The sequence below is a fragment of the Protopterus annectens genome, chromosome 17.part0 (assembly GCF_019279795.1).
Source record: "Protopterus annectens isolate FY-2018-M chromosome 17.part0, PAN1.0, whole genome shotgun sequence".
NCBI lineage: Eukaryota > Metazoa > Chordata > Ceratodontiformes > Protopteridae > Protopterus > Protopterus annectens.
In genome coordinates this window covers 238,071,052-238,143,140 of record NC_056751.1, presented here as the reverse complement: position 1 = coordinate 238,143,140, position 72,089 = coordinate 238,071,052, and positions in this window count along the sequence as shown.

Here is a 72,089-nt window from a genome sequence, read left to right as displayed (position 1 = left end):
TTGTTAACAAGGAGAGTTCAGTGTTTGTATGAGTTTAAGGCTTCCTAGTGCTTTCCAGCAGGTATTAGAGAAAGTGCTAGTCACAGGGATGCTTAAAGGTAAGATTGAAAAGAATGCACTCTGCAGTGTGCACTAGAGAAGTTAGATGTGAAAGTAGGTAACTTGAGTTTTACCTGTTTAAAAAGTTAAGGTTTTGTGGAGAGTTACTATTTTTAAAACAGCAAGATGGATTGAAAGGGGTGGTCACTTTTGTATTTTGGTACTATGAAATACTGTAGGATGGCCAATAAATTTAAATAACTGAAGGGGTGGGATTTCAAAAATGATGATTTTGTGATTACTCACATAAGCCAGTGAAAGTAGAGAGAAATGATATATATGGTCAGATTAACATAAGAGGCGGGCAACTAGAAAGACAGTGGTATTTAACAAGACAACTTAAATGGGTGGGAGGACGGGGAAAAACAGAGAGAGCTGTGGTCTCTTTTGAAGTTTTAATATGCTGTTAAAACAGAATGCAAGCAAAACACAAGGTAAAGAAAACAAACTACAGTATTCAAAATATAGAAAGGCAATACAGTAATACAAAAAATAAAAGCAAACTAACCTTTCCTTCACAGCAAAGTGTAGCAGAGTCTGGATGAGCCTTTCTGGTAAAGCTCTGAAATGTTTTAGTTTACTCCTTAAATAGAAATTTTAGTTCCTAGCTCCACCCCCTCTGTTAACAAGTGATTAAACTTAAGTGACCTCTTCTGTCTTATGAATGAGTCCTTAATTAATCAGTTCTTATTTCTGCCTGACTCAGAACAGAGAGAGCTGTGGTCTCTTTTGAAGTTTTAATATGCTGTTAAAACAGAATGCAAGCAAAACACAAGGTAAAGAAAACAAACTACAGTATTCAAAATATAGAAAGGCAATACAGTAATACAAAAAATAAAAGCAAACTAACCTTTCCTTCACAGCAAAGTGTAGCAGAGTCTGGATGAGCCTTTCTGGTAAAGCTCTGAAATGTTTTAGTTTACTCCTTAAATAGAAATTTTAGTTCCTAGCTCCACCCCCTCTGTTAATAAGTGATTAACCTTAAGTCCACTAGGTGGCTCCCTACTACCACAATTGCTTATCCTTGCAAACTTTTCTTTCCACATACTAAGTCCTATATTTCCCACTATTCTGCTACCCTTTTTGTGTTTTCCACCCTTTTCCTTTCTCTGCCTTTCTCAGCCTTGCCCCACTTAGTCCTCACTCTCCTAGCATTCCTCTATGTCCTCGGATTACTTACCTGTCCTATCAGCATCTTACTGATTGTTTTCCACTCAACCTCTCTTCTTTGGCTCTACCCGCTCCGTTTGCCCTGCGGGCTCACTCCGCTCCCCACCCTACCCCCAATTCCCACCCACCCCCAGGGGTCCTACTCTTATAGCTCCATAGCCACACCCCTATCCCTCCTGGCCTATTCCTCTCCTTCCCACCAAATTGTTGTCTAGCCTCTACACACCCCTTACACTCCCCCCTTCTCTTTCTTAGCCCTAGGACCATACTTGTTCTATTACCTCTCTCCATTACCTACACTTCTCCTTATACATACTCTTTCCTCTCCAGCCATCCTTTCTCTATTCCCTATAGAATCTATTCCTACTTACCATCTGCTTTAAATTAATTTACTACCCCCACTATTCCTTTCCACACTCATATCTCTCCCCTTATACTTTCCTCTCTGCTTCCTCTCTTCTCAAATTACTAAATCATGACTCCCTACATACTAACTATGCCTTTACTCTCAGTCTTAATCATGACTACCCTTCTCTCAATGTACCATCTCACCTTTTTTGAAATTTCACTTAACAACTATCTTATCTCCTCACAAACACACACTTCTACTAGACTCACTTTCACACTGCACTAATGTTAATTCCACCCCTAGCTATCATCTATCTAAATACCACAGGCAACATCACCTTACCTACCCCATACTATCTAACAAAAAAACCAAAACCCTAACAATTCAAAGAGGAACTTCTTAACTAAACTAGTTAATCCTACCCTACAAGATGGAGACATCCACCCCAAACCTGGCCCTAACTCACCACCTCCCCAAAACCACTCACCTAACCTCAATAATAACTTCCTTATAGGACACCTTAACATCCAAAGCATAAATAAGAAAATACCCTTCATCCATGCCCTTTTAGATACCCACTCATTTGACATTCTCTGCCTCTCTGAAACCTGGCTAAACACAGGCACTAAAGACTCAGAGATTATACCTCAAGGTTATAACATAGTAAGACACGACCGCTTAAAACGCAAGGGTGGTGGAGTAGCAATACTTTTCAAGAATCAACTTAACATCACTACTCAACCAGCATGCCCAAACCAAAATAGCAAAACAGAAGCCATCATTATTAAACTCCAACTTAATACCAAAAAATCTATTTACATTATTTGTTTGTATCTTCCCCCAGGTAATAACATCCCAATATTAGAAGACTTTCTAAGTTGGGTTTCTACCACCTACCCCCAAGAAACCATAATTCTTGGCGACGTTAACATAGACTGGAACACTATTAATAATGACAATCCCTCCTCTCATATTAACCTACATGGTTTCTCACAAACTATTACCTCAACTACAAGAGTCAATAAGCCCAGTAAGAAAGAGAGTATACTAGACTGGATACTCACAAATAAAGTTAACAAACAATATAAAGTAGGTACTTTGCCAGATGACATCAGCGACCACTCCCTAACCTACATTACTAGACTAAAATCAGAATATGTTAACCTCCCAAATACAAGGCTAATTCGATCTCTCAAGCATTTTAACATAGACCTCTTTAAAGCTGATCTGAGAGCATGTAAATGGAATTGTTTAAAATCACTTCCCCTGGAGGAAGCAGTATTATTGTTTAATACTACATTCTTATCCATACTTGATACACATGCTCCTGAGCGCTCTATTAGAATTAAGACCAAACCTGCCCCATGGCTGACCTCCAATACTAAAAAACTCATGCATGCTAGAAACAAAGCATGGACAAAATGGAGATGTGATAGACAAAACCCTGATTTAGTTAATTTCCGCCAGCTTAGAAATCTTGCAAAAAAATCAATAATCTCTGACAAGAAAAACTTCTACTGTAAACTTCAGGAAACTCATATTAACAACTCCAAACAGTTCTGGTCCTCAGTAAATAGACTTCTCTCCCCAGGGACTGCTAAAACTCCTTCCCCTCTAAATATTGACCCAGAAACCCCTCTCCAGACTGCTAATGTCTTCAACTCTTTTTTCTCTGAAACTATTCAATCCTTAGCCAAACAAATGAACCCTAACAACTCTCATATACCAACTAACATAACTACCTCCTCTTTCAACTTCTCTCTAAAACCTATATCTACCTCTTTCATCTATAAACTCATTCACAAACTGAAACCCTGTACCCCTTCTGCTGACAAGCTCCTTCTCTGTTCCTTCAGAAAGCTGCCAAAGAAATTGCATATCCTATATCCTTACTTATCAACAGAACTATCCAAGAAGGAACCATCCCTGATATCTGGAAAGTATCCTATATTATCCCACTGCATAAAGGTGGTAACTCCTTTGACCTTTCCAACTTTAGACCAATTGCCCTTCTCTCACCCCTAGCAAAGATCATGGAAAAATGTATTCATCAGCAACTTGTACACTATCTCTCTCTTCACAGCATAATAGCAAACTGCCAGCATGGTTTCAGACCCCACCACAGCACCACCACTGCCCTTCTATCCTTTGTAGATACTATCAACAAAAATCGAAACAACAACACTCTCTCTTCCGCTCTTTTCATTGATCTCTCTAAAGCTTTCGACATGGTCAACCACTCACTCTTAATTCACATTCTTGAATCTCTCTCTTGTGATAAACTAGCCACTAATTGGTTTAAATCTTATCTTAGCAACAGACAACAAGCAGTAATATGGGAAAACCATATCTCATCACTCTTGCCTATTTCCATCGGAGTTCCCCAGGGCTCCATTCTGGGTCCACTTCTGTTCTCCCTCTTTATTAACGACCTTCAGACTGCTATCCCACAAGCTACCTGCATACAATATGCAGATGATTCTACCCTTATCTGCACAGCCCCTTCCTCTACTGAACTGACCTCATTGACCCAAAAGACCTTTAACACAGTAGAAACTTGGTTTTCTAGACGGTTTCTCCTACTAAATGCCAAAAAAACTAAACTCCTCCTCTTCTCCCCCACCACTCGGTCCCCTCCTTTAAACTTTACAATTTCTTCAAATAATGGCACCATCATCTCACCTGATACTACCACTAAACTCTTAGGGATAACCATTGACAATAATCTTTCCTTCGATCAGCACATTAACAACACCATCAAGATTGTTAACAGAAAAATTGGATCCCTATATCGCATCAAACCTTTTCTAACCCCAGCAACTAGAACCAAAATTGCACAATCTCATCTCCTATCTACTCTCCTATATGCTTCCCCCATTTATACAAACCTTAAGAAAATCAATCTTAATAAACTTGCAACTTGTTATAACAACATAGCTCGCCACTGGTAACCCCTTTAGGACCCACCATTGTACAAACCTAAAACAACTTGGCTGGCTCGAATTTCAAAACTACCTAATAATCCCTCAACTCACTATAGCCCACAACATATTACACCTTCCTGACAACACCCCTATACTCTCTCAACTTCTAATCCCTTACAACAATCTCAACTCACTTCGCTCCTCTAGTAAACTCATGACAAAATCAATAAAGGTAAACAATACAGCAGGTGGTTCTCTATTCACTAACACTATAGGTAGAAGTTGGAATCTCTTACCTAGTGAAATAACCATGACTACATCCCTGCCTCAATTCAAACAGAAAATTAAACTTTACTACCTAAACCATTGGCTTTGTTCCTGCAGTACACCTGACTAACCTTTTCTCTTACACACTTCTTATCTCTACCTGTCTCTTTTTCCCCTCTTTTAACTGTTCCAATCTAACTATGCATAATTTATGTATAATTGCTAATAAGTAATTGCTAATATGTAATGCTAATATGTAATGAACTGCATACAGTAAATGAACTGCATATGGTATACTTGTTTCTCTTTAAAATTATCTTTCCCTCTGTATGGTCTTTTGACTTCCAATTTTTGCTATTTCTTAAGAGTAATGATTTTTTATGTAATGTACTTAGTATTTAGTGGAGCTTTTCTCCTCGGGCCTCTGCTGAAAATGGACATGTATCCAGCCAGACTAGCCCGGTCAACAAATGTAAAATAAATAAAATAAATAAATAAATAAAGTGACCTCTTCTGTCTTATGAATGAGTCCTTAATTAATCAGTTCTTATTTCTGCCTGACTCAGAACAGAGAGAGCTGTGGTCTCTTTTGAAGTTTTAATATGCTGTTAAAACAGAATGCAAGCAAAACACAAGGTAAAGAAAACAAACTACAGTATTCAAAATATAGAAAGGCAATACAGTAATACAAAAAATAAAAGCAAACTAACCTTTCCTTCACAGCAAAGTGTAGCAGAGTCTGGATGAGCCTTTCTGGTAAAGCTCTGAAATGTTTTAGTTTACTCCTTAAATAGAAATTTTAGTTCCTAGCTCCACCCCCTCTGTTAACAAGTGATTAAACTTAAGTGACCTCTTCTGTCTTATGAATGAGTCCTTAATTAATCAGTTCTTATTTCTGCCTGACTCAGAACAGAGAGAGCTGTGGTCTCCTTTGAAGTTTTAATATGCTGTTAAAACAGAATGCAAGCAAAACACAAGGTAAAGAAAACAAACTACAGTATTCAAAATATAGAAAGGCAATACAGTAATACAAAAATAAAAGCAAACTAACCTTTCCTTCACAGCAAAGTGTAGCAGAGTCTGGATGAGCCTTTCTGGTAAAGCTCTGAAATGTTTTAGTTTACTCCTTAAATAGAAATTTTAGTTCCTAGCTCCACCCCCTCTGTTAACAAGTGATTAACCTAAAGTGACCTCTTCTGTCTTATGAATGAGTCCTTAATTAATCAGTTCTTATTTCTGCCTGACTCAGAACAGAGAGAGCTGTGGTCTCTTTTGAAGTTTTAATATGCTGTTAAAACAGAATGCAAGCAAAACACAAGGTAAAGAAAACAAACTACAGTATTCAAAATATAGAAAGGCAATACAGTAATACAAAAAATAAAAGCAAACTAACCTTTCCTTCACAGCAAAGTGTAGTAGAGTCTGGATGAGCCTTTCTGGTAAAGCTCTGAAATGTTTTAGTTTACTCCTTAAATAGAAATTTTTGTTCCTAGCTCCACCCCCTCTGTTAACAAGTGATTAAACTTAAGTGACCTCTTCTGTCTTATGAATGAGTCCTTAATTAATTTTTATTTATTAATTTTATTTATTTTATTTTATTTTACATTTGTTGACCGGGCTAGTCTAGCTGGATACATGTCCATTTTCAGTAGAGGCCCGGGGAGAAAAGCTCCAAAGAATAGAGGTAGATTAACATAACCATCAGAAGATCAAGTAATAAGTATTACATTCAAAGTCAAATGAACAAGTAATAGGCTTATACAAATAATTTAAAGAGGTAAACAGACTTAGGTAGATGGACTAACATGGCTACATTGAGGACCCTTGCGGTTTGGATTGGGTAGAAATTAGGTAGTCCTGGGATGTTTACTATTAGTCTGGATTAGTACACGGGCATAGCCATTCAGACTTTAGGAGATCTTTGAGTTGTTTTTTGAATTGGTGAAGAGAGTTCTTGTGTCTTAGGTTGTTTGGGAGGGTATTCCAGGATTTTCCAATAGAATTAGCATAGAGTGCTTCACCTCCCGAGTTGTTAGATTTAATAGTTTGTATTTGTAAGCTTTTGGATGACCTAAGGGATGTAAGGTTAGAGTAGGGGGTAAATATTTTGTTCATTGAGGGGTTTTGTCAGGATAGTTGATTGCTTTGAATGCCTCAGTGAGTTGATTGAGTTTGAGAATGTTGGGTAGTTCTAACCATTCTAGTGTCCTTAGATTGTTGCAGTGATGTGTGCGATAGGGCATTCCTGTTATAAATCTGGCTATGTGGTTATAGGTTGTAGATAGTTTGTTGAGTTCTCTTTTGTTAAGGAAGGAGAATATCGGGGAGGCATAGAGGAGTGTGGAAAGGAGGTGGGTCCGGGCAATGGTTAGTTTAGTGTGTGGGGTTAGGAAGTTCTTAATTCTATACATGGACCCGAGTTTCTTGTTTACCGACTTAATGGTCAGGCTGATATGTGTATCAAATTTAAGCTTGTGGTCTATGGTCACGCCTAGTAGTTTGGTGTGGGAGACAGGGTCGATTATGGTCCCATTATTTGAGGTCACGTGTATGGTGGGGTGGTTGGTGCTAGGAGATTCGTTTCCTTGAGGGGTAGAAGTAGTGGGGAAAAACAGAAGTAATTTGGTTTTGGATGGGTTAAGTTAAAGTTTTAGTTACAAGAACCATTTTTCAACTAGGGAAAAACAGTTTTGGGTTGCGACTTGGAGTTTGGCGAGAGAAATGTCAGAGCAGATCAGGGTGGAGTCATCTGCATATTGTATACAGGTGGCTTTGGGAATGATAGAGTGTAGACCATTAATAAATATGGAGAAAAGAAGAGGACCAAGGATAGATCCTTGGGGAACACCGATATTTGTGGGGAGTAGGTCGGATAAGCTATTTTCCCATTGAACAGCCTGTTGTCTACAAGAAAGGTAGTCATTAAACCAGTCTATGGTAGTTTACACCACAAGGGTTGTTCCTGGGTCCTAAAGGTAACAGAGTACAATGTCAGCTTGTTTAATTTCTTTACAATGTCAGCTTGTTTAATTTCTTTCCTGGATCTATCAGTAGGATATTAGGCTGGTGTTATGACCAAGTACTAATGCCTGCAGCAGACACTTATCAAGCAAAAACACTGTAGTTAGGATGTTTTCTTTACCCTGAGTCTCTTTGGGAGATTGTTAACTGAAATTCATTGGGGTTAAGAGGAGGCTGGTGTGTGCATTCGCACTGGGAGTCCAAGTGAGTCAGCGACGAAAGTTAAGGAAGCACGCGTTGTTCATCTGGCAAGGGGGCTATCCTGAGTCTCTTTGGGAGATTGTTAACTGAAATTCATTGGGGTTAAGAGGAGGCTGGTGTGTGCATTTGCACTGGGAGTCCAAGTGAGTCAGCGACGAAAGTTAAGGAAGTATGCGTTGTTCATCTGGCAAGGGGGCTATCTTGAGTCTCTTTGGGAGATTGTTAACTGAAATTCATTGAGGTTAAGAGGAGGCTGGTGTGTGCATTCGCACTGGGAGTCCAAGTGAGTCAGCGACGAAAGTTAAGGAAGCACGCGTTGTTCATCTGGCAAGGGGGCTATCCTGAGTCTCTTTGGGAGATTGTTAACTGAAGTTCATTGGGGTTAAGAGGAGGCTGGTGTGTGCATTCGCACTGGGAGTCCAAGTGAGTCAGCGACGAAAGTTAAGGAAGCACGCGTTGTTCATCTGGCAAGGGGGCTATCCTAAATCTAGTGACCGAGCAGGAGAGCAGGTCAGGACCTGGGCTAATCCATTATTCAAAAGTAATAATGGTAAAGTAAAAAAAGTAAAAATAGTAAGAATTAATCAGTTCTTATTTCTGCCTGACTCAGAACAGAGAGCGCTGTGGTCTCTTTTGAAGTTTTAATATGCTGTTAAAACAGAATGCAAGCAAAACACAAGGTAAAGAAAACAAACTACAGTATTCAAAATATAGAAAGGCAATACAGTAATACAAAAAATAAAAGCAAACTAACCTTTCCTTCACAGCAAAGAGTAGCAGAGTCTGGATGAGCCTTTCTGGTAAAGCTCTGAAATGTTTTAGTTTACTCCTTAAATAGAAATTTTAGTTCCTAGCTCCACCCCCTCTGTTAACAAGTGATTAACCTAAAGTGACCTCTTCTGTCTTATGAATGAGTCCTTAATTAATCAGTTCTTATTTCTGCCTGACTCAGAACAGAGAGAGCTGTGGTCTCTTTTGAAGTTTTAATATGCTGTTAAAACAGAATGCAAGCAAAACACAAGGTAAAGAAAACAAACTACAGCATTCAAAATATAGAAAGGCAATACAGTAATACAAAAAATAAAAGCAAACTAACATTTCCTTCACAGCAAATTGTAGCAGAGTCTGGATGAGCCTTTCTGGTAATCAGTGTTATAGACAGCAGGTAGCAATACCTCTTACAGCAGAACCTGCAGACACAGGCCAAATACACATCTGGGTAAGGTTCCAGATCTACAGACACTGTGAGTAGTGTTGTGTGCATTGTATCTTGCTGGTCTTACAGGGTTTCTGTGTACATGGTACTTTTGCATGGAATGTTGTCTGTCTGCATAGCTCTCATCTGTGGGCCTATCCATATAATACCAGGGGGATTGGCTGTTAGGTTTTGTCTGTGCACCACACAGGTATTGTCCCAGATATACCAGTTGCATTCTGTCTGTTGAGTGCTATCAGTACATGGCTACATCCATTTGTATTTCAATGTCATATTCCTGCATAAGAGTATGGTACAACGAATCCTGTAACACCAGCAATTTCCAGGGTATATAACAGCAATAATGCAAATATGGCCCTACGTTCCTGCCTCTGTCCTCCACATATATGCCAGCCTTTGTCCTGCTGTGATACAGAAAGGGATTGTTAGGTAATTGCCTATCATTATTTACCGCTAGCATTACTGCTATCATCCCAGTCATGTCATGGACTCCCACACCAACTGTTGGGCCAAGTCCATATATATGGGGGCAACAGCTGGAGAACACATATGTGCCTTTGTGCATTCCAGAGGTAAGTGTGTGGTACACAGTGTTCCTTGCCCTTGTACAGCCTTTTATGGGGGGGGGGTTCAATGCCATTAACCTAGGCTATGACACCTTTTCAGGGATATAACTGTTAAGACAAGGGTCATTCAATGTGATAGTGAGATGTTAGGTTAAGCAATGTTATGTACAAGATACTGTGACATTAACACAAGTGCTACTTTTCCCCATAGGGCTTGACTACAGGGTGTAATTGGAGGCTGCTGAACTACATCTGTAATTGCTGATTGTTACGTATCCTGAAGGCAAATCCTGTTTCTACTGTTGTACTAATTGAAGGCCTTGACCTGGACAGCATAGTATGGTATATATCCACATTGCTTGCATCTACTGTTTTGTGTGGGCCTTACATTCATCACTGGTTACATATTTCAAACCTTATGTGGTATAAGTACTGGCATACATTATTGTATAGTACACAAATAAAGGTTATCTGTGTATGCATACCTGTGTGTCGTGTCATGTCCTTTGAATTGTGGGTGGGTATATGTTTAATGTCATTATTATCATTTGTGGGAATGGTTGCCACACTACACATTTCACAGGTGGCAGTTAAAGGGCTTGTGGCTGAGGGATATACTTTGCACCTAGTACTTCCACACTACTTCTACATATGTATGACTACTAATACCTTTTGCCTGTGTATATGTGTATGTACCTATATATCTCATATAGCTATATCTATATATATATATGTATCTATATATGTATATATGTATATATATGAACATATGTATCTATCTATATACAATTGATGTTATATGATTATTTGTGAATCATACATACATACATATATATATCTACATATAGCTATCTGTCTACATTTACAGATATATATCTGTCCATATGTCCATGCATGATTGGCTCATATTTTGGCCTGTACCTCATTCTCTTGGCAATTGACATGGATGAACCCAGCACTGAAGTCAGTAACTAGTGCCAACACGTTTGTGTTTCAGACTTCATCTCCTTCTACATATGTGTTCTAATACATATAACTGTGTAACTAGCAACATTTTAAGTGTATTAGAGTATTAGTTGACATATATCCCTATTTTTACCCACAGTGTGGCATACTTTGTCCAGACTTCTTGCATTAACATGTTGTGTGGTATGATATTAATACATTTCCTGTACTGTTGACTGTTTGTGCTGGATGATATGTTTGTGAAAACATCAAGTTATGTATATTTGCCATGGTTCAGTGGCAAATCACTTTGTGTATGGTGTGCATGGTCCTAGGTTGGAGCCTTATAGGGGCAGTTTATTTTGTTGCTGGGCAGAACAAGGGCCATTGGATACAGAGTGATTAAGGCACTTTAAGCAGTTGTAAGCAGGTTTGCACGAGTTTGTGCTACCGTAAGCACTGCCAAGCTCCTCTTATATTTTCTTACAGTCAGTTAGCTTCGGAATTGCTCAACCTGTGTAGGCATAGCTTAACCCTGTGCAAACACACGCAAAAACGCTTACTGCCACTTACCCCTGCGCTAATTTCTTTAAAAGAAAAGAAAAAGGGGTTGATAGGAAAGTGGTGAAAAAAGGGGCATAAAGAGGGAAAGACAGTAGGGAAAATAGCTAGGCGTGTGCAGGAAGGTTATAGGAAAGGTCCATAGCTGCCCATTTCTTCTACAGCAACAGCTGTGCATATACACAAAATTTGCAGGTACATTTGGACCCTCAAACCCCTGGGAGAGGGGTGAAGACAACATATATTCATTGTGATGCCAGTTACACCGGATTACATGTGTCCAGTGGACACGTGTGCAAAATGGACAGCTATGAATGGGGCGAGATTTTTTTGTGGGAACAGATTGCCCTTTTTTTCAGTTGAGAGTGGGATGTTGGGGAGGGTTAGTAGGTATATTTGGGGAGGCAGGTTGGGTAGGCTAACAGACAAGACAAACAAGACACATACAGGGCCGGTATATGACACATGTGGGGGGTAAACACCTTGGATGGGAAGGGGTGTTTAGAAGTTGCAAGCCCATGAGCCCTCAACTGGAAACAGTGGGACTGAGGTCCCCACCCATGGGCAGTCAACACTCCACCTTCATGGCCCCAAAGGTGGCTGTGCTGGGGGCTGTGTAGGAGGGGCAGGCTCACCATCTAATTGCACCACTCGGCCCTCAAGCTGGCATAGCCTTTCTCGATACTCTAGATCAAGCTCCCTATGCACCACGGCATGGACCTGTTGATGGGTGACAGGTTCCCCTCCACGCCCGCTCCGGGGGGCGAGCCCCATCCACTGCAGAGGTTCTACCCAAAGGTGGCACAGGGCCCACAGAGGAGGAGGTCCCAGGCTGGGCCCCAGATGTGCTGGTGCCCGGTACCATGGCCAGCTGAGGTGGGACAGGTGGGTCTGTTGGGACCGGCCTTCCCATACGAGCTATGTTGTCGCAGGTTTATGACAGATATGGGTTAGTAACAGTCAACATCATTCAGGATTAGTTATGACAGCATGCATAGTTATTCCCATTAACCCAAAACACTATATTTAACACAGTTGCAGAGCAAGCAGAAAACAGCAAATTCTGTACAGTTGTTGGGTGTAATTATGCATGCAGCTTTCTATCTGAACATTGTAACAAAATCTGTACAGTTGTGGGGTATGATTATGCATACAACTTAGTAGTGCTCCCAGAATTCAAACCCCTGCTGTGTGTGACAAAAAATTATAGCTAACATCACAGTACACTCTGCTATCAGGGAATTGATGTAAAGCTTTCTACTGTTTTCTATCTAAGTCTCCCTCACTTGTACAATATGACTAACCTCTTGGCACTTCCAACATTGTTAAGCAGGACTTCATACACATTTTATCTGCATACCACAGTGTGGGTGACACTGCTTAAAATACAACAGTGCTATTTATAGTATGCAACAGTTCGCCAACATATCACAGAAGAGTAAACAGAAGCACTCCAGGGGTTATACCTTTATTCACAGACTCTTACACATTTATTTCTACTGGTACAACACTTTCTAAGGCTTTTATATTTATTTGTTATGACAGTACATGCAGAGTAATTACTAACCTGCCTCCCGATGCAGCCTTTGCAACTTAGCATCATGGGCTTGCTGGTTTGCAGCCCGCTCATCTGCAGCTGTCAGAGAAATACAGTGATATTTAGCCATACCTAGCCATAGTATACACAAGCTAGGCAATACTTAACTACTTAGTAGAATGAGTACTTACTCAGTACTGGGGAATTAGCCATCTGCCGAGACTCCTGGATCCACTGTTCCAGTACATTCCCCCTCCACCGCTTCAGATCAGCATGGTGGTGCCTGACTTTCTCACCAGTCTGAAGGATACCTGTGGCACTGGTGAGGTCACGGGCAAGACTGTCCCAGGCCTCAGTTTTATACTGTGAGCCCTGGTACTTACCCTGCAGTAGTCTCTCCTCATAGTGGTTTACCAGGAACCATACCATGATTTTTGACTCCTGGATGCCCCAGCGCTGCGCTCTAAAATAGGAAGCTACAACCAGTTATGGAACGTATTCCCACCTGTGTGGTTTAAATATGGCCAATTACCTGCACTTTTCTGTGACTGGCCGGGTTTGAAAAGGCTAAGCTATGGGCACACCTGCTTACCTAAGGTTGGCAGTGCTTAAAGGGATATACCACTAAGCAGATTGGATTGGCTCCCCTACACATTGCTTACTCTTACTAAGTTGAGCTGTGCTGCGGTTAGCATTGCTTAATAGTTAATTAACACTATATTTGCCTTTTGGCAGTGATGTATTATTCATTACAGGTTGTATATGTGTCTGGTATTCATGATTCTACACTTCTACTACTTCTACACTTTATTACAATAACAAATCACATCTATGCTTACTGCAGTACTCCAGTTCACATATTTATGTTATGTAGCAGGTTATACCACTTCACACTGTACATAGATTCAGTTCACGTTTGGTTTGATTTTCCTGTGGTGAGGATTAGTTTGCTGATACCTCATTCATATCTATTGCTATGATGGCTTAGTGGTTAACTACTGTGACTATAGTGTACAGGGTCCTGAGTTTTAGCTTTACAGAGGCAGTTTATTTTGTTGCTGGGCAGAACATGGGCTACTGGGTATAGAGTGATTAAGGCACTTTAAAGCAGTTGTAAGTGGGTTTGTGCGATGGTAAGCACTACTAACCTTCGGTTACAGTTTCTTACACTTAGTTAGCTTCTACTTTGCTTAATCTGTGTAGGTAATGCTTAATCCCATGCAAACACACTTAAACACGCTTACTAGTGCTTATATATGCTTACTACTTCTTATTTGTGCTTAAACCTGCTTACTAGTGGCTTAGTTGAGCTGTGCTGCGGTTAGCATTCCTTAATAGTTAACACTACACTACAATAGTTAATACTACACTGGCCTGTAGTAATCCTGACTAACTTTAGCCCCCGACACCTGACTACATTCTACATCTTTCAGACCACTGTATCTACCTCATATTTACATCCACTGATTCTATATCTCCTTCTCACTATCTACATATGGGTATTTATATGTGTGTATATATGTGTGTATATATATATATATATATATATGTATATATATATATATATATATATATATATATATATATATATATATATATATATAGCTATTTCTACATATATGTATTCTTTCCACTTCTTATACCACATGATATACTAACATATCTGCCAGGTTTCTTCATACTATCCTGTATCCTCTACTACTATACATTATGCTAGTATTCACCATAAATACCACTTTAAGCAATATTTTGTAATAATATTCTTATCTAAATGTTCTACTTTCTGCAATTTGTACTTTATAACTTTGTCACCAGTTAAAATATTATCTTTATTTGCCTATGTTTATGTACTGCTGTAAAGTTTTTTCACATGTTTTTTTTAATGTAATCTCATTTTGAATGTTGGAGCTTATCTCCCCGGGCCTCTACTGAAAATGGACATATATCCAGCTAGACTAGCCCGGTCAACAAATGTAAAATAAAATAAATAAATTATTCATTATGACACTGACACTTCACATGTGCATTTAATGCAGTACTCCAGTTCACATTTAAATGTTATTACGTAGGTTATACAGCAAAAAGATGTAAAAATATGTTCATATACAGATTTCACATGGAAAATGATATATGCTGCAGTGGGATTTGAACTGGGAATGCCTGTTCATTAGGTAGATGCTGTAACCACTACACTATTGCTGTGCTACTTCATTTGCATATATATTCCTTGTTATCCTCTTCAGCCTTTTCAGCTACTTTAACCATAGCTAAGCAAAGGGGAAACCCGCGCACCTACAGTTAGCTGTACTCAGGATTTAAAAAATAAATAAATAAAAGGGTTTCTTCATTTTATTTATATGTACTGTTGCTGTTGTACGCATGGGGACTGTTGGTGGGAATATGCGGACACCTATGAGTGGTCTCGCTCATTTATTTACAGTTTCTACTATTCTACTTCACAGGGGCGTGTTTATTCTGAGAGCTCTGCTCTCAGACACACCCTCTGCACTTGTCCACGCTCCATGTAGGATTAGGAGGTCAGGCAGCTTGCCTTCATTAATATGCATGGCGTGCTGTCATCCTCCTCCTAAACTGCTGCTTCCATGCAGGACTAGATTAGTCCTGCACAGAAGATTAGTAAATCCGGGGGGATAGTCTTCCTCCCATTGTACCAATACCAAGTTGGCATACATGTTGGCACATGGGGTGTCCATTGCTACCCCTTGTTTCTGCAAGAAGTAGCTTTCACCGAAAAGGAGTATGTTATGACTCAAAATCAGTTCTAACAATGCACAAATCACAGTTATGGTATTGAGATTGTATTGGCTATGATGTGTCATATATAGTCTAAGTGAATCTATCCCCTCTGTGTTTGGTATCACTGTAAACAAAGTTTTGATATCAAGTGTGACTAGTAGTACTTCAGATAAATCCATATCTTCTACTTTATCAAAGTTGATAAACAATGCTGTGTGTTCTTCAAAACTAATGGAGCTTCCACAAGTAGAGGTTTCAACATATTTTCTACATACTGTGACAGGGGCTCGGTAGCCCAGCCACGACCTGAGATTATGGGGCACATAGGGGGTTTTGTTAATGTTTTATGAATTTTTGGCAGGCCATTGAGGGTGGGTATTAAAGGATATTCCACCATGAAAAACTCATACAAGCCCAAATCTATCTAGCATACATTAACAATTCATACAGTACATCCTTGAAATGCTTCTGTCAATAACATGTTCATTTATCTTAATATAGGTATCTGTATCCATAATCATTTCATTCATCCAACATGTATAGTCAGTTCTATTGAGAATAACAACCGCTCCCTCTTTATCAGCTGATCTAATACTAATATTGTCAGACATCTGCAGTTGTCTCAAGGCTTCACTCTCTGCTGCACTTAAATTAGAGAAATGGCTTTTAGTATGGCAAGATGCATTATACATGCCTAATTCACACACTTTAATAAATGTTTCTAGTGTGTTAGATAAAGGCGGATTGTATGTACTGCGTTTACTACATGAAACAGTATTGGCTACAATTGACACATTAGACTCACCATACAGGCATGTAAGTGTAACATCCCTTGCAAAAAGTCTTAAATCCAAAATAACTTCATTAATGTCCGATCTTTTAGCTGGTATATAACTCAGGCCCTTGTTTAAAAGTGCAAACTGCGCTTCAGTCAAGGTCACATCTGATAAATTGTATACAAGTTGGTTGGGTCTCTGCAGTCCTTGCATTTGTGTTTGTTCTCTACTTAAATTTATGTCCATTAGTTCAGGTACCAGCTGATAGTTAGTCTCTGATGTTACTTCGGTTAAGGTCTCATTTAAAATGCTGTGCATATGCTCGTTATGCCTTTGTAATCCTTGTGTAGATGTTCGTTCACCATTTGGTTTCATATCTATTAATTCAAAAACTGGCTGGTTGTTAGCCTCTAATGTCAGCGTCTGTGTCTGGATGTATTGCTTCCAGAGGCCTTCCGCTTCTGATTGTCTCTGATTGGCAAACACCCTCTTCTGCACGTAGTTGGTAACTGTGTCAGAAGAGGTAAGGCAGCAAAAGGGTTCATGGAAAAAGAAGGCACTGATAAGCCCAATTCATTCACAGTTTCCTTAGTTTTACTGCGAGCATCTAACAAGGACATTCCTGCTCGTGGTTTGATGATCGCTATATTTTTTTACTTGATCACTAGTTAAAACATTCTCATCAGAACATATTATTGTTTGTGATGTAGAATGTTGCTGATTTCTTACATTGGGGATAACCAAGTCTTTGTTGGCAGATTATGTATGTACAGTTCCTGATGGACGTGATGGAGCGGTATTCAAGTCATTGCTCCTCGCCCAAACAAAGATGTGCCCTTTAGTAAAATCTAAAGTTTCTGCACAACTTCTTTTGTTTTTGTTGCTTTAGTCTGCACTCATAGGCCAGTAGGTCTGCACATACATTATCCAGTTTTAACATGAAATCTTCACCTGAGAATTCAACTTTTAATTCAAGAAGAATCCACTCTGTCTCTGCCCTTATTGACATTTCTATCAGCATGTAATAGTCCACCAGTAGTCTTAAATAACTAAAACTTAATTCCAAGTTGAGTTTTTGTCATTGTGAGAGCAGTTCAGGTTCAGTATTACCCTGTGTGGGCATTTTAACTATTCTTAAGCCTCTTGGTATGATTTTATATTCTAAGCAGGCTTCTAAATGGAATCTCTGCCACTCATATTTCTTAAGTTTATACATGAGACTCTCAAATTGTTTTAAGAGGCGCAAGAAATCAGACAAGTCTTCAGTTTGCTCCTGTATGTTATCATCCAGCGTTTTCAGATTCAAACATAGGAGTGGATTGGGTTGATTGCGAACATATTTAATATATTTATCCAATACATCCTGTGTAGGATTCATTCCTCTGGTTACTTGGCCTTTCAAGCTGGTGTTTCTAGGATCCATATGTTCAGCCATGTGCAGTGTGGTGCTGAACAAATAGTAATAGCAAAACAGGTCATAAGGTTTTTATTTTAGAGTTCTACAACAGGTCAGACCTGGTATGAGGAGAGGAGATGTGAATAACTATTTAGAGAATCTGGAGGTTAAATGGATAATAGCACTGCAAGCCCACAAAAATCCAGGGCTTAATGCTAGTGTAACTTAAAACCAGCACTAATTAAAAGAAGCTGAATCTGATTTGTTATTTTAAAGTAACGTGATTTTAACTTGTATAAATTGTCTGTTTTTAACTGTCATTTTATGTGGATCTGAGGAAGCAGTAATCCCGCGAAAACTGATACACTACAACTTGGAAGAATACCGCTTTATTTGTCTCCATTCAACTTTGTTGGTGTGCTCACATTTTGCTTTTTTACATTTGGACTTTACTGTGTGTGAGCTACCTTTGGCAGGAGTGTGTGCTTTTTGTTCTACATCACACATATGTGGTGCCAGTTCACTTTGTAATTCATGTAGAACACAGCCAGGGATATTGTCAGGTCCCATGGAAGCTGTATTCTTGGCCTTAGACAATGTTGTTTTAACCTGTGCTGCAGTAATGCAGATGCCTGGCATTCTTCCGGTATTGAGATTGGTCCTTTGGGGGGGGGGGGTTAAAGTTTGTACTGAATCTGTCAGCCAGTATGTTGGCAATATCTGTTGGCTCAGTATAAGATGTATCATTGTGCAGTAACTCAGAGCAAATCTGGGTATTGCCAAGGAGATTCTTGATATAACTAAAGAAGGCTTTGTGGTTGTTTTTAGTGTCTGCCACAATTGTGCCTTCATAGCTGGCTTTGGAGGTTTTGATGAGGGATCTCAACTTTTTGTTGAGGCTAATAATGGAATTTTTCCAGTCTTAGGATTTCACCTTTTTCTGCAACATTTTTTTCCTTCTGTTGTAGAGTTTATTAATGGCAGGGGACCACCAGAATGGCTTCCTTTTTTTGGAGGAGAGCGTCTTGGTTCTGTTGGGTATGACAAGTTCCATGCATTTATGTACGTGTTTGTACAGTGAATTGGTGTATGATTTGGCAGTCATGCATCTATTTTCCTTTGGCATGGGTGCCATGAAGTTAGCCAACTCTGTTTTTAGGAGTCCAAAGTCTGCTTTGGAGAAGTTTTTCATGGTGGATACTTTTGCGGGGGGGGGGGGGGTGAGATGTGGATTTCCATGGTGATTAGTTTGTGGTTGGATCTAACTAGCAAGGAATTGACTGTTGGTGTAGAGCAACAGTTGCCCATGTTAGTAATAACCAGGTCAAGGATGTTGCTTCCTCTAGTGGGGGTAAGAATGAGCTGGTCCAGGGGATTGGAACTGATGAATTCCAGGAAGCGTTGGGCCAGTGCATTGGTGCTTGAGTAGTTTTCCCAGTTGATGGAGGGGTAGTTGAAGTCTCCTAGTATGAGAGTGCTGGGTTGGACCTTGATAGATCCCAGGGTGCTTAGGAGCATGGAGTGAGACACATGGTTGGGGACTTATAGCAGGCTATGACCTGGATCGCAGTCTTACCCAATATTAGCTGTACCTGAAATATCTCAGATGTATCATGCTGGGTTACTAGTCTGGAGGTCTGCATATCCTTTATGAATATGGAGACACCATCACCTTTGGAGCTTCATTCCATGTTTCAGGGCCAAAAGGTGTTGAATGAGTTATAGCCTGTTAGCACAGGGGTGCCTTCTGCCACTTTAAACCAGGTCTCTATTACAGCACAAATGTCGATGTTCTCCATTTTGAGGAGTGCTTCGAGCAAGTGCATCTTGAGATTTAGACTTCTAGGGTTGAGCAGCATGACCCTCAGATTGCATTTATTTGTAGCTGTTATGGTGGTAATTTGGTCTTTGGAACTCCACCTAAAAAAGGCACTAGAGGGGTGGTAAGAGCTTTAGCCAGTACCTGGAAACTCAGGGGTGACAGATGCAGGCCATCTCTGGCAAAGCATTGAGGTCTATCAATCATGTCATCCCAAGCAGACATATACTGGATCCCCTTAGAATGACACCAGAAACTTAGCAAATTGTTGAAGTCAATCATTTTTTGTTTGTACTGGGGTATCATTCTGGGTGACAGTAGGATACTGCTCAGGGCTAGTGTCATACTTGCCTGGGTCACATAATCCGAGACCTCCACCATGTCTCTTTTCATGTAGTCCAGGGAGCTGTGTCTCAGGTCATTCACACCCACATGGACAATGACAGAGTCATACTTGTATTTGTTGTGAAGTGACCTGAGTGTGTGTGTTATGTGTCAGATTCTGGCACCTGATAGACAGCTGACTGGTTACCTTCTCCTTATTCAGTGAGTGGGACATCTGTGTGCCTCACTATTGAGTCACCTATGGTTAGTGTATTGGAAAAGGTGTTTAGCCTTAGGGGCTTAGGTTGAGGGTCACACTGTGGAGGTGAGCTATGTATCCTGTGGTTTGTGCTATGTTGTGGTGGTCGAGTGCGTTTCTGTCTTGGAAGTCTCTGCTGTTTGGGTAAATTTCTATTGAGTGCGTCTGTGAAGGTGGGTGTGTGGTTTGTGTTTTTATGTGAGAGCTGTGATAGTGGGTGTTCTGGAGGGTTACGTGGTCCATGTGGTGTGGTGCAGGTGTTGACCTTCTCCTCTTGACCAGCTAGTTCGGTCTTGGCTGGAGAGTGCATAGCTTCCAGTTTGGTGATATAAGTGCATCTCTCACAAGTCTGAGTGTTGGGAGGTAAGAGGAGAGGGTTGTCTGTGTATATGAGGCAGTTGCTACATTGCCTCAGAATGCCCAAGTGCAGCAGGTTAATAGGAGAAAGCACAGGGAACTGCCCTTTAATCATGCCAGGAGGGGTGGTCATAACTACTAAGTACTGGAGCTATTTCTATGAAGAACGACTAGTGCTGATGGCTCTTAGGTGTGCTATAATAATTGCTACAAAAACCTATTGAAGTGCAAAGCGATTAAGCTATTTGAAGTGCAAGAGAGAGAGAGCGAAAGAACTAGCAAGATCTAAGGGAAAAACTGAAGAACAGACTTTTTGGCACCAGTAATAGTTTACCTCAGCTTGGCGCTGCTAAGCGGAGCTTAAACAAGCGCAAACCTGTGCAAACGTAGGCTTTTAAACCAGAAAGTTGAAAGGGATGGAAAAACTGCCCAAACATTCAATAAACTACAATTTCTGGTCCGGAAACCACTCCTTTTGTGGTATAAAGGATGTTGTTGTTAATTTGTCAGTCACTTAGTCAATTCCAACTTTTTGTGACTTCAAGAGCTGCACACCTGGCCTGCCTTGTAGCCTTATAACTGTAGCTGTAGAAACAGCTGTGTTGTCTTTGTCTTCTGTCAGTATCTGCTTTTCCCAACACAGGCTTTTCTCACGTGCATATATTTTGCAAAATAAAAGTAAAACCTTCTGTGTTCTGTTATCTGGGGTTTCTAATTATGTCTGAAATCTATTTCTTGAAGTTTAATTCTTCTTCATCTCACTACATGCATATTAATGTACATAAGAAATAATAAATTATTCAATACTTTAAAATTACAAATAGAATCCTGTCTACAGTGTAATTTTTTTTTGGGGGGATAAGGATAATGAATGCACATGTTGTCTATAATATTGCTTCTTTGGTCTACATATGCCAGTGTTTTCTTCCTGCCCTCTCATCATAGCTTTCAAAGTTCATCTGCTCTAGCGAATCTTTGTCAAGTCACGTCAGTATTTTTTTCTTGAGTCCCAGCACTGTCGCCATTACCATTATGGGTTTACTACATGGATCTGAGTCCCAGGAGCTCGATTATTTCTGTCTTGCAGCCAGGGTCTTGGGTGTCTTGCTGCTCGCTTGGGCTAGCTGTACACACTTGAATATGACTACATGTTCCGGTGAGGTATTCCAATTGCACAGAGAGAATGAAGCTCCTGCTCCTTGCCAAACACAGTAGCTGATTACAAGGAATGTAAGTGAGGTAGCTGCATGGAGAGAGTGGGAGGGATGGGATCACTGATTTGAGTTTTAGGTAGCAAATAAGAATGCAATTTAGGTTTAGAGAGGGCAGGACTTTTAGGGTTATGGAGCAGGAGGGGAGTTTATGGTTAATGAGAGATTGGGGTCTTTAGGTTTAGGGAGCAGAAGGAGAGTTTTAGGTTTAGTAAGTAGGAGAGTTTTAGGGTTATAGAAGGGGAAGGAAGTCTAAAGTTATGGCAAAACTGGGGGCCTCCAGTTTAGGGAACAAAAGGGGACTTTAGATTTAGGGAGCAGGAGTAGAGTTGTAGGGTTAGGGAGTGATCAGAGACTTTATGTTTATGGTTAAGGTTAGGAACTGGGTGGGAGTTTTGGGTTAGAATTAGAGCTTTGCTAGGTGTGCAGGGAGTTCTAATAAATCAACCAGGATTAGGCTAGTGGGAGTTAGGACATTTGTTGTTTAGAATAAGGTGCAGTCAGCAAACACATCACAAGCTACTGGCTCACGAACACTTGTAGTAGATCATCACATGCATGCACACACTGTAGACCAAAAAGTAGAGAACATAGGTTCATAGGTAAGTACTAGGCTAGCTGCCTTTACAAGATATTTTAAGCCTAGCCAGTTTCCCTTTTTGTGCTGAAATTAACCTGTCCCATTTGATCAGATAATGGCCTTCCCATGGTCAATAATTATATATTACCCCTAACAAGAATACCTAGGATCATATCATAGATAGTTTGAGGGGATGCATGCATGGGATAAAGTATTTAGGAGCTCCCTCTATCCATTAGTAGTACTGAGGGCATCCTGGAATAAATCTTTTGTTTCCCATCCATAGAACCAAGTTGCCCTTGAATATGGACAGGGATGACCTTTGATTTATAATGATGGGGAGTCTGTTCTAGAGCAGAAGTATCCTCCTCGAGATATACCTGCCCCCCCAAACCACTCTGTTGATGTTGCAGAAGAGTTTTAGATCCCTAGACAGAGTATTTCTGAAGCGATTTGACTTGCTGTTGAGCAGTAACTCCATCAGTACTGGGTCAGAGGATGCTTGTATGCCAGACACAGGTCACCTCTTAGCAGTCTGTAGGATACTGAGTATAATGATAGGGCTTTGAGTCGGTCCATGTAGAACATGTTGTTTACACCTTTTAGCCTTTAACTTAGGTATCTCTGTTGGCATTCTAGTGTTGCATGTGTCTGTACAGATAGATGCCAAAGGGAGCACTATATTCAATGATTGTCCTAGTGATGGCTGAGTAAAGGGTGACAATGACATCCTTAGATCTAAACATAATCTCTTTGAATATAAGACATACAGAAGAAATGATATCAGAATCCTATGCTATAAAAAGACAAATGTTGCTAAAAAGCATTGGATAAGGAAAGGACTTAAATTACAGAACACAGCTAGAAAAGATATATCTCAAAACTCAACAGCATGCAGTCTGAGAAGACCACTTATATTAGTTTACAGTTAACAGGCAATGAGCAGTTTTGCCTTTCTTAGCTACAAACATATATTTAGACCCCATTTCTGTTTAGCCCAGATCATATGGTTGGTCTTTACATGAAACTAGTTTCACTTTTTGAGTACTTCCCAACTGAGACATACAGAAAAAATCTTGGTGCACTGTGTGTGAACCTAGAAGTTTTTAATTATTGAAGCCAGTCAAAAATATGCAAAATATAATGAAACCTGATTCAGGCATAGCGGCCTTGTTCAAGTTGTTTTTGTTCAACATGTTCACATAAATATACACACACACAACATACACACACACACCACATTCCAAGTCACTTATTCTTTAAAAAAAAAGATCATCTATCACAACTGTGAAGAACGTCTTTTTAAATATCACCAGAAGTAACAGTGCAGGTCATTTCTACTTCCAAAAAGTTAAAACTCATAAAGTAGTGTAATATTTTAATTACAAGGTCAAAATATATTAGTTGCTTTACTATACAATATAACAATGGTGGTTAGCAAAACAGAGTTAAAACTACTTATTTTTGCTACTTTATGGTTTCCATTTATAATAGCCTTTCAGATATTTTGCTTACAAGACCGGCAAAGATTGTGAAGAATAAATACTAAACTAAAGCAAAGGAATTATTAATATTTTTCTTGAAATTGTAGCTGTTGTAAGTATTGCAGCACGCAACTGTATAATTTGTATAGAATGCAAAAAAAAAAGTAAATAGTACCAATAATACTTATTACAACTGCTTGAAACTGAAACTAAATTTGCTTCGCAGTTATGCACATACCTATACCTGCATCTTAAAAACTATTTTCTTATTTAAACATTAACTTGATTGCCTCAACCTTCCACTGCCCTGCCCCCACTCCCAGAAAAGAACTACCCGCATTTGAAGTAAAACAGAAAGGACTGCCTTGGATTCTTTTAAATAGACAGAAATCAACTTCTAGTTGAATTCTTGATTTACTTCCATACTGTGCAGAGTGGACTGCATTCTTGATTCAAAGCTTACACTGGATTCTGTTTTTTTTTTTCTGTGGAACTATACAGCTACTGTTTGGATTTCTAAGTCAAATGAAGGGTAGAACTTGAGTATATCTCTTTAGCTGCTGGTAGTAATAGGTGAAGAAATGCTGTTAACATTTTTTTTATGCAATGTGTCTGTTTAAGCACATTTTTATTTTCTTTCTGTAAGTTCAAAGCAGTTGGTATTTTTGATTTTATAAAGTGCATTGTTTAATTTTATTAATATTTAGTAATTAATATCTAGTAATGTATTATATTAATTACCTTTAAATGCATTTGATTTGTGATTTATTTATTACTAGCTTAAGGGTAAGTGCATTGGAATGGTGTACTAACAGTAACTGGCTTCACCTTTGAAAGAATTACTGTTCGAGCTATTGTTACCATAGACACATTTGATAGTTGGCATATTTTAAGGATAACTGGATGGATGGAGCAGTGCCACAGCGGTTGCGTTGTCACCTCACAGCAAGAAGTTCTCCAGTTTGATTCTCGGCTGGGGCACCATCTGTGTGGAGTCTGCATGCACTCCCTGTGTTTGTTTGGGTTTCCTCTGGGTGCCTAGTTTCTTACCATGTTACAAAGACATGCACCTGGAGCATTTCTCCCTGGGCCTCTGCTGAAAACTGGCTTTGTTCCAAGTCGGACTTTCCCAGTAAATAAATGTTAAATAAATAAAATATTAATTATATTTGGTGCAATAGTGCAGTCTATCTGCATTATTGAAAAGACAGGGAATGGATTATTGTTACTGGGGAGATACTATTTACCCATTCTGGAAAATATTGTGTGGATGTGTGTGCAAAATGATCTTGGGTCAAGTTTTAATTACTGCTGGTAAGCTTGCAGTAAAGTGCATAGGGCTTTGCCTCAGGTGGTCAAAATCCTGAGGAGCCAGTGATTACAATTTTGATCTGCAGCTGTGCAGTGTAATACTTGTTTGGATATGGCAGAAAATGGCATTTATCAGAGACAGCAGTGTTCATTTACAATATGCTCTTAAGGCCAGTTGTCCAATGTATATTATTTTGTGACAGTGGTGTGGATTTAAAGCCCATATCATCATATATCAATGGTCAGCAGTGGCTGAGATCAAAAGGAAGTAGTTCCTGTCCATCACATAGATTACTATAAGATCACTGCTGCATTTTATAGTTTATAAGTCAGTAAGGTGTACCCTAAAAAACTGTTTGGTTTATCACAGCAGACTGATTACTGCACACACACACACACGCAAACATTCTCTTTTGTAGTATGCTCATCTTATATGTTCATGCACATTTATGTAGCAAACACACTCACACACAGGGGTCAGGTAGTAGATATGTGTAACATTCAATGCTGTTAAGGAAGAGGAGCAAATTTTGAATGAGTGGCAAATCCAGTTTTTATGAGACGTGCTCTACAAGTACAGTTTCAGATTTCATGCTTTTCTAACATCTGACCCCCATTTATCATGTTTTGCTTAATTTAAAATATGTTTTTATTTTTAATGTAATTTGATGGATAACATTAGCCTGTGGTGCAACTTTTCTTACAGTTTAGTAATAGTCTGAATCAATTTTTTAATGACAGGGCTAAGTTGAATATGAGTAGTTGGTAACTTTTGGCAAGGGCACCTTAATTAGTTTCACTTCTTTAAGTATTTTAAGAGATAGATTTTTCTGATTCTTCATTTTTTTCCTGACTGCTTAGGAGCAGTGGATTTTTGTCTTCAACGTTTTGGGCTTAGCTGACTTGGAATGGTGAAAACTTGCTTCTACTTTTTTTTTTTTTTTTTTTTAATTTTAGGTGTATTGTCTGGTTTGTATTCAATGAAAAGCACATGCATGTCCATTCTGTACCGACTTACTTTGTTTTATTGCAATTTTCAGTGCATAAAAACATAGACACATATTTGCAGTAATTTTAATCAGTGAAATATATGAGTTGAAGTGTGGAACTGTTCTTGAATGGCCTCCAATACAAATGTGCAGGTATAAATAGTTAACCCTGCTTCAGGTGAATACAATGACACCTAGTTTATATTTGCTGTTATTCAAACATTGCAGTGCCAGTCACTGAGACTTCCATCAAAGTCATTTTTTAAGTCCCTGTTTACAGTATTGATGATTACCAAAATTTCATTAATATGACAGCAGACTGTAGCAGTATAAAGCCAGAGAATAACAGAAGGAAAGTTCTGTCAGTTTTATTCTGCTCCAGTCTTGCTTAATTCACCAATTCAGGATCACAGAGTCATGACTTGTACAGTAAATTTCAGAAAGTAAAGCACATTTCACAATGTGTTTTATACTACACATAACAAGACCCACCCTTGTATTTCAATGTAAAGGTGTCAATACTATCTCCCCAAATATGTGAGCCTCTATCCAGGGTACCATCTGCTAAGCTAAGTTTTCTCTTCCTGTTGTGGCTCCCAGAATGAATTTGCTAAGTTTGGTTTCTTTACCTTTTTTGGTGTCCTACTCAATTAGTAATGGCATGAAACTGGGAGGAACTGGTAAGTACAACAGATAGGCTGAACTCATATAAAAACAGTAAATTCTGAAACTGGACCTTACTATAGTTTCACTCCACTTCTTCCTGGCTTCGCAGTATTATATATTCAGTAGGACACCATAAAAATATGAGTAATCTGTGAATACAATTCTGTTCCATCTTGCTAGACAAAATTTGATCTGGGAAGCTCAGTCAGAAAATATCCAAAAATTAAAATGGTAGCTGTTTATGCGTAGAAGCAAAACATTCCTTTCATGAAGTGAAAGCATGTAAGCAGCTGCAATCATGATTCTGCAACATGAACTATTGCACAAAAAAATCTTAACAGTACAGAGGGTGTGGTTATTTCCTACAATTCACGCAAAAACTAGTGAGAGAGGGTGGCATAATCGTTAAGATATTTGCCATACAGACACAAAGTGCAGGGTTTGTTTCTCACATAAGTTAATTGGCTAGACTTAAAATGGCCCACAAGGGCAGTTAGCCTCATACTAATCTATGAGTCTAAAACTATAAAGTATTAACTGTAGATCTTTTATTTACTAACATTGCTGATTCCTCATCTACCAGTTCATAAGCGATCCTCGGGTATATGCTCCAATGCAAAGTAATCTATGGGTTGACACAATCCAATCATTTGCCAGCATAACTGCAGATACCTACAAAACTCTTTCTCTTCTGAATCACAGTTTCAACACCAGTAAATTTTTTTGGACTGCTTTTATTTCTTTTAATTGGAGAGTAGTGAATTTTTTATCCTTTTGAGTTACAACTTGCCCTACATTAGTAATTTTAATTTGCGTAGCCTAATTTATATATATATATATATATATATATATATATATATATATATATATATACATATGGTGGAGGAGACACTGGAGAGATAGAGATATGCTCTAGAGAGAAGAGGAATGAAGGTCAGCAGGACTAAGACAGAATATATGTGTGTGAATGAGAGGGAGGATAGAGGAATGGTGAGGATGCAAGGAGTAGAGGTGGCAAAGGTGGATGAGTTTAAATACTTGGGATCAATAGTTCAGAGTAATGGTGAGTGTGGAAAAGAGGTGAAGAAGAGAGTACAGGCAGGATAGAGTGGGTGGAGAAGAGTGTCAGGAGTGATTTGTGACAGACGAGTACCAGTAAGCGTGAAAGGGAAGGTCTACAAGAGGGTAGTGAGACCAGCTATGTTATATGGGTTGGAGACAGTGGCACTGACAAAAAGGCAGGAGTTAGAGCTGGATGTGGCAGAGTTAAAGATGTTAAGATTTGCACTGGGTGTGACGTGGGTGGACAGGATTAGGAATAAGTATATTAGAGGGTCAGCTCAGGTTGGAAGGTTTGGAGACAAAGCCAGAGAGGCAAGATTACGTTGGTTTGGACATGTGCTGAGGAGGGATGCTAAGTATATTGGGAAAAAGATGCTAAGAAGCTACCAGGTAACAGGAAAAGAGGAAGGCCTAAGATAAGGTTTATGGATGTGATGAGAGAGAACATGCAGGTGGTTGGTGTAACAGAGCAAGATGCAGAGGATAGGAATAAATGGAAACAGATGATCCGCTGTGGCGATCCCTAACGGGAAAAGCCTAAAGAAGATGATGATGATATATGGGTCTGCTTCAGTAGACCAAAATACCACTTACCTGAAATTCAGATAACCGAGACGAAAAGGCAGACAGCATGAGAACACTGATGTCCCGGAACACTGACTCACCACTCCAGGAAGTAAACGCTTGCCCATCCTGTCGAACTTTACCCCTTACCCTGCGGTAGTGCAATCTCTCAACTAAACAGATGGTCAACACATGTTGACAAAAGTAGCAGATTGAACTATTTTAGGGTTGGTGAATTTGCCCTTTCCCAAGAGATGTGCAATCTCAGAGTTAGTTTACATAATTAGCAGGGGATGTTGGGGATGCAGTGGGCATGCTCCCTGTAAAAAAATATATTTTCTGTTGTTTTTTTGTTTACAAGGTTTTGCATGTGCCAAGATTCATTTTCAGTGCATTTATAATGTTGATCATTTAGTGTCATTCTACGAAGGTCCACACACGCACACACACACACACACACATATATATATTGATGAAAGTGAGTATAATTATATATATATATATATATATATATATATATATATATATATCCGCGGTGGTGGTGCTGTGGTAGCTCTATATATATATATATATATATATATATATATATATATACATATATATATAAAATTATACTCACTTTCATCAAAACAAAAACATCGATGCTCCAAATGTCGACTGCAAAACATTGACAAAGAAAATGTCAACATGTTTCTATGCATGTGCCAAGAAACAGTCTTGGCACATGTAAAATGTTTTGCAGGGGGGCAAGGCTCTGCTCCCCCTACACCCCCTGCTAATTATATATGCTAACTCTGAGATCAAATAAAATTGGGGAAAGGGAATATTCCCCAAACCTGAGAATTGTGTAATCTCGCACACCTGTCAACCATCTGCTCAGCTGACCAAATGCAGCTGACTAAACAGATGTCGACCAAATAAAATTTGACAAAAAGATATCTATATATATCTACATATAGATAGATAGATACACATATAATGTTTTATGTATATATATATATATATATATATATATATATATATATATATTTCTAAACCCCTAATATAGCTCCATGGTACCTTAAAATTTATTTTGTTAAAGGTATATAATATTTAGTGAAATTATTATTTTTCTTTTAGTTACTGCTGTTTTGTGTTAAAATTACTCTTTATTAAGAGGTAAGACTCCAAGTTTTATGCAAATAAGTATCTAGTCCCACACCCACACAATTTAATCATTTTCTTTAAAATAAGACAATGTTGAAAATGTTTCACCCGAAGACTGACGTATAATGAAACATATACATCCCTGATATTGTAGGAGTACAATAAACATTTTTTTTACAAAAGCAGCATGCTTCATTTTATTTTCAGTTTACTTTATAAAAATATATTTCTCATTAACCATTTTTCAAAAAGATCCATATTTAGTAGATATGCAGGCAAACACGTGTGTGTGTAAAAGCTGCAACTCAGTGTTATGACAATACAAAATTGATACACAGTTATAAAAGCAAGTATAATATGGTAACCATTTAAAATGTTAGGACCCGCTTGACTAAGTCCCGAAATACAGACTGAATGGCTGAAAGAATGAACTTATATAAACTAAGTCAGAGATGCCATTTCTCAGAATATTCCATTTTCTCTGAGGTATGGCGACCCTGGAGTTGGTACATATAAGTTTGGGGTATGTGCAGGGCTTGACCTCCTGCAAAAAAAAAAGTTTATAGGAGAAGAGCGATTTTCAAGATTCTCTCTTCTCCTGTGTTTATGGCCTTTTTTTTTTTTTTTTTGGCTTCTCGGCACTTGGGCATTTTGATTGCTGACATTTCAGTAGGGAGCTGTGTAATATACTTGTAAGAGTAACATAAAAATCACAATATAACAAATCAAGGTTAGGAAATTTGTTTAAGAAGCTCTACTTAATCATAAAATGCTTAAGACATGTTTAAGATATTAAGGGGTAGATGAGATTTCTGTCTCATTCCACTTCCCATTTGTGCTGTATTTTTCATTTTTGAATATCATACATATCACATACTATGGTACTCAGTTTGACATATAGGGCAGGATTCACGATGGCTTGCGCGGAGTCTAAGAGTAGTGTAAGACTCCATGCAGCCATAGCGATCCAGGAAGTAGAAACCTGCCCGTGTAAGAGCCGTGTTATCTGCAGAAATGTCCTCAGTTGACAACTGAGTACCATTCTGCAAATAACACAATGGAGCCTTGTCAGCTCCAAATAAAGGTTGCATATGTTCCAGACAGCATGCCAATGGCCAAATATGTGGCCACTGGCAACGTACCCCGATGCAAAAATGAAATAATTTTTTTTTCTGGCGATGTTTAAACGCAGCGCAGCGCTGCGCAAACGGGCTGCGCTATAATGCAAAGCATGAATTTACAATGTAAGGGAATAGCAGGCTGAAAACAACATGGCCACCAAGTAGGGGTTGCTAAGGGGGGAAGCTGAGTGTAAGACATGTAACTAAGCATTAGTAGGCAATCCTATGTAAATGAGTGGTAGGATAGTGAATCGCACTGTAACATAGCAAATGAGCACATTCCCTGGAGTGTAGGAGTAGGATAAGGGGGAGTAACAGAGTAGGAGATAGGTGACATCACAGGGGGGTATGTATGAAAGAAATGAAGCTCATTGGAGCACAGTGGCATGTGAAAGATGTCAGTGACACATCATGGAAAGAGGAGTGTCAACAAGTAGGCATGGGAAAGCCAAGAAATGGAAGGTGTACACTATGGATAACACCAAAGTTTCTTGCTGGGCGTGCATGTGCATGTGTGCGCACCTGGATGTGCGAGTAAGATAGAGTGCGCGCATGTAAGCGTGAGTGCACGCGTTTAAGCTGGAGTAAGCATGTAGGAGCCTGTTTAAAGACCTGTAAGCTTGTTTGCGCTGGTGTGTGCGCGGTTTAACCCGAATAAGCAGATTCTAGTCCATCTAAGCATGTGTGCGAGCGTGTTAGCCGCTGTGAGCGTGTTTGCGCTTGTATGCTCGTCGCTCCCCCCTGAGGAAACAGAAAGGAAAAAGGAAGCAGAAGAAATAGTAGGAAGCTAGCAGGGAATACTGGCAGAGCTAGGAGGTGAAAACAATCAGAAGCAGGCAATTACACAGGCAGAACAGTAGCCCAGCCCAGCACTTAAAACTCTGCAAACAACAGTGCAGTATGTTTCTCTCAAGAGACACTGCAACAGAGGAGTAAGCTATTAGAAGTGAAAACTGAAAAAGCTTCACTCAGACCAAAAATGCTAGGGGCTGCCATAGCTGTTATAAGGAGACATATGCAACATGCTGAGGGTGGTGACTATGCAAATGCTGCTGGACAACCCACAGTGAGGAGACGGAGAAGAGTGTACAGGGCCCAGGGTCACCTACCAGGGGTTACATGAGCTGGAGATAGTGGAGCGCTATAGAGTGGACAGAGACCTCCTACAGCAAATTGTTGAGCTGTGCAGGCCACGCCTCACACACAGAACCAACAGAGGGGAACCCATCCCAGTGGAAACCAAGGTATGTGTTGGCCTAAGAATACTAGCAACTGGTACATTCCAGAGACCAACTGGTGATATGATGGGGATATCACAGGCATCAGCATCCAGGGTACTGCACCAGTTCCTGGATGCCATGTCAGCACATGTCGGTGATCATGTATATTTCCCCAATTCCCGTGAGGTATTGGCCAGCAGTATGCGTCTCTTCCAGCAAATAGCGAAATACCCAGAGGTAGTGGGTGCAATAGACTGCACGCATATATGCATCAAAGCACCAGCTGGTGAGCGGGGTAGGGCCTACATTAACCACAAGGGCTTCCCCTCCATCAACTGCCAGGTCGTATGTGATGCCCAGGACATAATAATGAATGTGTGTGCTGGCTGCCCTGGAAGCTACCATGATTCCCATATCTGGCATTTGATGCAGCTGTACCAGACATTTGCCACTGGGGACATCCCACATGGTCACCTAGTGGGGGATGCTGGCTACGCACTGGAGCCGTGGCTGATGACACCCATCAGAAATGCACACACACCTGAAGAAGAACACCATAATGAGGCACATGCACAAACACGAAATGTAATCGAGCGTGTGTTTGGGTTGCTCAAGTCACGGTTCCGGTGCCTGGACACATCTGGTGGAGCCTTGCAGTACTCACCAACTACATGTACCCAAATTGTCATGGTATGTGCTATGCTACATAATATCATTCTGCGAAAACAGCTGCAGCAGGACCAGCATAGGGCTGGGCCAAACAGCCCCCCACCATTGCCAAGGCCATCACAGGCAGAGCGTGACTCGGAGGAGGAACAACTTGAGCCTGCCCCAGTAGGCAGAAGGAGGCTTGCCCAGTATGCCTTGGCCTTGGCAAAGAGGCAACGCATAGCACATACACTGGCTCAGTAGGAACCCTGGAAATGATACCTCTCTCTGACTCACACATATAGTAAAAGGGATGCCTAAGTTGACACAGCCTGCTTTCAAACATGTACAGGGAGTGTAGTATGTGCATCCAACATAGACAGCCCTGCAGCACCACCTGAAGCATGATTGCCATGTGTTAAGCAATGTAACACCATGTAGTATATGCAAACTTGATGACCCTGACTAACATCCTACCCTTACCAAGCATGATGCCACAATATGAAGACAAGATGATCAATTACAATAATTGGCTTAAGTATTGCTTTTAGTCAAAGGGGATCCAATGCCTGTCAGCCTGGGATGACATGCTGAGCAAGACACGATGCTCCACCTGCTATGGATGGCTTGCACCTATCACCCCTGGCCTTTTGGATACTGGCAAAGGCTGTTGTCACCCCCACCGTGCCTTGAATAGGTAAGGCTCAAAACACAAACCCACCTCCATAGGTTTCACAAGGGATAAGAACCTAGAAGTAATGCTACCCAATGCCAGAAGTCTAAACTGCAAGATGCATGCAGTCCAAACTCTCCTCAGCATGGAGAATGTTGATATCTGTTCTGTAACAGAAACCTGGGTCAAGGCTCACAAGAGCACCCTAACACTACCAGGTTACACCTCATACCATGCTTTACAGCCCCAAAACATGGAACAAACTACAAAAGGAGGGTGACTATCAATAATTGTCAAGGATAACCACACCCCCAGGTTGGTGCCACAGCAAGAAGCAGCATGGACTATCCACAGGCAAGTAACAGTGGCTAAAACTGCCTCCCAGTTAGTAGCCTGCTACAGACCACCCTCCTAACTCCAGGAACCGCACTTGGCCTACTTCAGAACACATGAAAATATCAAGGTCTCTCCAAACAACATTATATTGGGCGACTGAAAATACTCAAACATAGACTGGGAGCATTATTCTAGCTCCAACACCCTAGGCCAAAGGTTCCTAGAATTCATAAACCAAAATGCTATGGAACAACTTACCACTCCCACAAGAGGGGTAAGCATACTGGATGTGATAATCAGCAACATGGGTACTCTATGCCCAAGATGAGAAGTGTATCCCTCACTGGTAAGATCAGACCATAGAATAATCCCACTGGATATTCACATCCTGACCCCAGTCCCTGGGCAGAAAACCACAGTGAAAAACATGTATAAAGCAAATGTTGCACTCCTCCAAACTGAGGTGGAATCCATTAAAGGCCTTGTGCCTGTGGAAAATATGGGCCAGACCTCAGAACCCTTTATAAATGCATTCTATGAACACATTCAGGAATGCATGGATTATGCAATCCCAAATAAAACCAAGACCCAATCCCATACACGCAGGCATCTGGCCTGGTGGACCCCAGCCATTACCAAACCATGCAAGAGAAGGAGGAAGCTACTACATGATAGAGCAAAACCCAAAAAGGGAAGTAATCACTGATCAGTATTATGGCAAAAAAATATGGCCACACATAAAATCCTCTAAGGCCAGCTACAACATGTTGAATCTGGGAATCTTGAGGCAATGTTACGCCTGCCTCATGTACACAGACAACCCCCCCCCCAACAAATACAAATATATGTGAGAGATGCAACTATTTAGCCAAACTGGAGGCTGAGCTCTCTGAACTCAGTACTGGCAAAAACAGTCAGGAGGAGAAGGTAACCACACACACCACAAACCCAGTCTCACATAGACCTATCACAACTGCAAACCAAACACATAAACATTCCCGGAGGCTCTAATTAAAAATCTACCAAAACAACAGAGGCCTCCAAAGCAGACACCCAAGCAACCACTACCTCAAAACATAGCACATGCAACACATAGTTCACAAATTCAGTGTGCCAAACAGTCACAGCCCTTAAGGCCAAACAACATGCCTGATACACTTGTAATAGGTGACTCCATAGTCAGACACACTGATGTCCCGCTCACCAGACTGAACAAGGAAAAGGTTACAGTAAGCTGCCTGTCGGGCGCTAGAATCCACCACATAACACAAGCACTCAGGTCACTCCAAAGCAAGTACAAATATGACTCAGTCATTGTCCATGCCGGTGTGAATGACCTGAGATGTACCTCCCTGGACTACATGAAAAGAGACATAGAGGAGCTCTGTGATTATGTAGCCCAGGCTGGTATGACCCAGACCCTGAGCAGCATCTTACCCTCACCAAGAATGATGCCACAGTACAAACACAGAATGATTAACTTTAACAATTGGCTCAATTACTGGTGTCATTCTAAGGGGATCCAATGTCTGTCTGCTCGGGATGACATGCTTGACAAACCACACTGCTTCGCAAGGGATGGCTTGCATCTGTCACCCGTGGGCTTCCGGATATTGGCCAAGGCTCTTGCCACCTCCATAGTGCCTTTTTTAGGCAGGGCTCAAAAGACAAACCCACCCCCTTAGAAAACACAAGTGGAAAAAAACTAAGGGTAATGCTGCTCAACGCCAGAAGTCTAAACCTCAAGATGCACGCTCTCGAGGCCCACCTCAGTAAGGAGAACATCGATGTCTGTGCAGTGACGGAAACCTGGTTCAAGGTTCCTGAGAGCACCCCAGCACTACCAGGTTATACCTCATATCATGCTTTTCGGACCCAAAACTTGGACCGAACCACAAAAGGAGGGGGAGTAGCCATATTCATCAAAGATACCCACACCTCCAGGTTACTGGCAACACACGAAGCATCGGAGACCATCCATGTGCAACTAACCATAGGCAAAACTGCCGTACAGTTTGTAGCATGCTACAGACCACCCTCTCAAACTCAGGAACCCCACTCAGCCTTCCTGAAGACACTGGAGAGTATGAATGTCTCTCCAAATACCATCATATTGGGAGATGTCAACTACCCAAACATAGACTGGGAACATTACTCAAGCCCCAACACCCTAGCCTAAAGGTTCCTAGAATTCATAAACTCAAATGCAATGGAACAACTAGTCACCACTCCCACAAGAGGAGATAATATACTAGACCTGATCATCACAAACATGGGGACACAATGCTCCACACCGGAAGTATACCTGTCATTGCTGAGATCAGACCATAAATTAATCTCACTGGAAATCCACATCCCGCCCCCACCCCCTGCACAAAAGACCACAGTGAAGAATTTCTCAAAAGCCGACTTCACACTTCTTAAGACTGAAATGGTATCCTTCAAGGCCCCTGGGCCACTGGAAACCACAGACCACACCACTGAATCCTTATAAACACTTTCTATGGACACCTTCAAGAATGCATGGATCATGCAATCCCAAATAAAACCAAGACCCATTCCCCCAAAGGCAGGCATCCTGTCTGGTGGACCCCAGCCATTAACAAACTTTACAACAGGAGGAGGAAGCTACTACATGACAGAGCAAAATCCCTAAAAGGGAAGGCATCTCTGATCAGTACTAGCAAAAAATCACGATCACTCATAAAATCATTCAAGGCCAACTTTGACAGAAAAATCGCAAAGGACACAAAAGACAATCACAAGGCCTTCTTTACTTATGTTAGAAACCTGGGTGGAAACTCCCAGATATGCTCAGAGTTAGTCCAAAACGACACAAAATACACTGAACCCACAGACATTGCCAACATTCTGGCAGACAGGTTCAGTGCAAATTCCCCCCCAAAAGGAGAAATATCTATCCCAGCAGAGTGTAGCCTCCCTAACATCTCAGATGCCCAGGTGAGAGCCACCCTCTCCAAAGCTAAAAACACAGCATTAATGGGACCAGACGGTGTCCCGGGTTGCGTGCTACATGAACTCCAAGAGGAACTAAACCTGCACATAAGGTTGCTGTTTAATCTCAGCCTTACTACAGGATATGTACCCAAAGAATGGCGTACAGCAACAGTGGTCCCACTCCGCAAAGGAGGTGCTTCTACAGACCCTGGAAATTAACGCCCCATAAGCTTGACAAGCCTGGTCTGCAAAGCTATGGAGAGGATCATTATGGAACTCATAAACAAAGACATTGGGGACCTACAGACACTGGATCCTACCCAATTTGGCTTTGTCAAGGGCAGATCCTGCCTTTTGAACCTGGTTGACTTTTTTGAAACAGTCACTAAGGCCATTGATGAGGGTAAGGCAGTTGACACTGGCTACCTTGACCTTGCAAAAGCTTTCGACACAATACCCCACTCGGGCATCATAGACAAGCTCACCAGCTCAAATGTAAACTCATATGTCATAAGATGGGTTGCAAACTGGCTCAAGGACAGAACCCACAAGGTCAGAATTGCTGGAGCCATGTCAGACTCCAAGCCAGTCACAAGCGGTGTCCCACAGGGCTCTGTCCTGGGACCCCTCTTGTTCGGCATTTATTTTTCCGAGGTGCAAGCAAACATAGGAGGATTGTTGCAGAAAAAGTTTGCAGATGACTGCAAACTGGGCGCCATAATTGATACTCCAGCGGACACAAGCATCCTTCAGAAAGGCCTCAAAGAAATGGATAACTGGTGCCAGAGCCATGGCCTTAAACTGAACGGCAAAAAATGTATAGTCATACCCTTTGGGAAAAACAAGGTACCCACAAATTACCACATAGGTGGTAATCCATTAAATCTGGAAGAAGTAATCAGGGACCTAGGGACATAAGTTGACAGTAACCTCTCATTTGACACTCACATTGCCAAGGTGGCTAGGAAGACCTATATTGGCCACCTTATCATGAAAGCATTCACATCTAGATCAAGAGAGGTCATTGTGTCCCTATACTCTTCTCTTATCAGGCCCATAATTGAGTACAATGCCCCATTTGGGATGTACCTTACCCGACACCTGCAGCAGTTAGAAAGACCCCAAAAGTACCTCACCAAGAGGATAAAGGGTCTCAAACATTTGTCATATGCTGCCCGGCTGAAGAAACTCCAGCTCTATTCAGTCACATACCGCCTACTCAGAGGCGATCTATGCCTGACGTACAAGGCCATGTCCAATCCGGAATTAATGAACATGCTCCACCTCAGAAAATCCAAATCCATCAGAGCCACGAGAGCGAGAGATTTGAACCTCAACACAGAAATAAATAGGATGTGCTGGAGGGACAGATTCATAACCCAGAGGCTCCCTGCACTCTGGAACAGAATCCCAGTCCATGTTAGGCAGAGGCCCTCACTGACTCTCTTCAAGAGAAATCTTGACGAGTGGATGGGAGATCGTAGGTTTACACCGGGGGTCATCTCTGTGTCACTACTAGACAGAGGCACAGTAAACTAAACCCTAAATGGGAATAATATTCACATTCCAAGGGGTGGTGAAAGCCACACACACTCTGGCTAGGCTTATAAATGCCCTAGGGCAGATAGCCTAGTATGAACCTAAGAACCTATGAAGATACAAATTGTACAGGACACTAAGGATAATCACAAGGCATTCTTAACTGATGGTAGGAACCTTGGTGGAAATTCACAGATATGCTCAGAATTACTCCAAAATTACAAACAATACACCAAACCCACACACACTGCCAACATCCAACCTGACAGGTTCAGTGCAAAATCCCCCCCCCCACCAAAATGCCAAATATCTATCCCAGCAGAGTGCTGGCCCCCTGACACTGCAGATGCTGAGGCATCTCCAAAGCAAAACACACAGCATCAGTGGTACCAGATGGTGTCCTGGGCTGCGTCCAACATGAACTCCAAGAAGAATGGAACACCAAATAAAACTACTGCTCAATCTCAGCCTTACCACAGGATATGTACCCAAAGAGCAGTGTACAGCAACAGTGGTCCCTCTCCACAAAGGTGGTGCCTGAATGGATACTGCAAACTATCACCCCAGAATCCTGACTAGCTTGGTCTGCAAAGCTATGGAAAGGATCATCATGGACCTCAGAAATAAAGATATTGGGGACCTACAGACACTGGACCCTACCCAGTGTGGCTTTCTTAAGGGCAGATCCTGCCCCTTAAACATGTTTGACTCATTTGAAACAGTCACCAAGGCCATTGATGAGGGGAATGTGGTTCACACAGCCTATCTGGACCTTGCAAAAGCCTTCCATACAATACCCCACTTGTTCATTATAGATAAGCTCACCAGCTTAAATATAAACCCCTATTCAAGTAGATGGGTTGCAAACCAGCTCAAGGACAGAACTGACATGGTCAGAAATGCTGCAGCCATGTCAGACTACAAACCAGCTACAACTGGCATCCCACAAGGCTCAGTCCTGGGACCTCCCTTGTTTGGTATATATTTCCCAGAGGTACAGGCCAACATGGAAGGACTGTGTCTGAACAAGTTTGCAGATGACTATAAACTGGGTACCATATCTGACCCTCCAGCTGACACAAGCATCCTACAAAACGGCCTCATAGAAACAGACAACTGGTGCCAGAGCCATGTCATCAAGCTAAATGCAGAATTGTATAGTCATCCCCTTTGGAAAAACAGTAAGTGCCCACCAATTACCACATAGGTGTTAACCCATTAAGTACTTTCGAAGTAATGAGACCTGGGGACACAAGTTGATAGAAATCTTGCATTTGACAACCATGTGGCCGTAGTGGTTAGAGAAACATATCATATACCCACCTAATCATGAAGGTATTCACATCTAGATCAGGGGAGGTCACCGTGCCTCTTCAGTCATCCTTCATCAGCCTCACAATTGAGTACAATGGCCCTTGTGGGATGTACCTTAGCAGACACCTCCAGCAACTGGAAAGACCCCAAAAGTACCTCACCAGGAGGATCAAAGGGCTCTAACAGATGCCATGTGTTGCCTGATTAAACAAACTGCAGCTCCACACAGTGCCATACTGCCTGCCCAGAGGCGATCTGTGCCTGATGTATAAAGCCATGTCCAAGCTGGAATCAATGCACATGCTGCACCTTGTAAAATCTGAATGCCAGTGAGCTATGCACACGAGAGACCTGAACCTCAGCACTGACATAAATAGGACATGCTGTAGTGATTGATCCATAACCCAGAAGCTCCCTCCACTCTTGAGTAAACTCCCAGTCCTTGTTAGCCAGAGAGTCCCTCATTGACTCTCTTCAAGAGGAATCTTGATGAGTGGATGGGAGATGGTAGGTTTACCCTGGGTATCACTTTTATGTCACGGGTAGACAGAGGCACAGTATACTAACCTTGAAAAATGTCATGGCAAACTCCAGTTAAAATGTGTGTTGAAGGACAAACACACTGACTAGCATTAGAAATGGCCTAGGGCACATAGCTAGTGTTTGTCAATGTCCACCCAAGTTGTGGAATACACTACTAATGTTGGACAAGCCTGGTTTAAGTAGTCCATAGCTGAACAAAATGCAACATGGTCATATTTGCACAACTGGCCCTTAACCAGTCTGGTGTGCTCGGTATGAATATTTAAAGCAGTGATAGGACTGAAACCCAGGATACTGTCCACCACAGTGAAAGTACTGAACCAGTACACTATACGATATTACAGTGTTTGGTCAGTATGAAAGAATGTTCACAACTGTATGCAAACTATCCCATGGAAACCCTGCAGGCACAGCATAATCCCTGTTGGGTTCAGACACAAAGCAGTTGGGCAGTAAGAACACAACATGACTTCCAACACACAACTATAAATGTGAAATATTGTTGAAGTTCACACACAACCACAAATGTGGTGGACCTCAGATCTCAACATATGGAAAGCTCACACTGGGCATGCTCGCACACTTTGATAAATGAGACATATGTCAGGCAACAAGCCATGGAAAGCCTGAACTGGGCATGCTCACACACTTAGGTCATGTATCAGTATAGCAGTTGGCCACACATATCTGGCATTTGTATGTGTTAAGCCAGGAAACTCCCACAATACAGCAATCTGCCCAGTGCACACAGTTAAATGACAACAGAGACATAAGTAATATAGTGGATCCCTCTCATATTCAAACATCTTCCACAGATACACAAGTTGTTCATAGAAACAGGGAAAGCTATGGCAATAAAGACCTGCAAACAGTTTATCAGCAACAAATATTGTGCATCTGAAACTTAAACATATGGGTGTAGAGGTCAATACTAGGCTGTTTGCCCTAGGGAATACATAAGCTTAGCCAGAGTGCATTTGGTGTCTGCCTCCCCAGTACAGTAGGCTACTGTGCCTCTGTAAAGTAGGTCACAGAAGGCACCGTTTAAGGCTAGTGTGCTGTGCCTCTGTCAAGCAGGGACACAGTGGAGATCCCAGGGTTGAATTTGCAATGTCACATCCATGTGCCTGGAGTTTGCTGGAAGAGGGTTGGCGAGGAGTTATAACATTAATTGGGATTCAATTCCAGACTGGGGGAGCCTTATCTGCAGTGTCTGGACAATTTCACTGTCAACACTTGCAAGTGATGATTTTGAGGGATTGAAGTGTCTTGCCAATACTGTTCAGAGATGTCCTCCCTCTGTGGGATATTGCTCTGTAATGTATTAGCTCCCTCCTTCTGTTGTACAGCTTATATATGGCTGGTGTAAACCAGACAGGTCTCCTGTTGTGGAGGAGTCTTGGTTTTATTTGGGATAGCATGATCAATGCAAACCTTCCGGATGCTCATCGAATGCATTTGTCAAGGATTCTGCGGATTGGCCTGTATAATCCTCCAGCATGGGTCCTTTGAAGTATTCCACCCCAGTCTTCACAAGTGCAAAGTCTGCTTTTGATAAATACTTTGTTTGCAGTGATTTCTTTGCCTGGGGGTGGGGATGGGATATGGATGTCCAGGGAAAGTTGGTTATGGTCAGATATTAACAATGGTGGTCTACCTCTGGTGTGGAACATAGAGTCCCCATGTTGCTGATGGTCAGGTCCAATATGTGTTCCCCCTTGTGGCTGTGGTGATTGGTCCTGCCATAGCACATGGAGTCACAAATTGTAGTGGCTGTAGGGTGATGTTGTTGAGGCCTGAGTAGTTCCCCCAATCAATATTCCTGTACCTGAAGTTAACCACTGTAATAGTGTATGTGAACACCTTCATATCCTACACTGTTCCCTGGGAAGCCAAGTGTGGTTCCTGGATATGGGAGGGGAGGTCTGAACTGGTTGTGTTGTGTGTTACAAGTCCTGTGGTCACGAAGCATGGTATAAAACATAACCTGGCAGTGCTGATGTGCATATGTGACCCTGAAGTAGGCATCTGTTAATGCATATATATGCTATCCCCCATACTGACGGATAGTAATAGATGTACATACCTCTTTCTAAATAATGATGGCAGCACCCTATAAATACTGCAGGAGAAGAAAAGACACCCACTAACTCAAATAGCACGCTCTGCTAATGCGTCTCTCTCAAGTGTCATAACCTAGTTAGGTAGGGGTTTGAATCCTGCAAATGCTCAGTGTGTGTGTTTGGGGGGGGGCAGGGTGTGTGCGATTTTCTTGGAAAGAAATGGCCCTTTTGGCAACTGGAAGAACACACTACATGATGTACATTCCTCTTTCGAAAGACTGATGATGTCAGCACCCTAGAAGTATAGCAGGAGAAGGGAAACCTCCCAGTAATGTGAATAGCGCGCTCCGCTAATGCGTCTCTCTCAAGTGTAATAACATAGTTAGGTAGGGGTTTGAATCCTGCAACTGCTCAGTGTGTGTGTGTTTGAGGGGGGATTAGGGTGTGTGCAATTTTCTTGGAAAGAAATGGCCCTTTTGGCAACTGGAAGAACACACTACATGATGTACATTCCTCTTTCGAAAGACTGATGATGTCAGCACCCTATAAGTATAGCAGGAGAAGAAAAATCTCCCAGTAATGCAAATAGTGCGCTCCGCTAATGCGTCTCTCTCAAGTGTCATAACATAGTTAGGTAGGGGTCTGAATCCTGCAACTGCTTAGTGTGTTTGAGGGGGGGTTAAATTGTGTACAATTTTCTTGGAAAGAAATGGCCCTTTTGGCAACTGGAAGAACACACTACATGATGTACATTACTCTTTCGAAAGACTGATGATGTCAGCACCCTATAAGTATAGCAGGAGAAGGGAAGCCTCCTAGTAATGCAAATAGTGTACTCCGCTAATGCGTCTTTCTCAAGTGTCATAACATCGTTAAGTAGGGGTTTGAATCCTACAAATGCCATGTGTGTTTTTGTCAATGTGTGGTGGGTGTTGCTTTTATTATTGTATGACATATATTATAGTAGTAATTTCAATGCACACATGAGGTATGTGTGTGCCACATAGAGATATGTACCTGTGACCTTAAATAGTTCCTATGTGTGAAGCCTGCCTCATGTGAATACATGGTATTTGCATTACACAACTTTTTCACTGTGGTTTTCTGTGCAGGGGCTGGGGTTGGTATGTGAATATAGTGAGATTACTCTATGGTGTCATCTTACCCGTGAGGGATACACTTCTGGTCTGGAGCATAGAGTCCACATGTTGGTGATGATCAGGTGCAGTATGTTTTCCCCTCTTGTGGGAGTGGTAACAAGTTGTTCCATAGCATTTGAGTGTATGGATTCTAGGAACCTTTTGCCTAGGGTGTTGGAGCTACAGTAATGCTCCCAGTCTATGTGTGGGTAGATGCAGCTGCCCAATATAATGTTGTTTGGAGACACCTTCATATATTCATGTGTTCTTAAGTAGGCCAAGTGGGTTACCTGTGTTTAGGAGGGTGGTGTGCAGCAGGCTATGAACTGGAAGTCAGTTTAACCCACTGTTAGTTGCAGCTGGATAGTCTGTGATGCTTCATGCTGTGGCAACTACCTGGGGGTGTGGGTATCCTTGACATTTATTGAGACTCACCCTCCTTTCATAGTTAGTTCCGTGTTTTGGGGCTGTCAAGCATGGTATGAGGTGTAACCTGGTAGTGCTAGGGTGCTCTTGGGAGCCTTGAACCTGTTTTCTATTACTGCACAGATATCAACATTCTCCATGCTGAGTAGAGTTTGGACTGCATGCATCTTGCGGTTTACATATCTGAAATTGAGTATCATTACTTCCATTTTCTTATCCCCTGTGCTACCTATGTAGGTGGGTTTGTGTTTTCAGCCTTACCACCAGAATGCAAAGATGTGCAGACATTACACTTTTGCAATTAATAGTAGTGTATAAAAAACTACAATGACAATCATACTGTTAATGCATCAGGCATGCTGGGATATACCCACAATGATATCATTACACTGTACTGTTAACAACATAGGTTCATAGGTTCATACTAGGCTATCTGCCCTAGGGCATTTATAAGCCTAGCCAGAGTGTGCTTGGCTTTCACCACCCATTTTAAATTAATTTTGCTATGCCCTTTCTCGAGGTTAGTATACTGTGCCTCTGTCTAACAGTGACACAGAAGTGATACCCGGGGTAAACCTACGATCTCCCATCCACTCATCAAGATTCCTCTTGAAGAGAGTCAATGAGGGACTCTGCCTAACCCGGACTGGGATTTCATTCCAGAGTGAAGGGAGCCTCTGGGTTATGAATCTGTGCCTCCAGCATGTCCTATTTATTTCAGTGCTGAGGTTCAAGTCTCTCGAGTGCATAGCTCGATGGGATTTGGATTTTCTGAGGTGCAGCATGTCCATTAATTCCGGGTTGGACATGGCTTTATACGTCAGGCACAGATCACCTCTGAGCAGGCGGTATGCCACTGAGTAGAGCTGGAGTTTCTTTAACCGGGCAGCATATGGCATCTGTTTGAGCCCTTTGATCCTCTTGGTGAGGTACTTTTGGGGTCTTTCCAGTTGCTGCAGGTGTCTGGTAAGGTACATCCCAAAAGGGGCATTATACTCAATTATGGGCCTGATGAGGGATGAGTAAAGAGGCACGATGACCTCCTGATCTAGATGTGAATCCCTTCATGATTAGGTGGGCTATATAAAATGTTTTTCTAACCACTTTGGCCACGTGGTTGTCAAATGAGAGATTGCTATCAACTTGGGTCCCCAGGTCCCTAATTACTTCTTCTGTACTTAATGGATTACCACCTATGTGGTAATTTGTGGGCACTTTGTTTTGCCAAAGGGGATGACTATACACTTTTTGGCGTTTAGCTTGAGGCCATGGCTCTGGCACCAGTTGTCTGTTTCTATGAGGCCCTTTTGGAGGATGCTTGTGTCGGCTGGAGAGTCGATTATGGCGCCCAGTTTGCAGTCATCTGCGAACTTGGTCAGCCACAGTCCTTCCGTGTTGGCCTGTACCTCCGAGAAATATATACCGAACAAGAGAGGTCCCAGGACTGAGCATTGTGGGACACCACTTGTAATTGGTTTGGAGTCTGACATGGCTCCAGCAATTCTAACCATGTAGGTTCTGTCCTTGAGCCAGTTTGCAACCCATCTAGTGACATACGGGTTTATATTTAAGCTGGTGAGCTTATCTATAATGCCTGAGTGGGGTATTGTATCAAAGGCTTTTGCGAGGTCCAGGTAGGCTGTGTGGACCACCTTCCCCTCGTCAATGGCCTTGGTGACTGTTTCAAAGAAATCGACCAGGTTTAAGAGGCAAGATCTGCCCTTAAGAAAGCCAAACTGGGTAGGATCCAGTGTCTGTAGGTCCCCAATATCTTTATTTATGAGGTCCATGATGATCATTTCCATAGCTTTGCAGACCAAGCTAGTCAGGCTTATGGAGCGATAGTTTCCAGGATCCGTTGAGGCACCACCTTTGTGGAGAGGGACCACTGTTGCTGTACGCCACTCTTTGGGTACATATCCTGTTGTAAGGCTGAGACTGAACAGTAGTTTTATGTCTGGGTTTAGCTCTTCTTGGAGTTCATGTAGGATGCAGCCCGGGACACCGTCTGGTCCCATTGATGCTGTGTTTTTTTGCTTTGGAGAGGGTGGCTCTTACCTGAGCATCTGAGATGTCAGGGGGGCAGCACTCTGCTGGGATAGATATTTGCCCTTTTGGTGGGGAGTTTGCTGAACCTGTCAGCTAGGATGTTGGCAATGTCTGTGGGTTCGGTGTATTTTTTGTCATTTTGGACTAATTCTGAGCATATCTGGGGATTCCCACCCAGGTTCCTAACATAACTAAAGAAAGCCTTGTGATTATCCTTAGTGTCCTGTGCAAGTTTTCTCTCGAAGCTGGCCTTAGATGATTTTATGAGTGCCCGTAGTTTTTTGCTAATACTGGTCAGAGATGCCGTCCCTTTTTGGGATTTTGCTCTATCATGTAGTAGCTTCCTCCTTCTATTGTATAGTTTGTTTATGGCTGGGGTCCACCAGACAGGACATCTGCCTTTGGAGGACTGGGTCTTGGTTTTATTTGGGATTGCATGATCCATGCATTCCTGAAGGTGTTCATAGAATGCGTGTATAAAGGATTTTGCGGTCTGGGCCATATTTTCCACAGGCCCGGGGGCTTTGAAGGATTACACCTCAGTTTTGAGGAGTGTGAAATTTGCTTTAGAGAAGTTTTTCACTGTGTGAGGGGGTGGAGTCGGGATGTGAATATCCAGTGAGATTAGTTTATGGTCTGATCTTACCAGTGAGGGATCCACTTCTGGTCTGGAGCATAGAGTCCCCATGTTTGTGATGATCAGGTCCAGTATGTTTTCCCCTCTTGTGGGAGTGGTAACAAGTTGTTCCATAGCATTTGAGTTTATAAATTCTAGGAACCTTTGGGCTAGGGTGTTGGAGCTAGAGTAATGCTCCCAGTCTATGTTTGGGTAGTTGAAGTCGCCCAATATAATGGTGTTTGGAGAGACCTTCATATTTCCCAGTGTTCTCAGGAAGGCTGAGTGGGGTTCCTGGGTTTGGGAGGGTGGTCTGTAGCAGGCTATAAACTGGAAGGCAGTTTTACCCACTGTTAGTTGCACATGGATAGTCTCTGATGCTTCGTGCTGTGCCACCAACCTGGAGGTGTGGGTATCTTTGACGAATATTGATACTCCCCCTCCTTTTGTGGTTCGTTCCAAGTTTTGGGGCCGAAAAGCATGGTATGAGGTATAACCTGGTAGTGCTGGGGTGCTTCTGGGAGCCTTGAACCAGGTTTCTGTTATTGCACAGATATTGATGTTCTCCATGCTAAGGAGAGTTTCGAGTGTGTGCATCTTGCGGTTTAGACGTCTGGCGTTGAGTATCATTACTCTTAGTTTCTTATCCCTTGTGATACCTATGGAGGTGGGTTTGTCTTTTGAGCCTTGCCTAAAAAAAGGCACTATGGGGTAGCAAGAGCCTTTGCCAATATCCGAAAGCCCAGGGGTGACAGGTGCAAGCCGTCCCTAGCGAAGCATCGTGGCTTGTCGAGCATGTCATGCCAGGCTGACAGGCATTGGATCCCCTTTGAATGACACCAATACTTAAGCCAATTGTTGAAATTGATCATCTTGTCTTCATATTGTGGCATCATTCTTGGTGAGGGTAAGATGCTACTCAAGGTCAGGGTCATACCGGCCTGGGCTACATGCTCAGAGAGCTCCTCTATGTCTCTTTTCATGTAGTCCATGGAGGTACGTCTCAGGTCATTCACACCAGCATGGACAATGACTGAGTCTTATTTGTACTTGCCTTGGAGTGACCTGAGTGCTTGTGTTATGTGGCGGATCCTAGTGCCCGACAGGCAGCTCACCGTGACCTTCTCCTTGTTCAGCCTGCTGAGCGGGACGTCAGTGTGCCTGATGATAGAGTCACCTATTACAAGTGTATCAGGTGTGTTGTTTAGCCTTAAGGGCTGTGACTGTTCGGCACACTGGCTTTGTGAGCTATGTGTTGCACGTGTTTTGTTTTGGGGTAGCGGTTGCTTAGGTGTCTGCTTTGGAGATCTCTGCTGCTTAGGCGGATTTTTATTTAGAGCCTCCGAGTATGTTTTTGTGTGTTTATGTGTTTGGTTTGCTGTCATGGTAGGTCTATGTGAGACTGGAATTGTAGTGAGTGTGGTTTCCTTCTCCTCCTGACTGGTTTTGCCAATACTGAGTTGAGAGAGCTTAGCCTCCAGTATGGCTATATGGTTGCATCTCTCACATGTGTTGGAATTTGTTGGGAGGAGGAGAGGGTTGTCTGTGTACATTGCCTCAAGATTCCCAGATTCACCAGCTGGACTGGAGAGGAGATTGACAACTGACCTTTGGACATGCTAGAATAGTATTGGGAATTCCTTTATAATTGAAAAAAGGGCCAATGGGGAACGAGGTACTCAATGGGAGTTTGTGAGGGTGTAGTGCTTTTAATATTTTAGTGCTGACTTATATAATTGCTTTAGTGAGCAAGTGCCAGGTAACTTAAATGCAATGTGTTACAGGTAACTGAAATGCAAAAACGACAAACAGTAACTTTCTTTCAATTGAAACATGATAATATTACTACAGTTCTATGTAGTCACCCTGTGCATCAGCACCATGTTATCCTGTTCCTGCATCAATGTGACAGATTGCAGGAGGTGGCACAGTTTCATCATATGCACAGGGTGTGTACTTGGTATGCCTGAGTCTGCCACTGATACATCCAATCGACATGTATGTGTGTGTGTGTTAGTGAGGGACAACAGTACAACATGGGGCAATGTTGATGCGGTGTGTGTGTATGTATGTGTTAGCCCTAGGTGTTAGCATTATGCATGTGTGTATGCATGCACACAGTTCCACCTCATGGCTGCCATATACGGGTGTTTGTGGACAGCCACAGACTGTACCTGCCAGGTCATACAGATCACTGTCTCTGGCCATGGACACAGTACCTGTGCCTGGCAGGGGTGCTACTGACAGTATCACGTACTAAGCCAGACTGGGTACTGTCATCAGAAGCAGTTGGTTGATGACTGGACACATGTCCCTGCTGGGACTGTCCAGAGCCACGTGGACGTGGTCTCCTAGGGCGGTCTGATGACAGCACAGACCCAGCATTGCTGGGGCTGGTACTGGCACTATGGGAGCGGCTGCGGGTTTGTTGTCGTCCGCGATGACTGCCAGCTGCTGATGTTGCTGGCATACATCCACGTCAACGCCTCAACCATCCTGCAATGCCCTGGCTCATGGACATGTAGTTGTGGAACAGATCTAATGTGTCCCCCCAACGTCTGTCAATGACCTCGCCGACAGTACGGATGGCAGCCGCAACGTCACGCATAGTGTCATTCATAGCAGTGCGATGTGCTCTAAGCTCCCTCAGACCCTGTCTGGTGTACCATTCCATACGTGCCTGTGCCTGCATTACAACCCGGAACATAGCTGAGGTTGAAAGACCTCTGTGGGCACGTCTGACAGGGGCAGTACGACCACGGATGCTCACACGAGAATCCCTGGACATCTGCCTGTGTGGTACCATGTCAGGACTCTGGCCATGGCTGCTGTGAGGGGATGCATGTGCCACTGATACCACATTACCCTGGTCAATGCCCACTGTATGCTGTCCCTCAGCTAAGGACAATGGTGACAATGGATGTATCGGCAGGATGACTGTGCGCATTGATGGGGTTGACTGCTGTGTACTGTCGATTGGCTGACCAACAACAGACCCTGACAAACCTCCCTGTGCCATTACACATGTATCATCATTATCACTATCCCCAGCAGTGGCTTCAGGTTCCCTGCTGCACACCACCAGAGCAACACCAGAACCTGTGAGAGGAAGACAGGAAACACAGTTTACAATGTGTACACAATGTTACCACAAATACACATGGGCACATGCGCACATGGGCACATGCACACATGGGCACATGCACACATGCGCACATGCACACATGGGCACTTGCACACATGGGCACTTGCACACATGGGCACATGCACATATGCACACATGTGCACATGCGCACATGCACACATGGGCACATGCACACATGGGCACATGTGCACATGCACACATGCGCACATGCACACATGGGCACATGCGCACATGGGCACATGCACACTCCTCATGAGATGCAGACACACACACACAAACACACCTGCAATCCAACACATAACAATACTGTTTGAGGGTATTATTACTATTATTATCATTAGTATTAAAAGTATCGTTATTACACACTCACCAGCATGGATTGGCTGTATTGCTGTTACTCCAGAGGGACCTGCACAAATAAGACAGTTATTGTCAGTGGGCACAACTGTGCCATTGATACTGTGAGTATGATACAGTACAGTAGTACAACAGTTGGCTTTCACAGGTGTACTGCTGATATTGAGAATATAAATCTTGCACAATAATGTCCAGGATAACAGCTACAAACACAGTACACATCTCACACATGCATAAACTACCAGTGCAGAGAACAGTCAACTACAGATATGGCATGTTACCTGCACACTCCATGTCCACATGCTGGGTGGCTCCAGCCTCCATCATTACACACGTCTGTGGATGTTGTTGTTGTTGGGCTGGAGCCACAACACTTAGGAGGAGCTCCTCCAGTCTGGTGAGGGGGGGTGTATAGGTGCCCCACCACCTGTGGCAAGCTGTTGCCTGTGGATATCAGACGCACACTGATGGACATTTCTAATTAAATCACTGCAGTAATGGCGTACCTGCTCATATGTCCGGTTATGCATGCCTATGTCATTTACCCAACGGACAAGGTCTTGCCACAGTGCAGCCCTCTCCTGCTGGTTCTGGCTGGTCCGGGAAAAGAGTGTTGAAAAATCCCGCACAAGGCTCTGGTGTATCTCCTCATCCTCTGCTGCTGAATAACAGGGGTTGCGCTGATGCACCATCGCCCTGGAAGGAAAAGGAAAATATGTGAGCAAGTAACATGGCACACATAATACTCTACTGTACTGATATCACTGAACTGCCATATATAGCATCTGTCTGTCTATCAGGGGATACACATGTAAATTACCACATATCAGTGCTCAGCCAACAACTGCGTGACAGTGCCTGTCACACTCCTTACAACAAACTAGTATACACCAGCACTCAGCACACTGTTTGAGGTCCAATGCACAACCTCACACTGGGGCTATGTATTAAGGTAATGGATGGGGAATATTGTCATCCCATGCAATGCATGCAATGCACAGTTACAATTTCAATGGTAATGCACCCTAGTCTTTGCGGCCATACCCCTACCTACACCGCAGTCGTATACACAGAACCACAGCACAACATATGGCAATGTAGTATGTATCCCAATAACTGACACATCTTTCTCTGGCCTCACACCAAGGACACACACTACCATGACAGACACAAAGTCATGCTGAGCAATCACACCATTACAGACCTTGCACACAGTCAGTAGCACACTCATTCCACCTCACATAGTTGGTATTGCAATGAGTACATGTGTGTGTGCATTGTGTCATAGGTAGGTAGTATGCTATTGGCCCTGGGCCTATGGCAGCATACTGTTAGCAACCTTCAACTACATATGTATGTCCAGCCTTCATTAACAGTTGCAGTAAGTCCCTTGCCCTATGCACATCTTCATATAAATATAGATACAGACTGCTAACACATATGGAGGGTTCACAGTATGTAGATTATTAGATTATGTACTTTACATTACCTTTGTTTCTGACTTCTCTTTTGGATGGCTTGCTGCTGGCTGCCTTGCTGATGGCTGCCTTGCTGCTGGCTGGTTTGCTGATGGCTTGCTGCTGCTGTCTTGATGTTTTTTTCTTTTTATTATTTTTTTTTGGTCTCTCTCTCTCTCTGTCTCCCTGCAGTTGCTGCAATGATATTATTGCATGTGTGGACTGGGAGTACAGGCTGCTTTTGTAGGTATCTGCACATGTGCATGTGATGGCCTCTGCACCAATTGTTAGCCAGCATTTACTAATTGCATGCAACCTGCTGCGTGGTAATTGCAGTTCTCACTGTGATGTCAGGACAGTGCTATAAAATGTTAGGTTAGGTAGGCGTAGCCCTTTCAGTTTTTCAAGGTGGGGACCATGCTGGTTTGCTGTGGACACTGTTCTGTGAGTGTAAAGGTTGGTATGTCTCTCATACCTAAGGCTGTGTTGTAGGCACTGAAATGCATGTTGTACTGAAACCTGACTGTTGCTTCTTCCAGTTCATTCTTCTCAGTGTGTATGTTAACTGACACATAATAATACTAATACTGTTTACATGGGAGTATGTGCTTTCCTGTGGGACTTGTGGATTAACTGGTATACAACAGTAGCTCTTGCAATTTGTTGCTATGGCTTCACTATTTAGCCTTTACATTCACTCCTTGAAGGCCTGCTAAGTGTCTTTACTGGAATGTGTTGCTATGGCTTTCCTATTTTCCATTTACATTCACTCCTTGTAATGCATGATATATTTCTTTCAGCAGCAATTCCTTATATGTTTGGTGTGGTTTGCTGGTACTGCATGCAGTCTGGTAAGGCCAAGGTGTGGGGTTTGACACCTACAAGGGTATCTTATTTTGCTGCTGAGCAGTAGTGGGGCCTTGTACTTTGTACTAACAGTTATGAATATCAGGCATATACAGTGCTTGTAAACTGCTATACTGTCCTTATTTTATTAGATGGCTACATCCTTTGATATTTCTGGGTTGTACTCCTACATCAGGGTGTGCTTGTGGAAGCAATTCTACAGTTATTCACAGAGTGTGTGACAGCAGACAGAATGATGTGCCTGTGAGTTTCTGACACTTGCAGGCCTCAGATACTCTCAGGTGTATATTTTAGCAGCCTCAGGGAATGGTACATATCAGTGGGATACACCCGTGATATATTTCAGATATTCTTCAGTTGTGACTGTGGGGTATTTTGAGCATATGTATTACTACACCATTTCTGACATGCAAGTCGTGTGTACTTTAACTAATTGAGAGTTACCATTATGTGGGATTCCACACCTTTCTGCCTACTGTTAATACATTTCACAGGGAGTCAGTAGGGCACAGTTAACGTTTGTTTGCAAATCAGGAACATCCCTGTAAATCAGTCACAGTTGCGAGGTCTGGCCTCTTACCTATTCAAATATGGCGGAGTTTATCCTGCTCTGATAGTGTGTGTGGTTTGCAAGGTGCTACTGTCACATTATTACCTACTAGCATGGCTGTTTCTCTTATCACACTAATGTAATGCAATTCCACAAGAATTGCCAGTAAAGATACAAGAAAAGCTTTGTGTAATAGCCTTCCTATATTCCCTTTACATTCAGTCCTACTATTTCATGATATATTGCTTTCAGCACAAAGTTCTTGTATATCAGTCATGGCTTAGTGGTAGGTCATGCAGGCTAGTGTTTCCAAGGTTCTGGGTTCGAGATTGACAGAGGAATTTTATTTTGCTGCTGAGCAGACTACAGGCCTTGTCATTCAGAGTGACTAAGGCACTTTTAAGCAGTTTTAAGCGGGTTAGCACTGGTTTGCGCGGTGCTCACGCATGCGCAATGTCACTTAGCTTTGCGTACACATGCTTAGCTAAGCGCACACAAGCGCACACCCACTGACTACTGCTTAAAAGTGCTTACTCTTGCGCACACAAGCGCTAATTTCTTTTAAAGAAAAGAAAATGGGGAGATAGGAAAGTGGTGAAAAAGGGGGCACAAAGAGGGTAGGACAGTAGGAAAACAAGCTCGGGTTTTGCAGGAAGGATGTAGGAAAGGTCCATAGCTGCCCATTTCTTTATCAGCAACAGCTGTGCATATGTCTGTAATTTGGTGTGAAATTTGAAACCTTCCACCCCTGAAAGAGGGGTGAGGACAACAAAATATGTTGTACAGCCAATTGTAATTACCAGTTCACATGTCCAGCAGACATGTCTGCAAAATGGGCAGCTATGTATGGGGCGTAATTTTTTTGTGGGAACAGAGTGCCCTTTTTTTATTTTTTTTTCAGGTGAGAGTGGAACGTGAGGTACAGGAAGTAGGTATATTTGGGGAGGTAGGTATGGGAGGTTAACAGACAAGACAAACAAGACGAATACAGGGGCAGAGTATGACACATGTGGGGGGAAACACAATTGACGGGGACGGATGTTTGGATATCGCGAGCCCATGAGCCCACAGATGCGCCTTCACTGCCCAGAACGGGGCTGTGCTGGGGGCTGTGTAGGACGGGCAGGCACACCCGTGAGTTGCGCCACCCGTGCCTCAAGCTGGCATAGGGGTTCAAGCATAGAATGCCTGATCTCGCTATGCACCACAGACCGGACACTTTGGAGGGTGAGTGGACGTTCTCCTCCGGCCATGCTTGCAGAGGGGGGACGAGCCCCATCCCCTGCAGCGCTTCCACCCGAAGGTGGCACAGGGCCACCGGAGGAGGTTCCGGCCTGGGCACTAGTGCCAGGTGCACTCGCCAGCTGAGGTGGGTCCGCTGGAACCCGCCTTCCCTGTTGTCCTATGTTTAGCAATATTTTATGACATTTTGGGTTAGTAACAAACAATACCATTTAAAATTAGTTGTAACAGCATGCATCAGTATTCCCATTAACCAAAGACCCATGAATTCCAAACATTGAACAGCAAGCATAACACATGCATATTTTGAACAACAGTACACAATCCAACAGCATGCAGGGTTGATTGATGGCAACAGGCCATCAGGTTTGAATATGTGAACAGGGCACATGCATCAACGTACATGCAAATATGTATGAACCAACAGGACAAATGTCCATGGGAATTAATTGTGAATACACATACCCAGTTTGGTGTGGAATGGCATTATTTGTGAAAATAGGGTAGGGTGAAGAAATATTTCATTAACAACTTCAACTACCTATACATATGCTGTACATTTCTAGTAGCTGCAGATATATATACCCTACAGGTCTTAGTACAGTTTCCTATATGTAACCTTAGGAATGTTGGTGATGGGAATGTTACTGCTACATTAATATACATTGCATTTTTATTCATACACATTCATATCTGGCTGTGTTCAGGTACAACATCCTGCTACATTTGATTTATATGGCTCTAGACAACTGTGGATGCTCAGTATTTCATACAACCATACTATCATATTGCAAGGGTACAGCAACATATCCAAATAGTGGGACAGACACATTCCAGCTTCAGTACTTTATTACAAACATTTCACTCTTTGGTTGTGGCTGTCTCATTCATTTTATTATGTACTGACTGCAGTATAACTTTATTCAAGACTTATTACAGCTTTCTTGGTCGATTCATACCTCTTTCTCACACTCTCACTTGTTTTATTTTTACAATTCAAGATGGTACTTAATTCTAGGCATTATTAACATTTCTTACTTGGTTATAACAATCCTTTCCAACAGACTCACTTGTTTCATATGGTAGATTTTAAAAGGGGATGTATTTGACACGTCTATCGTCTTTAGCTTGTTTACCAGTAATTTTCAGGCTGAAGCAAGTTATCTGATATTACAATACAGGTGGAAAATCTCTATTTCAGACTTGTTTAATTTTTATTTCTGGATTACAGGCTGCATCACTTATCTAATCATACAGTACTAGCAGAATCTTTCTTCTAGTGTTATTTGAACTTTATTAATATGTAACAACACTGAACTCTTTTACAAGCTGTCTCACTTATATTCCATAACAATTACAGCAAAATAATTACTAACCTGCCTGGTGGCGCAACTGCATCAGTCTATCATCATAGGCTCGCCGATTCATGGAACGCACACCTGCAGCTGTAATATAAATGAAGTAATATTGGAACACACATCTCCATAATATCAGCTAGGATAATTTCTTACATACTTAATTACATGGATACTTACTCAGTAGTGGCGTGTTGGGCATTTGCCGGGCCCCCTGGATCCAACGGTTCAGTTGGTCCTGCTTTCGTCTCTTCAGGTCTGCATGGTGGTGACGGACCTGTTCACCAGTCCTTGGTATGCTTGTGGCATTGGTGAGATCATGTGCCAACCAGTTCCACGCCTCTGCCTTGTACGCACCCCAGAGAACCTGGCCCTGCATGAGTTGAGCCTCATGATCATGGACTAGGAGCCAAACCATATATTTGGACTCCTCAACACCCCACCTCTGTGCTCGGAAGTGACTGCCCTCTCCTACACCTGCCATCCTGACTGCAAATAGGTTCCACAATCAGTTATGCTGTGTATTCCCGCCTATGGGGCTTATATATGCCGTTTTTCCCGCACTTATCTGTGATTGGCCATTTTGGAAATGTATCAGCTTAAAAAAAACTTGCTTTGTCATGCTTCTATTTCCATTCATTCCTATATATATGCTAATACTGCATTTCTCAGTACAACTGTCATGGCTTAGTGGTTCAGTACTTTGACTATGATGCACAGTATCCTGGGTTCGAGCCTGGGCATTGCTTTTTTTTATTTTACGACTGTCTAGACAAGCTAGGAGGTGTGTGTGTCTGTGTAAAGGCGGCTTTGATACAGCTTGCTCAACGTTGCCCACCGGTAAGCCAGTTGGCGCGCTGCACAGCTCTGCGCAAACGGCTCACGCTGGTTAAAGCGTTATTTGGCTATGAGCACGCATATTACGCTGTGTGAAGCATTGCTCAGCTACGGGCACACAGTTTCAGCATGTTAAAGTGCTGCTCAACTCCGGGCACTCATATTACACCTGTTAAACCACTGCTCACCTGTGGACAGTCATACTAAGCTTGTTAGAGCGCTGCTCAGCTATGGGCACTTATAAAATTTTTTTCTTTATTGTGTCAGATTTCTTCAAAAATACATGGCCCATTTCATTACATTTTATTTAAATTATAGTTATATATATATATGCATATATGTCAGGGGATTGTTTCGTGCTTATTTCACTAAAAATAGAAAATTATGTTGGGGCTCGAACCGTGACTACCTCCTCTTTGGCCAACGTCTCTACTGCTACGCTATTGCTACTTGGCTTAATTTGCATATTTAGATCTTATATGCTTTTTCAATGACTGCTCACTGTGGCTGAGCGAAGGGCACATCTGTGCAAACGAGCGCAATTACGGGCAAACATTTTTGAAATTATAAAAAAAAATTAAACTGTTGATTTTTACGGTTTACATTACAGTTGGGTTTATACTCTGTGGGGGCATGTGTGATGTGTTTTTTGACATTTCCGCGGACTCGCTCGTGGGAGTTTACTTTCAGGACTGTGACTCTTCTGGGGGCGTGTCCCTCTGCAGAACTCGCCGTGCAGACACGCCCCCTACTTTCCTACACGGACCGTGTTAGCCTAGGGTGTGATTCAGCATGCCCTCATGAATATGCATGGCATGCTGACGTCACACCGTTTAACTGCAGCCTCCGTGTAAGACATATTAACTCTTACACGGAGGTTTCGTGAATCCTGCCCATAATCTTTCTTCATTCTTTGTCCATCATCTGCATCTTAATCTGTAAGTAATTTTGGTTAGCAGAATATTACAGACAGGACACCAATAACTTCATGACAATGGAAAGAATATAAAATACAAAAGCCTAGCTGTGTTCTGAATGGTGCTGCATGCAGCAAAGTTTGTGAAACAGTTCATAAATTGCACCAGATCCTGTCATACTGAATAGAATTAACCAGACTAAACCAGTGTAAAGGACTGTTATAGACACATTCTGCAGGAAATCCTCAATCAGATTAAGCAATCGCCACATTCTGCAAGATGTTGCCACTAGCAGAACAGTAGAATATTTAATTTAGTGACTATGCTGCAAAAGAAGAGAAAGTACATTCTGCAAGTATCATTTTCACATAAAATCAGGGAAATAATACAGGAACTGTGTTGCAGTAACATAACCTGTCTGAAGAATAAGGAGCCGTTTCTTTGAGGTTATCAGATTTACTACTGAACTGTTCTGCAATGACTAAGCATTATTTCTCTTTACATTTTTTCAAAATATTTGTGAATAAAAACTACATGACATACTCATTTTGTGACTTGTACCTGGTCTAGTCTAGTCTAGTCTCTGCTGGAAGGTATTGTCTTTTATGCCAGGTTATCCGAACAGTGTAAGGTTAGCATGCATCACTCAGTGTTCTGCCTAAAAGATATAAGGTGGTCTTTAATGTATGCACACAGAACATGAAACAGGGAACACCTGAAGAGGAACAAAGACTTATGATATGGCAGAGAAATTAGGTTTAAAACTTTCAGTAAGGTGGTACTTCGGAAACAAATCTAAAGCAACTTCAAGGAAAATGATGTGAATATAGCAAAGAAAAAACAGCACTACAAATGGAGCAGACATATACGGAATTCCATTTGGCTGGAAGAAGAAAATGTATTTATTTTATTTATTTAACATTTGTTTACCGGGAAAGTCCGACTGGACATAGGTCCATTTTCAGCAGAGGCCCAAAGAGAAAATTTCCAACAATATGAAAAACAAACATTATACCACAAGAAATTTACAAAGTACAAGTCAACAATGAAAGTATACATTGCAAATATAAATAACCGAAAGAGATGACAAAAATGAAGGCTAGAGACAAAAAAAAATCATGTTGCTTAGAAAGTGCCTGATAAGTCAAATCATATTTTGAGATGGTTATGTCAGAGGCAAGTAGAGAAAGAATGGGAAGGGGGTGCAAGTGAATAGAAGCAATGCTGAGTAAAAATAGCTGTACTAAGCACAGAGAATTTTGCACCTCTGAGTCACCATTCTCTGAAATGCACTCTCCTTATTAATTATAAATGACATTATTTCCCACTTTTAAAACTGGCGTTAGATTGTTTATTACGAAGTAACAGCTATATATGTATATCAACAAACTGCTGTTTGAATCACTTGCTGGCTGAAAAGTGTATTGGAAAATTTTAACTAAGTGAAACAATTCTATGTCTAAAATAGTTTTAGCCATTTCATTTCCTTAGAGGATCTGCCTGACTGGCAGTTATGTGGTAATCTCCTGTGTAGAGGGAGTGTGTGTGTGTGTGTGTGTGTGTGTGTGTGTGTGTGTGTGTGTGTGTGTGTGTGTGTGTGTGTGTTATTATCAAAAGAATATAAGACTTGCTTATTACTTTGCAAGGAACCCCACCCCTACAGTTGCTGGAGATTTGATTTTTAGCAAGTAAGAAGAAAAGTGTTTAGGAAGACAGCAACTTCCTGAGACAAAATAAAGAGAAATATGTTTTTCACACAACACCAGTATAAGTGCATGTAATTGCATATGCATATTACAAAAGAATAGAGTATTTAAAAAGTAAACATATATGTCAGTTCATGATTATGTGTCAAGAAATATATGACATGATTTAGTGGTGCAATCAGGGTTGCCAGACGTCCCTATTTGGGTGGGACTGTCCCGAGATCAGCAGCCTGATCCCGAATCCCACCCTGCCGGTTTAAATCCCGGCCAGCCTCCGGTTTGTTTTGTTTTTTTTTTTGATTGTCCCATATACCTGGCATACGGGCCAATCAAAAATTGCTAAACACGAAACTTCTTGTGTTCCGCATTAAACACGAGAAGCTCCGTGTTTAGCGATTTTTTATTGGCCCATAGGCCGGTATACGGGCCAATCAAAAATCGCTAAACATGGAGCTACTTGTGTTGAATGTGGAACTGCAATGCATTAAACATGAGAAGCTCTGTGTTTAGTGCAGAGCTACTGAGCGAGCTCAGTTCCTTAATTTTATTTTTTTTTTTTTTGGTCTTCACTTGCCGTGAGAGACCTTCTGTTTTTTTTTCGTCCCTACCTGGGGGGCTGGAAATCTAGCAACCTTGGGTGCAATGCAAGGTCTCTGCTGCAGGACTCCCTGGAAATATGCATTTGGGACATCACTCCAGCCTCCATCAAACCTCTCAGCTGTCCGGATTTTCCCAGAATGTCCAGATTTTTGCATCATATTCATAGTTTGTTCCTCATAAAATTTGTGGTTTTCTAACAAATCACTGAGGACTTAAGTCACTAAATAATGACAGACATTTGAGTTTCAAACTTCATATCTTTCAGGAAATGCATGCTTATGCAAAATCTCTTAATCCTAGCAACCTTTTAAATGTACAAGAGCACTGTTTAAAATCTGTCCCTATTTTTTGGCCTTTGTCCCTCCATTAATTTTGGCTTTGTCCAGATTTCTTGAACTAAGAAGTTGAGAGGTATGCACAAATGCAGGCATCTGAGCTGAGGCAGCAGGATGCTCATCTCCAAGCAGAAATGGCAAAAATGTCAAGAGCTATCAGTAACTACAATGTGAACCACACAGTAGCAGAAGGAAAGAAGAAAAGTGGCTGAAGAGAGTACAGCTGAGAGACAGACAGATCTGAAATAATATAATAGTAAATACCACTGTTGTACACTGCTACAGTGCTGTCAGAATGTTCCTACAAAAGATCTCAAACAGTGAATCAAAAATCCAAAGGGAAACATGCTCACAACTGGAGCTGGAAGAAAGAGAAAAAAAAAAGAAAGGAAAGAGCAAGAAATGACACATGCACAGCTCATGAACTGAAGAAAGAGTAACAGATATTAGTTGTCCTATCCCGGCTAGTCCACACACACACAACACATCACACGATGACCTTTTTTTTATTTATTTTACATTACATATTTGACAACACCATGATACTTAATTACATTAATTCTATATATAATTGATATACTTAATACTAGAATACAAATACACATCCTTGTAATGTTAATCAGGGCAGCTGCCCCATCCCCCCTATGCCCCCTGCAGCATCCGTACACTTACTCACTTCAGACATCCATCTTACTTCATAATTCATCATCTTACTACCATTCAGGGCAGCCATTCCATCACCCTGCCCCACAAGCAGTAAAGCCCATATATATGCCCACCTACTACCCCTGCTCTATGCCCCAACAACTCACTTCCCCCCTTCAGGTCCCCATCCACCATCACCAAACCAACACCATCCTTACCTCAATTTCCCTCCAACTACAGCAATCTTCCCACAATTCTCTAACCATTTCCTTCAGCTATCAGAGGAAAACTCCAGAGCTGAATCCTTTCCTTAAACAGAAGGTAGCTCAGACTCTCCAGGCATGCCAACCAGCCTGACCAGGCTGTTCAGCCTATCAACCACTCCCAATAACCCAACTCCCCAGAAAGGGATAATATAAACATACAAGAATTACCTGCATCATACACTTACCAGCTGGACCACTAATGCATAAATATCTTACCTTCACATAACCCTGCCCTCACCTACCACTGGAGCAAGAATACTCCACCTCCCACCCAACACCAACCACTGGAGCAAGATCTTAAAAGGAAGTCCACAACAAAACCCCATGTCTTTTCTCAACACAAGCAGCAACAACATTACACAATCAGCCTTTGTTCTCACTTTCAGCTGCTAAGCTGCCCATCAGCTGCACATTACCTTCATCATCCTCCACGCTGTCTCCTCCATCACAAATTTTTCCCACCACATCAATCCCATCCACACTCCATCTCCAGCCTTCACATCCCACTTATTTTGACACTCTGTTAGCCATCCACATACCCACTCATTCTCTGCATCACCACTGTATCTCAATCTACGAACACTATACACCACACACACAAAAGATGATCATCTAGTACATTCTACTATTCAAGTAACTCAAACTCACCTTCACCCAAGTATCCACCTTAGATCACCATCCCATATTCTCCCCTATCTGCCCACATCTGCCCCATGTCTTCACCCTTTCCAAACTTTCAGGCGTTTGCTGTCTACCACAACCCCCTACTGCCGCCAACCTCTGCCTGCCCTAATGTCCTCCTCCTTTCCTTTCCGAATCGTGTGAGCCACTCACTGTGCCTCACATGAACTCATCCTCCAGCACTCCATCTGATATGTCACCCAAAGGCATCTATTCCAAAATGTCAGAATATTCACAAAACCCCAACCTATTCCAAAAAATCAAAAAATCCCAAAAAAAAGAGCACCACAAAAGACACAAAATGTATCTAAAATACAAAGAACATCATTCAAACAAAAACTCTTGCAACTCACCCAAACACCACCATAACCAACCAAGCAGCCACAAACAAGATTTCAATAACAGAAGCAGACCAATAAGCTATAAGCTAACCAATGCCTGATACCACCGCCACCAATGAAACTAGTAACACCTATAACCCATGCTACACCCCAATTAAACCACAACCCTAAGTAAACTTCTTTCACCAGAACACTAGCACACTTATACTCAAATAGCACAACCATTGTATACACCAGAATCCTAGTATCATAAACCATCACCCAAGTTCCTAAGCTCCAAATATCAAATGAGTTCAGTAATGCACATTTTCTGACCTAAAGGAAGAATATAACTCCTAATTGTCCATTCATGGTGTAATACCAGCCATCAGATTATAGTATCCAAAATAACTAAAAATTGCTTATTGAATCAAACACCTAAACAACTGTAAATGTAGTGTCATCCAAAAGTTTCAACCAATTTTTATTAAACAGTAACACAATCATGCATTGCCAGAAAGGATTAAAATGGAACTGAATTAAAATGGATTAGATGGGCCACCTACAAATGGAGCAATCTAAAATCTTAGTAACAGGCATGCATGCAACCAGCAAAAGCCTGCTTCAAAGCCTGCCAACCAATCAGGGAGGAAACCTAAATACCTTTGAAACATGTGACTTAACCCCCTAAGAGCCAAATTAAAACCTGAATTTGAATTAATTCCCAAAATCCAAATCCTTCAAAAATCTGTGCAGTTAAAAGGCCCACCCCAAACTCTTACTTTTTTAAAACCCTCCACCGTGCTACCACTCCAACCAAAACTTTGACCCCAAACTTAAGACATGCACTAAACTACCACCATTGAGAAAGCATGAACCTTGATGTCAGAACTAACCTCAAAGCCCCAACAAAACCTTGCCAAACAAGCTCTCAACAAACAAACACCATCACAAAGCCAACTTCACGATCTGCTCCCAAACCTCAACAAGCAAAAGTGAAACCAACCCATCAAACCACTGCCCATGCTCATGAAGCACTGCCACTGCCCTACAAGTGCAGAGCCACACGGCCAAAGCCATGACCAGGCACACAAGACGACAATGCAGAAAGACATCCCCCAAACGGCCAGGCAATGGCGACAAGTCTGCAGCACCTGCCCATGCTCCAACACTGCGAAAGCACCTCTAATAGCTGTCTAGTGTCCAACTTGTCTCTGTTACGACTATGTATGAAAAACTGTATTAGAAAAGACACACACCATACTCAAGCCCTGACACATACGCAGCACTCGGCCTTCATGGTTCACTTCCCATTTTTTTTTTTTTTTTATAACTTTGCACTGATCCCCTTTGCTACATTCACAAAGTGTGGTTATAACCGCACATCGCATTTTTGCAAGTGCCCTAGATTACTTCCATTTGCTCTTTGCAGTATCTTTATAAATTAGGGAAGCTTCCAAGATAAACTGCTGTTATGTTTTTATATCAGATTGTACTTGTAGTCACGTATTCTTTTTGTTCTCTACCAGACTAAACTAATTTTCCAGAAGTAGGACTTTTATTCAAGCTCTGCCACCCCCAAATAAATTTGCTCACCTGATCCTTCACAAATTAAACATTTCAGATTCCTCAGCTGAAATTTTAAGGGGAGTTACGATTTAATAGGGTAAATGTAAATAATTCCTTTTCAGCTCTAAAGAAATGAGGCAGAATGTTGTGCTGTAGTTATGACTCTAACAATACACCCATGCAGCTCCCCCAACATTCCCGCCTGCCGATTTCTCTTTTTTCTCTTCCCCTCTCTTCACTTGTGTGCATGCTTGTGTGAGGAGCAATGCATGGCTCTGCCTGTGAGCTCCACTCTGCTCATGCACAGTGCTAACTACAGACAACTTCGTGCAAAGCCCGCAAAAGTGGCAATGGGAAACAATGCCATTATAAAATAGTAATGATGACAACTTTACACAATAACTGCGGGACCTGCAACTACAAAACCCTATCAACAACCAGCCAACCAACAGCACTCATCCCTCCATAGAGCTTACACCTAACTCAACTAACAGCCAATCTAACCTGCATTTTTTTTTTTTTTTTTTTTTTACAAAAAGCGCAGAAAAGCAATGACAGCAACAAACTGAAATCCCGACCGCTTGTGAACACACCAAAATGTTTAATCACACAGAGCTCCAAGACAAAGGACACCACTGTACCAATACCCCAACCACAGACCTCCAAGGCGAATGCACACTGCCATGAGTAAACGGCTGGCTCTCGGCTGAAAACATACAAGCACCCTGCCCAACTTCACCCATGTCAAAGGGGGATCATCTTAAAGCACCGCAAATTATGACACGTGCTTCACTTTTTTTTTTTTACATGGAATGTGTCTAAAATGGGGCTATTGCTGCAGTAATGGGGATGTCCACCATCAAAAACTGGATCTGGTCAGTATCAATTACACCTTGAATAATAAGTCATTTTCCATCAAATCAATTTTCTTGTAAGCAAAATTAACTAAACTCTTAGAAATTCATTCATAGTATCCCTTGTCCATTAATACAGCTAATACTGCTTCTGAGTTCTCAGTACTATCCATTATCACAACCTCATTTCCTTTGTCTGGTTTTATTATTTTATTATTTTTGTCCAACATTTCAACAACATTTCATTTTCCTTAGATTATAACACTTACTGTAAGCAACAAACCCATAATTCTTAAAACCAGTTTCACATAACTTTTCAAAGAAAACTAGCACAGGCTGCAATGGAGAATTGAAAGAATAATGTTATTGAAGGACAGCATCTAAGGTACACTCACCTTCGTAAAAGCCATTCTGTGATCTGATTGCCAAGCTTAGTTTTGTAAGAAACATTTTAAATTCTACTAAAGTGTCAACCAATTTAAATTACTACTTGGCACCCTCCTGCGCCACAGAAACATGAGCGACTGAAAGAGTGATGGCCATCCTGTCACTGCGCCTGCGCACCAGTCCCACTGACCCGCTCAGAGCCTGTGAAAGCCCCTCAGGCGCCACTGAGCAAACTACCTCAATGGAGCCTGGAACCAGAAATCCCGAACCTGGGCAAAACCACCACCACCACTAACGAGATGTAACCCGGCGATGCACATGCATCACCAATTCAAAGCTTTTTTTTTTTTTTTTTTTTAACACACAGACTGCAGACATGCTGACCCCACCGACCCCAAGCCTGCGCAACCAACGCAACACAGATGTTCCAAACAGCGATTCCCCCGCTGACAACAAGCAGCCACAGAAACCATCAAGCGAGTGGGCAAAGAACTTCAACCACAAGCAGCCACAAGGAAAGTCAAATGCAACTCCAGTCATGCTAGAAAGAGGAACAAAGCCATAGCTAAGGCAGAACCAAGACCAGAAACGAAACATTCAAGTATCCTTCATACCACGTAACCACGGTTCAATGATGGATTATACTTTTTTTTTGTTATAATTAGTTAGTGTTGCAATGCACATGTGCACCAGCAACCTCAACCAATTCATAGCCCGCGAAACGGCCATCCTAATTACATCCAGGCCCTGACCTCCACAAAACCCAAGATCGACACGAATGCAAAAAAGGGGTATCTCCTCAAAATGCTGCCCTTATTACAAACTCACACATGGGCAGTCACCACCACCAAAATTACGCTATAATTCTCAACCAAGACTCAAGCACCTGTCAATACAGTTTCTAACTATAGAAGCTTATGCCCCCCCATACTTAACGCCTTAAACTTTCTGCCATTGATCAAATTACCCATCTATTCACAGAATACTCCCCCAGACTACACAATCAACTCTGTACCTACTCCTGAAACCCAAAAGCCTAATGCATGAAATATAATAAAGCCATACATCCACTACTACTACTTTATCCAGTTTTTTTTTTTTTTTAAACCGTTTGTATTGCCATAGTTATATCTTATGCAGCCACTACTCACCTATATCACCATATGCAAACCACCTGTCACCAACCTGGATCTTGAGGCCCACCTGCCCCTCAGGAACACCCAAAGGTCGTCTCAGACGTACACTTGCCTTAGCAAGTTCACACCAAAATGTGACTGCTTAACCCAACTACACTAGACTAAACCTCTTAAGCCCCTCCCCATCATTATCTCACTTCTTCCCAACCATCCCTGCCTCCACTTAACCCTTTCACCTCCCCAACCCACTTAATTCCCCTTAATATTAACCTACCCCCCCCCATGAAGATGTCCCGGGACAATTTAGTTTGTGCCAAACTTCATTTAAACCAAGGTCCCATCTGCCAGAGCTGGGAGTAAGTCAGGTGGCTGTTAAACTACCTATGGTACTCAATGAAAGTAAAGGAGCATTTTTTTCAAAATTAAAGCAAGTGTCAATGTAGTCATACATGTGAATTTTATGATATTTTATAAAAAGCACTACTTCTTCACATAAAAAACAAACATCTTTTTTTTCCAGTATGTACTTATTCTCCATTAGAACATCTCTAGAAGGTTCTTTCTCACTATTATTTTAAAAAGGGAAAAAAAATGTTTTTGGCAATTCATCCAGATCCAAATTATTTTTCTTTTTCGCAAAGTAAAGATATGCTTTACATGCAAGACAGCTAGCAATCTTATAGTAACAACTATTCAGGGTCACTGATTTTCCATGAGACAATGTCTTTTCCATTGGAGTCACAGAAATAAACCATCTGAGGTAAAATAGAGGAAAACAAAAATGTACAAGGACAATAAAGGGGACTTAGCTCTAGATATAAAATACAACATGGCAGTGTCTGATGTTCCAGCTTCCAGTCCCTGACAATGTAATGTTAAATTCTACACCCTCCCATGTCTGTTCCTTGAAACTTCAGTTTACATTTCATCTGCCTCTCCCAATACAAGTTTGCCTTCCTGTTGATCCAGATGATGCTTTAAAAAAAATGAAAATACGTGATGTTGCTGCTTTTCTGCTTCCTCACTGGCTGTAGCCTACCTTGTATCTCTGCAATCTAGAGTGGATTAGAGTGGGAGCAGCCAGTGACAAATTTGTAGTACTTAGTGATGTTTACAGAGAAAGGGCATGTTCATGAGTTCACTCTCAGTGTAAGATTTGTAAAATTTGGAAAGTGTTTTAGACTAATTCACATCTAACTTTGCAGCAACCTGGCCTTTTAAGACAACGAGTAATATATGGATAAGACTAGCTTGGACCTCGAAAAGTGTGTATGTGTTGGGGGGGGGGGTGAAAGGAGGACTGCTGCCATAGGAATTATGGAATTATAGCCTTGAGTGATGTCCAGCTATTTTTTTTTTAATTTTTAAAAGACTTTGTTCCCCCTCACACAGATCAGTATTTTACAACCACTAGCATTCCTGCCCTCTTTCTTCCATGTTAGGAATGACACTTTTATCCAAGCAAAGGGTAAAAAAGGTTAGACAGACAAACCATTCAGTAAAACTACTACTTTGTGCCCTTTCCCCCATGGGCGAGTTTGCCCGGTAGTGATAAGAATCACTCTAGTATTCTGCTTCATGACCACCCCCATCCGCGGTCACAAGCATGCAGAAAGAAAGAACAATGAGAAAGACTGTGTTCTGTACAATAGCCAGCTATCCAGTTGTATTCTGTAAGAAAATCTGTATCTATAAAGAAAAAGTAAGAAAAATGTCATGGGCATTCAGACACTTTGTAGCTGAAACACTTGATGTCCTTAAGAGGTCATGTGCATATATCCCATAGGCCTCTATTTCATGAGGTTTAAAGTATCTCACAGTGGACACTCTAGCTTGGCTGGATTTTCTTACAGGTTTTACTGTATGGTGTGTCTTTGTGATGTTTTTACCTTTTTGTTTGAAATTCTGAAATGTTATTATTGAATTCACTTCATAATATTGGGATACTTCAAACCACATTTAATAGCTTATACAGATGTTCTACCACAAGAACACAGGGTAGTGAGGGAAAGGAAGGGGAGAAATCGAATACCATCATGGAAATATCGAACAGAGAAAATTATAAAGCAATTAAGGCAAGAAGTGTCACTATTAGAAGACTATAGAAGAGGGAACAGATCAACAAAAATTCTAAGAAAGATAGATGTGATAAAAGCAATGTGCACAGACCAGGATCTATCATGCACTATCGCAAATAGCAAACTAAAAATTTCAGCACAGGCGGAAAAACTTAGACGATACGAAGATAAATATAAAGGAAAAGTGCAAAATAAGCAATTTATTGAGGGCTCAAAAAGGTTTTATAGAGAACTGGGAAATAAGATAAAAGGAATTGAAAGACCACCAAAAAAAAAGAAGAAATAGATACATTTTGGAGAAGTATCTATGAAGATCCTGTGGAACATAACAAGGATGCTAAATGGATAGAAGAAGTAAAAGAAAGAATAAGAAATTTAAAGGTACAGGATATGAAATGGGATGAAGTAAAAGCTAGAGAGATTGAAACAGAGTTAAGAAAAGCCTCTAACTGGAAAACCCCAGGCCCAGATGCAGCACCTAACTTCTGGTTAAAAGTATTAACATATTTGCACGAAGATTTAGCCATGAGTAAGAACTGTTTATATGCACACCCAGAACAGACATCAACCTGGCTAACAACAGGAAAAACAATGCTCCTACTTAAGAGTGAACCTGAAAGCTACCCTAAAAATTATAGACCAATAACTTGCCTTCCGATGATATGTAAACTATACACAGGAATTGATGCCGACAGAGTTTATAGTTATTTAGAAGAAAACTCAATTATCGCAGTAGAACAAAAGGGCAATAAACGAAAGTCATATGGAACAAGGGTCATTTATTGTTAAATAAAGTCATAGTCTTCAGTCTGACGAGCCTGATCTGCAAGGCCATGGAACGTATTATCATGGAACTTATAAACAAAGACATGGGCAACCTTCAAACACTGGACCCCACCCAGTTTGGGTTCGTGAAGGGCTAATCTTGTCTCCTGAACCTGAATGACTTCTTCAAATCAGTCTCCAGAGCTGTGGACAAGGGTAAGGTGGTCCATACAGCCTATCTGAACCTTGCCAAGGCCTTTGACACCATCCCCCACTCTGGAATCATAGATAAACTTACTAAGCTGGGCATTAATCCCTACGTCCCTCAATGGGTTGCCAACTGGCTTACTGACAGAACCCACACTGTAAAAATAGCCGACTCCAAATCCAGCTCCAGACATGTGACAAGTGGAGTACCTCAGGGTTCAGTCCTGGGACCGCTCTTGTTTGGCTTCTACTTCTCTGAAGTACAGGCCAACACTAAGGGACACTGGCTAACAAAGTTCGCAGATGACTGCAAACTGGGAGCCATTACTGAATCCCCAAATGATGTGGATATTCCACAAAAGGGCCTTAGAGAAACAGATGCTTGGTGCCAGAGCCATGGGCTCAAGCTCAATGCCAAGAAATGTATAGTTATCCCCTCTGGGAAAAAAACATGTACCCATGAATTACCACATAGGTGGCAGTGCAATAAACACCGAAAGTGTGATAAGAGACTTAGGGACACAGGTGGACAGTGGTCTCAGCTTCGATAACCACATCACCACAACAGACAGGAAATCCTTCTATGTGGCACACCTCATCACTAAGGGCTTTTCATCCAGAAAAAAGGAGGTAATTGTTCCACTGTACTCATCCCTCATTAGACCCATTATAGAACACAACGCCCCATTTGGTATGTACCTCTCAAGACATCTGCAAAAACTGGAAAGGCCGCAGAAATACCTCACTAAAAGAATCACAGACCTAAAGCAGATGCCCTATGCTGACCATCTAAACAAAATCCAACTATACTCTGTCACATATCATCTATTCAGAGGTGATCTCTACTTAACATACAAGGCCATGTCAAACCCAGAGCTTTTGGACATGCTACACTTAAAGAAATCCCAATCCCTCAGAGACACACGCTCCAGGGATCTAAAACTTGTCATCACAATAAACAAAACATGCTGGAGGGATAGGTTTCTGACCCAGAGACTCCCCAGACTCTGGAATAGATTGCCCATACATGTGAAGCAGAGCGCCTCTTTGGCCCTCTTCAAAAGGAACCGTGACGACCGGATGGGAGATAGGAAATTCACCCCGGGGATCACGTCAGTTGCCCTGCTAAACAGGGGTCCAGGGAAGTAAATATTGTGGGAAGAAATACCCAGGGAATTGTTATGGCTAGGCTTGTATTGGCCCTAGGGCCAATAGCACAGTGCCAGCATATGAACCTATAGTGGAGAACTGTAAAAAGTGGAAGAATCTAAGTATGGCATGAATTGACTACAAAAAGGCATTTGATAGTATCCCTCATTCATGGATAAAAGAGTACTTAAAAATGTATAAGATACACCCCACATTGATTGGTTACATTACAGTGACCAGAAAACAGTGGCAGATCACTTTGCAATTATGCCATGATAAAGGAAAAATTGTTATCCCAGGGATAAAAATTCAAAGGGGATATTCCAGGGTGACTCTCTGTCACCATTACTATTCTGCCTTGCCCTTATCCATTAAGATGTTTACTCAACAGCTTAGGCCATGGCTATAATCTGACTCCTAGAAAACAACAAAGTGTAAAGCCTTCTCACCTTCTCTTTGTTGATGATTTAAAACCGTATAGCTCATTAGGTGAGGAACTGAAAGCACAACTGCAAGTTGTCAAAACTTTTTCAGATGATATAAGAATGTAATTTGGTCTTGATAAATGTGCAAAAGCAACCTTTAAAGCAGGAAAACTGCAACGCCAGGAAAACATCAGTTTGGGACAAGAATGAGATATAAAAGAACTTGAGAAAGAAGGAGTGTATAAATACTTGGGAACTGTTGAAGGATCAACAATAAAACATGAACAAATGTGAATAAAACTTAGTAAGGAATACTTCAGAAGACTTACATTAATCCTGAAAACAGCACTGAAATCTAGGAACAAAATCAAAGCTATAAACCAGTTTGCTCTTCTTGTCCAAACTTGCAGTTTTGGAGTGATTGACTGGCCCAAAAACGTGTTGGGTAGATTAGATAGGAAAACAAGAAGGATGCTTCATGCTCACCAAATGATTTATAAAAATCAGTGCATACCAAGAGTATATATTCCACATTCTGAAGGAGGGCTGGGCTTCCTTGAAATTGATTATATGTATAGATCTGCAATCGTGGGACTCCACACATCTGCTGACCTCACAAGACCCAAATCTACTGACAGTTTTGAAACATGAGGAGAATAAATTTAAGATGACTTCTCTGCTTAATCTAGCAGAAGCTTATCGGCGTCAAGCAGAAATGGAAATCAAACCAGAAGTAGATAAAAATCAGGCAACAACTGAATGTGCCAAAAAAACAAAAGAAAGAATATAAGGTGAAGGATCAGGTGAGAAGGCACGAAATGTGGAAGAAGCATAAATATAGTTGCAAGTATAGAAAACTTCTGGAAGAACCTCATGTCGATCAGGAACTAATACAGGAATGGTTAAGGAGAGGCAAATTCAAACCAAGAGATGAGAGGTTAATATCGGTGGCCCAAGATAGTGGGCTGTGTACACAATGGTTTATAAAGTCCATTGAACATGTGGGAGAAACAGACAAATGTAGGTTTTGTAAAACCGAATTGGAAACAGTTGCACAACTCTTTGCTGGTTGCAACATACTAATGGCAGAAGGACTGTATACTGAAAGGCATAATAATGTGGCAAGACTATGGCACTGGGGATTGTGCAAACATTATGATACTGAAGTGACCGAAAAACACTGGAAATATGAGCCGCAAAGCATCATAGAAAATGAAGAAGTCTACATCACATGGGATCATCCATTACCAACAGTTCAAAAGATAGATGCTAGAAAACCGGATATAGTGGTCCAGGAAAAGAAGACAAGAGTAGCATTGATCATTGAAATTGCCACATCCAGTGACTACAGTGTCTTGCGTACAGAGAGACCCAAAGTTATAAAATATCAAGATCTGCAGGCAGAAATGAGACCAATGTGGAAGAAAGATACCCAGACAGTTCCAATAGTAATAGCAGCAATGGGTCTTATAAAAAAGAATTTACAATTGTATTTAGATATGTTACCGGTACATGGAACTTCATATGAACTGCAGAAGGAGTCATTACTAGGCATATTAAAGGTGCTTTGAAGAGGACTACTGGCTGACATCAAAGATTGAAACAATACTAATTTCATGAACTTTAATCATACTTTGACTTAGGAATGTGGTCCATTCCCGTCATGGTATTAGAAACCCAAAAGACTTGGAGAAATTAAAAAAATGTATAACTCTATCCAGACCACAAGAAACTCACTGCCTTTCCTTGGAAAGACAAGATGGCTGCCAGTTTCTATGGGTGACTGCTATGATGCCTGACGCACTAGCATTTGAGCTCCACTATGTAGATCACTAGCTTCTACTTAACCATCTGGAAGAAACATTTGGGCACTATCATGCTCTTAGCTCCATGGATCATGGGCCACCAAAACTTTGAAGTCTGCTTATGGTTTATACACAAGGAAAGAAATATTTAGGAAGATCACCTCTGTTTCATGGAATTAATTACCTTGTCTGATTACGAATGATTAGAATTATCACTTGTTCACTGAACTGC